Source organism: Pleurodeles waltl, chromosome 6 (genome assembly GCF_031143425.1).
Source record: "Pleurodeles waltl isolate 20211129_DDA chromosome 6, aPleWal1.hap1.20221129, whole genome shotgun sequence".
Classification (NCBI taxonomy): Eukaryota; Metazoa; Chordata; class Amphibia; order Caudata; family Salamandridae; genus Pleurodeles; species Pleurodeles waltl.
The window spans coordinates 387851681-387923769 of record NC_090445.1 but is presented as its reverse complement, the minus strand read 5'-3'; positions in this window follow the sequence as shown (position 1 = coordinate 387923769).

Here is a 72089-nt window from a genome sequence, read left to right as displayed (position 1 = left end):
CCTGAAATGATCTCTGTAGGGCCGCCAAGCCACATGGATGCCCTCTAGGAAGGCATTGCATTGCTGAATCTGGGATGCCAGCCCCAGGATGGCATTCACTATGGTTGACTGCCCTATAGAGATGGATCTCAGGAGGTCAATAGTCTCCTCACTGAGGGCAGCAGGGCTGACTGGGGCAGGACCTGAGGTGCCTGGGGAGAAGGAGACGCCCACCCTCCTGGGTGAGAGGCATGGGCAACTCGGAGGGGGGCTACAGGGAGGGCAGAGCTGGTATGGGGGTGGCAGTAGAACCTGTAGCTGGGATGGACCCAGAGGACTCCACCACCACCAGGCAGCTCCCATCAGAGGACGAATCAGAGTCAGTGGTAGTATCTCCTGTCCCTGCCGTGGTGCTCCTCTCACCCTCCATCCCAATGGTCCCCTCAGCGTCAGTGGACTCTGCCTTCTGGGTCCCGTGGGCTGCAGCTCCATCACTCACTGGTGCCCCTGCTCCTTCACAGATGATGCTAATGCACACAAGGATAACTAGACAGAGGGAGAGAAAGGGGGTGAGAGAAAAAGAGAGCACAATGTCAATCTCTGCACCAACAGCACAGATGGTAGACACATCACTGTCACATACTGAGACTGAGAATAGGCAGCATATCCCACACTGGCATATGATTGCCTAATTACCACAGTAGGTAGGAGCCAAACACTGCGAGCTACACACCAACTGGGACCGGCTAAGCCCTGCCTGAGATGGGAAGCCACCTACCTAGCTATCTAATACATGTTTTCCACCCTATTAACCTGAGTTGGGCCATGCAGCACTGTCTGAACTGGCACATTGGGGCATCCACTGACTAGTACCCTGCACCCAAATCCCATGCCAGGCAACAGAGTTTGTTGACAAACATACTGAACTAACCCTCTTGTGGCTGCTGTGATGCCCTCAAGCACCCATGCAGCTCTGGGTAGGCCACTGCCAGTATTCGGGCCATCAGGGAGGTCAGGTTCCAACAAGCACCGTCCCCAGCTGGGCCTCCGCGGTCTTCTGGGCCCAGCGTCTCAGGTCCTCCCACTGTTTCCTGCAGTGGGTGCTCCACCTGCTATACACCCCCAGGGTCTGCACGTCCTTGGCAATGGCATGCCACAACCCCTTCTTCTGATGGGCGCTGACCTGCAGAGGAAACTCAGAAGGTGGGACACTATGAACCAGACAATCCAGTCTGCCACACAAATGGCCCACAAAAAGCATTATCCCCTCATCTGGCACACACATGACCCATAGCCCTGCATTAGCGCTGTAACCAGCCATATCCCCCCATCTTACACACTGCCAGCACATACACACATGTCCATGCAGCCATGTCGCATGCAACATACCAATGGTGTACTCACCTGTTGGTCTGGAGGCCCATATAACTGCCCCTACTGGGGTAGGACCCCATCCACGAGGCTCTCCAGCTCCTCCACTCCTCCGACGTGAAGGCTAGGGCCCTTTCGCCTGTTGCATGAGCCATGGCAGGTTCCAGACACAGGTTACAGCAGCACACGCAGTGGAGATATCGTCCTGTGAGACGTCAGAAATCAAGTGAAGTGGTAGAAAGGAAATGGTGGTCAAGTCTGTGGTAGTGAACAACGTCACCGCCGGCATTGATCATCATGTTAGCCAATGAAAAATTGCACTTCAGTGCAGACCACCTCCCACCATGACATGAACGCCAGCAGAGTGAAGTCACTTCCACCTGTCCATTAATATAGGACAGGCAGGTGCCATTTTCTAATGCCGGTACACATGTACAGATTGATAAGTGTGTCAATGTAATCAAATGTACTCACCTACACAATTCCAGTGTCCAACACACAAGCATGCTCTTTGTACACTGCTGTAGTGTGTTCATGGTTCCTGTTGTCACTCCCTTCTTCTTCTTACATTTGGGTCCCTTAGGTACCAACCACTGTGGAGGAATAGGAGGAGGCAAACAACTGTGTACAGACCCCTTGCAGACTTGCCTACACTGGAGAACAAGCACATCATACTCACCTATCATCTGGACAGGGCCACAATCACTGAGCTGTGTGAACAATTGTAGCTTAATCTGACACCTGCTATCCATAACACCACAGAGCAATCCCCCCTCTTGTGCAGGTACTCTTAGTTCTCCATTTCCTGGCAACTGGCACTTTCCAGGTGACAGTGGGCTTGGCTGCATGGATGTCATAGCCAATGTTTTCTATTGTGCTTGCAAGGGTTTTGGCAGCCTTGCTCAAACACATGACAGCTAAATGGCATTCCCCAGGCAGATTATTTACCCACTGTGAAGGCTAGATTCTATGCAATGGGACATATATCACATGTTATTGGGGCCATCGATGGGACTCATATTGCCTTAGTCCCCCCCCAGGGCCAATGAACAAGTGTACAGGAATCCGAAGAGTTTCTACTCACTCAATGTCTAGATGCTGTGTCTTGCTGACCAGTACATCTCCCACGTCTCTGCCAAGTATCCAGGGCCAGTGCATGATGCCTTTGTCCTGAGGCATACCAGTGCCCCACAGCTGATGGCACATCTACAGAGGCACAGAGTGTGGCTAATAGGTGAGCCTGAGTCCCCACCCAATGTATGTCAGTGTATGCCTTGAGGAGTCATACCCCATGCCATTGTGCAGGGCTAATGTGTGTCCCTAAATTCTTGCAGGTGATTCTGGGTACCCAAACCTGTCTCGGCTCATGACACCTGTTAGAAATCCAAGAACAGGGGCTGAAAATAGGTACAATGATGCACATGGGCATACCAGGAGGACTGTAGAAAGGACCTTCGGGCTCCTGAAGGCTAGGTTCAGATGCCTCCATCTGACAGGTGGATCCCTATGCTACTCCCCTGAGAAGGGCTGCAGAATTGTTGTTGTGGGCTGCATGTTGCACACTTTGGCCCTCAGACGGCATGTACCCTATCTGCAGGAGGAGGGGGGTGACAATGCAGCTGTGGCAGCAGTGGACACTGAGAACAGTGAGGAGGAGGAAGAGGAGGAGGATGTGGACAACAGGTCACATTTGATCCTGCTGTACTTCCAATGACACTCAGGTATGACTGTTAAACTAAACATTTCTACATTATAGTGTTGTGCTTTGTGACTGCAGCATAATGCAAGTCATTACTTTGCATTCCACCTGACTGTCACCTACGCCTTCCCTTATTGCAGATGTTGGTGTTGTTCCAACAGTATACTGCTATGATGTTTACTGACTGCTGGAAACATTTGTTGGATAGGTCAACATGTTATTGGGAGTGCTTAGTTTGTAAATAAAAAGGTGCCGGTGCCACACACGGCTGCTGAAATTAAATGTGTGAACATGGAATACTGAGGCAGCGTAATGTAATCCTGAAGCTATCTCGGGCGTCTTCAATCCATATAAAGCGACTCCCTGCCCCATCAGCTCACTCCTGCAGCTTTCTACTTTCTCCCTTTGTGACGCTTTTTCGATTGTCCCTTCCTCTTTCTTTCCCATGCGTCTTTTGCTCACACCAAATGCTTGAGGCAGAAGAATAAGCCCTGGCCCTCAAAAATAAGTGCCTTTGCTCAGCACCGGAAACAAAAAGCACAAGTTAAACAATGGCTACTGGACATTTACAGAGGATCATGCAGTTTATTACAGTCCAATACATTGTGCATTACCCATAGATAAAGCACTATTACTCAAGTTGTGTCCAAGGGTGTTTATAGAAAATTGGTATACAATGGGAAGTGCAATAGAGTAAGGTGATGGTTGGGAATAGTCCAGTGTAGTGGGCCAGTCTGTTTGTAGCACAGGTCCAGTGTCCAAAGGGTCATAGGAAGGGGAGCAATGGCAGTTCAAAATTGTAGGAAAGTACCATCTTGCCTGGCATGTTACCCCCATATTTCACTGTATATATGTTGTTTTGGTCTATGTGTCACTGGGACCCTGCCAGGCAGGGCCCCAGTGCTCATAAGTATGTGCCCTGTATGTGTTCCCTGTGTGATGCCTAACTGTCTCTCTGAGGCTCTGCTAACCAGAACCTCAGTGGTTATGCTCTCCCTGCTTTCTAAATTTGCTACTAACAGGCTAGTGACTAAATTTACCAATCTGCATTGGCATACTGGTACACCCACATAATTCCCTAGTATATGGTACTGAGATACCCAGGATATTGGGGTTCCAGGAGATCCCTATGGGCTGCAGCATTTCTTTTGCCACCCATAGGGAGCTCTGACAATTCTTACACAGGCCTGCCACTGCAGCCTGCGTGAAATAACATCCACGTTATTTCACAGCCATTTGCCACTGCACTTAAGTAACTTATAAGACACCTATATGTCTAACCTTCACCTGGTGAAGGTTGGGTGCAAAGTTACTTAGTGTGTGGGCACCCTGGCACTAGCCAATGTGCCCCCACATCGTTCAGGGCAAATTCCCCGGGGACACCATTACCCGGGGACACCATTACACGCGTGCACTGTACATAGGTCACTACCTATGTACAGCGTCACAATGGTAACTCTGAACATGGCCATGTAACATGTAAACCTCTACCGCGACCCTTGCATCTAGCAAGGCTTGTTTGCGGTCTTTCTGCGTGTGAACACCTCTGCAAGCTTCATCGTGACGTGGGACATCCATCCTCCAAAGGAGAAGTTCCTAGTCCTCTTCTTTCTTGCAGAACTCCAAGCTTCTTCCAACAGGTGGCAGCTTCCTTGCACCCTCAGCTGGCATTTCCTGGGCTCCTGCCCACTCTCGACACTGTCACGACTATTGGATTTGGTCCCCTTGTCTTACAGGTACTCAGGTCCGGAAATCCACTGTTGTTGCATTGCTGGTGTTTGTTCTTCCTGCAGAATCCCCCTATCACGACTTCTGTGCTTTCTGGGGGTAGTAGGTGCACTTTACACCTACCTTTCAGGGTCTTGGGGTGGGCTATTTTTCTAACCCTCACTGTTTTCTTACAGTCCAGGCGACCCTCTACAAGATCACATAGGTTTGGGGTCCATTTTTGGTTTGCATTCCACTTTTGGAGTATATGGTTTGTGTTGCCCCATACCTATGTGCTCCTATTGCAATCTACTGTAATTTTACACTGCTTGCATTACTTTTCTTGCTATTACCTGCATAATTTTGGTTTGTGTACATATATCTTGTGTATATATCTTATCATCATACTGAGGGTACTCACTGAGATACTTTTGGCATATTGTCATAAAAATAAAGTACCTTTATTTTTAGTACTTCTGTGTATTGTGTTTTCTTATGATATTGTACATATGACACCAGTGGTATAGTAGGAGCTTTACATGTCTCCTAGTTCAGCCTTAGCTGCTTTGCCATAGCTACCTTCTATCAGCCTAAGCTGCTAGAAACACCTCTTCTACACTAATAAGGGATAACTGGACCTGGCACAAGGTGTAAGTACCTCTGGTACCCACTACAAGCCAGGCCAGCCTCCTACAAAAGTGGACAAGGTGACACAGTGGAACATAAGCGGGACATTCAGGAGGGCCTTATTTCCTGGCTGTGGTCTTTGTCTCTGTTGTCTGCCTGGTCACAGGGACCGTTTGCAGGGTGGTTCACCTTCCGCAGGGGGAGGGGTGCTGGTGGTTTGTGGGTCACCTGGCAGGGCCTCCTGTCCACTAGCTGCACAAGATGTGGATGGGTGGTCATTAGTCTGGCTAGTGGTAGGGGCCCGCTGGTGTGATGTGTAGTCCCTCATGATGTTGGCCATTTCACCCAGCAACTCTGTAATGGAGACCATGGTGGTGTTCAGTGCCCGCAATTCTTTGTTCCTCCTGCAGCCACTGGTTCTCCTACATGATGTTTATCACCGGACCTGGGCAGTCGGTTCCCTGGGCCTCCCCCTGATGCACAGCTGTCTTCCAACCGTTCCTGTCCTCCATTGCCTGTGTCCCCTGAACGGTGTGCCCACTGCCACAGACCCCAGGACCTGCATAGGCTTCCCTGTGAGGTGTGCATTGGGGCCCCATACAGGTGAGCACACTGCTGATTGGCGTTTCTTGGGGACAGAGGTATGGGGATGTTGGGTGGCTGCTGTGGTATTGAATACTGAGGGGGGAGGATTTGTGGTGGATTGGGTGTGGGCTGGGGTAGCCGACTGACCAGTGGTCTTTGATGGGCCAGGGAGTTCATCCAGATCCAAAACTCCAGAGTTGCTGTCATTACTGGGGGCATCTTCTGGTGGAGGACTGTGTAGCTTTGTCACCTCCTTGCCGCTGTGATTGGCTGTGGCACCTGAGGGGATGTAAGTGGTGAATTATTCTACGTCTGTGACATATTATGCATCCCTAGCTTCCCCTACATTATTGATGTTGCCCTGCCACCTTTGTTTGTGTATGATGATGGATTGTGGGATTGTCAGTTCTCCATGCTGTGCATGCATTGGTGGTGGGTGTACGTGCAGGGCTGGAAGGGATGTGCATGCAGTAGGTATGGCATGAAGGCCTTGGCATTTAGGTTTGTTAATTGTGGTGGTGAACTGTGTGCGATGGAGTGGGGTGATGGGGGTCAGGGTGAAGGGTGGTGGTGGCATGCAGGTATGTGGGGGTGATAGGTAGTAAATGTTGACTCACCAGTGTCCAGTCCTCCGGCAACTCTAGTGAGTCCTTCTAGATGCAGGATTGCCACGACTTTCTTCTCCCATGCTGTCAGCTGTGGGAAGGAGGTGGGGCTCCACCGCCAGTCCTCTGTATAGCGAGCTGGTGCCTTGCTGCTATAGAACACACCTTCTCCTAGAGGTCATTCCATCTCTTCCTGATTTTGTCCCTCATGGATTCTGTCCCTCTACATTCACCCTGTCCACAATTCTCCACCTCAGCTCCATCTTTCTGGCAATGGATATCTACTGCATCTGTGCTCCACACAGCAGTGGCTCTACCATGACTATTACCTCAACCATGACCCGCAATTCCTCATCAGTGAAACGGGGATGCCTTTGTGGGGACATGAGTATTGTGTGGTGTGTATGTTGTGCAGAGGGTGTTCATTAATGTGGTGGGGTGTGTGGTGTGGGGTGTGTGGTGCATTACGGATGAATGGGTAGTTGTGGTGTTTGTGTGTGAAGTTGTCTCTGTGATTTGCATGGTTAGCTGTTGTGGTCCTTTCTAGTTTGCAAACGATAGTGGGTAGTGTGGGTGTGTGTTTTATAGTGCTGTTGGTGGGTGTGTTTGGTGTGTGTATTTGTGTCAGGTGTGGGTTTTTGTTCTGGCCAATGTTGTCTTGTTTTGTGTTTGTGTGGCCATATCCGCTGCAGCGATGTTCATTACCAATGGTTTACTATTGTTGAATGTCCACTGTGGTGATTCATGGGTCATTATTTGGAGGGCATACTGTTGGTGGCGTAATGGTATGGGTGGTAGTTATGTCAGTTTATCTCCTTTAGTGGATCTGGCAGATTTGTGGTTGTGGTGGTTTTCTGTCGGTTTTGTGTGTGTGAGTCATAATCTGGTGGATGGATGTTCGCCTCCACTTTGGCATGTTGGCGGCAGTCACCACAGCTAAATTTGGAATTTACTGTCAATGTCATAATGATGGCCTTATTCTTTAAAAATTCATATCTCCGGTTCCCCTTATCCAATTTTATTCGTTTTTTTAGTCAAATTAAAGATAAAAACATTTCCTATTTTTATAAATTGGTTTTGGATTTTTAAACTGCTTCCTGTGAATTGTTTTATTACTGTATTTGTGATATTTTAATGCTTTACACATTTAGGTCCTCATTACAACCCTGTTGGTCTGGAGGCCCATACAGCAATCGGTATTGGGGCAGGACCCCATCCACCAGTCGCTCCAACTCCGCCGATGTGAAGGCAGGGGCCCTTTCCCTGGTAACACAAGCCATGGTCGGTTTCAGAAACAGGTCACAGCAGCACATGCATTGTAGGTCCTCTGCTTAAAGGTCAGGTAGAAAGTGAGGAATCACATAGAAAATGGCGGTCACGTCTGCGGAGGTGCGTACGGTCACAGCCGGCGTACATCACCATTATCCACTGTACCCCATAGGGCCCAATGTTAACCAATGAGGAGTAGCACGGTGGTCCTCGCCCGCCTCCTGCAACAGCGTACAATGTCAGTGGAATTACCTCATTTCCACCTCTCCCTCCTTACAGGACAGGCAGACGCCATTTCAGGGGGGTGCAGGCCATGGCTCCTAACTGTGTCACAGTATACAAATGCACCATTTGGACATCTCCACCAAAATACTGTACAATAACAACATGCATTGAACTGTAGTGGTTGGAATGTAGAGATAATGGCCAGCTGCTTACTCTTTTGGCCCATAGATTGCAACAGCTGCGGATGAATAGGAGTTGGATACATCCCACCGTGTACAGACCCCTGGTGGACTTGGCAACAATGGAGGACAGGCACATTATCCTCACCTATAGACTTGACAGGGCCACAATCACTGTGCTGTGTGCCCAATTGGAGCCTGACCTAATCTCTGCTATCTGTCACCCAACCGGGATCCCGCACTTGTGCAAGTGCTATCAGTGCTCCATTTACTGGCAACTGGCTCCTTCCAAGTGACAGTGGGCTTGGAAGGAAGAATGTCACAGCCAAAGTTCTCAATAGTGCTGACCAGAGTGTTGTCTGCCCTGATTAAACACATGTGCAGCTGCATCGTTTTCCCCCAGATGGAGGCCACAGTGAAAGCTGATTTCTATGCAATGGGACCTATCCCCAACATTATTGGGGCTATTGATGGAACACATATTGCATTTGTACCACCCAAAAATGAACAGGTGTTCAGAAATCGAAAGAGCTTTCACTCCACTGGCGGACCAGTACATCTCCCTCATCAGTGCAAAGTATCCTGGGTCTGTGCATGATGCCTTTGTCCTGAGGAATAGCAACATCCCAAATGTGACGGCTCACCTGCAAAGGCACAGGGTGTGGCTAATAGGTGAGCCATGGTTCCCACCCAGTATATTTTGGTGTATGGGTATGGTGTGGGCCCTAAGGATTAGTGTGTGGCTAATAGTTGTCCCTCGATATTTGCAGGTGACTCTGGTTACTCCAACTTCTCATGGCTACCCCTGTGAGGAATGCCAGGACAAGGGCAGAGGAATGTTACAATGAGACACATGGGCGAACAAGAAGGATTATAGAGAGGACCTTTGGCCTCCTGAAGGCCAGGTTTCGTTGCCTCCATCTAACAGGTGGATCCCTCTGCTATTCACCCAAGAAAGTCTGCCAGGTCATTGTGTCATGCTGTATGTTGGCATCCTTGCCTTGCATGCCAGGTGCCTTTTCTGCAGGAGGGGGAGGCTGGAAAGGGCCGTGTAGCAGTGGACCCTGTGGACAGTGAAGATGAGGATGAGGACAACAGAAGTGCAATTATTCGTCAATACTTCCAATGAGACACAGGTAAGACAGTGTTGATACACATATAATTGACAGTTTGATGTGTGACATTGTCACTGGCAGGCTGTGTGTTCCTACTTCTATGCCCACTTACTGTACCCTTTGGCATCTCTTTTTGCAGATGTTGGTGCCCCACTATTACTTCTGGTGTGTTTAGTGCAGCCAACTACTAAAAATTACTGTACAGCTGATTTGCAATGTTTGAACCTTTGTTAAACGAAAACCTTTTGAAAACATCTGACATACGCCATACTTGTATTTTATCAAAGTGTGTTAATTGCAGTGCTCTGATGAAGAGGGGGTAGTGCAATGGGCTGGGCTATTGATGGAGGAAAGTCCAGGTAGAGTCCAGTCTATTTGTATCACAGGCGCATTGTCCAAGGGGGCATAGGAAGTGGAGTGATGGCTGTTCAAGGTGGACAGGGTGACAGAGTAGGACACAAGGGTGACAATCAGGAGAGTCTTATTTTCTGGCGGGGGTCTTGGCAAAAGACTCTGGCTTCTGCCTTGATCACAGGGAACGTTTGCGGGGTGGTTCTCCTTCTGCAGGGGTCGGGTGCTGGTGGCCTGTTGTTCATGTGGCAGGGCCTCCTGTCCACTAGTGGCTAGTGGCAGTCGAGGTGGAGGGCTGTTCCGTAGTTTGGCTAGCGTCAGGGTCCCGGTGGTGTGCCACTGCCTCCCTCATACTGTTGGCCATGTCTGCAAGCAGCCCTGCAATGGAGACCAGGGTGGTGTTGATCTCCTTCAATTCCTCTCTGATCCCCAAGTACTGTCCCTCCTGCAGCCACATGTTCTCCTGCAACTTGTCCAGTATCTGGCCTAGTGTATCCTGGGAATGTTGGTATGCTCCCAGGATCGCAGTGAGTGCCTCCTGGAGAGTCGGTTCCCTGGGCCTGTCCTCCCCCTGCCGCACAGCAGTCTTCCCAGCTTCCCTGTTGTCGTGTGCCTCTGTCCCCTGAACCATATGCCCACTGACCCCAGGTCCCTGATCGTCCTGTGTTTGGGGGGTGGCCTGGGGTACCTGTAGCGGTGGACACACTGCTGATTGATGTGTCCTGGGGACAGAGCTATTGGCCCGCTGGTTGGGTGCTGTGGTGGTGTTTACTGAGGGGGGAGGCTCTGTGGTGGTGTGAGAGTGTGTCTGGGTAACTGACTGTCTGGAGATCCCTGATGGGCCAGGTTGGTCATCCAGATCCAGGTGAGCAGAGCTGCTGTCTTCACTGTGGGCCTCTTCTGTGGGGGGACTGGATGTTGCTGGCACCTCTTTGCCGGTGACATTGGCTGGGTTACCTGTGGGGATGTAAATGCAGTGTTTTTGTTTCTGCATGTGACATATTTTGCATGGGTGTGTTGCCCTCTATGGTTGTTGTTGCCCTGACAGCTTTTCCTTGTGTGAGTTGTTATTTGGTGGGCTAGGTGATTCTCTCTAATGTGCATGCTGTGGTGATGGGTGTCCATGCAGGTCTGTGAGGGGTGTCCATGCATTGGTGTTGCATTTATATGCAGGGCTTGGTATTGGGATGAGTGGGTTGTGATGTGGGGTGTGTGGGAGGTGGTGGAGTGATGGGAGTGAGGGTAAGGGTGGGGGAATGTGATGGCATGCAGGTCGGGAGCTGATAGTAATAGAGATTTGACTTACCAACTTACCAGAGTCCAGTCCTCCTGCTACTCCTGCCAGGCCCTCAGAATGCATGATTGCCAAAACTTGCTCCTCCCATGTTGTAAGTTGTGGGGGAGGAGGTGGGGGTCCACTGCCAATCCTCTGTACTGTGAGCTGGTGTCTAGCTGCAATGGAATGTACCTTCCCCGTAGGTCGTTCCACCTATTCCTGATGTCATCCCTTGTTCTTGGGTGCTGTCCCACGGTGTTGACCCTGTCCACTATCCTCTGCCATAGCTCCATCTTCCTAGCAATGGATATCTGCTGCACCTGTGATCCAAATAGCTGTGGCTCTACCCAGATGATTTCCTCCACCATGACCCTTAGCTCCTCCTCAGAGAACCTGGGGTGTCGTTGTGGTGCCATGAGTGTGATATGGGTGGTATGGGTGAGGGTGTGTGGGGTGATATGTTGGGGTGTGTGATGTAAGGTGCGTGGGTGGTGTATAGGTGATGGTGGTATGTGGCTCTGGTTGTGTGGGTGCTCTTGCTGTCTCTCTCTCTCTGCTGGCAATGCTTTTTATTCGTAAAGGGTTGTGGGTAATGTGGGTGTGTGTTTTCTATTGGTGTGGGTGTGGTGTGTGTATGTGTGTCAGGTGTGTGTAGTTTGAATTGTCCAATGTGATGTTGTATTCTTAGAGGGTGTGTATTTTGAGCGCGGTGGTATGTACCGCCAATGGTTTACTGCCATTGAATGTCCGCTGCGGTGATTCGTGGGTCATAATGTTGTGGGCGTTCTTTTGTTGGCATAACGGCATAGGTTTGGATACTGCCAGTTTATCACTGACCTTTGGGCTGGCGGACTTGTGTGTGTGGCTGTATAGTGACGGATTGGTATGTGTGTGTCAGAATATGTTTGACGGTTATCTGCGGCGGCAGCAGTATGTTGGCAGTAGTCGGCATGGCGATAAGTGGGATTTACCGCCAATGTCATAATGAGGGCCTTTGTCTCCTAAGTTAAACCTTGTTTCTCATTGCCAAGCTACCAAGGGTTGAGCTGGGGTTAATTTATTGAGATCTAACCTAAATGGGTGTTAGTGGCCTATTGCTATGAGTTGGTATTTACCTGCACTTACCATTAATCCACTTTCCAACAAGTGGGCCAAGGCAGCTGGAGAAAGTGCCATCATCAAGGAGCCACTGGATGAAGTTGCAATGAAGGTTTCTTTGTTTTGACTTAGTTACTTTTTTGGAAATTGAAAATTTCTAGTGGAATGAGGCAGGAGGCTGTAGCAATCAGAGTTCCAGGAGGCCAGATATCCCACTGCCGAGGGGGTGCTGAACAAGATTAGCTGCTGTGGAGAAGAAAGTAGCAGGAGCTGCTGCAAAGTCAGGCCGACCAATGATGCCCCTTAGACAGATAGACAAGCAGGATGGTCCTGGACTCCTCTTGGTTCTCAGAGAAGTTTTTAGCCAAACATTTTTGATGTCTCAAGTTTTGGATTTTGGCATTCTGAGTACCATCAGAACCACCACAAATGGTCATGTGACCTAGAAGAGAAAGCAGGCACCAAATGGTAAAAGACAGGAAAGTTTCACCTTTCTGAAAGTAGCATTTTCAAAATTGTAATTTACAATCTGGCTTTACTATTATAGATTTTTAATTCATTGATACAAAACATGAAATGCTTCTCTGTTCCCAATAAAATGTTCAAACTTTAATAAGGCAACCCAAACAGTAGTGAAAAACAAATGTAGGAGTTTTTCACTGTTAGGGCATGTAGAACATTAATCAACATGGCCTGCCTTTTAATTACAATGCACCCTCTCCAATGGCCTACCTAGGGCCTATCTTAGCAGTTTTAATGTAAATAATGTATTAAATGATCAGTTAATTAAAAACATTACACTAAAATTCAAATCTAACACTAATTTCACATTAAAAAATATTTCCACCAGGCAGACCTTCAGTTCCTAAAGTGCAGGGTGCACCACCTGCCCCAGTGCTAAGAGACCATTACCACTGTATAAGTCCAATTTAAAGTAAAAAGTACTGTCAAGCGGACACTCAAGTCCTAAAGTGTGTGTGTGCCAAAGGATTTTAACTGCCATATAGTTGTAAAGTCACAGAGCACCTCTGTTGTTGTTTTGACCCCACGGCCGTGAACAGAGATCTGTGTCTTGTGCTCTTGGATGGTTGTGCCAGTCAGAGCACGCACCACTCCCTCAAAATATCTCACCGTTTGGGTGATCAGTTTTTGATTATCTGAATTAAGACAGCTTAGGACTGCATGTCTCCATGTGCGAACCCCTAATGGGTGCAGTAGCCTGCGGCTATCCCTCAAAGTGATGTTCTGTTGCAGAAGCAGAGCATGTGAGACACAGTTTCGGGTGCTAGGCCACAGAGCTGAAAGGTCCCCACTTTTGTGGGCCCATAGAAGTGATAAGGCCATGATAATGGTTTCCATGCCTGCATTACTAGCAATCTCAAGTTTTGTTTAGGGGAATTATTGATTTTCGACCAGCCCAGTCAATAAGATGTTCAAGGAGGACCTTGGCAAAATATTTTACTTCATTGTCAATAAGCGCTATGAGCCTTTAGGTGCTAAGGTCCAATTCGTCCCCACCTTGGTATATTGGAGAGATGATAGACTTTCTCCAAGATTCCAGGATCAATTCACCAGCCAAAGCATGATTGAAAAGGGGAGCCATGGCTTTTGCCCACTTGGACGGGTCTGATTTGTAGATGGCCTGAGGAACCCCATTTGAACAAGGGGCCTCCGTCTTCCTCCCTCTTACTATTAGTCATTGCATTTCTGCTGGGGTAACATGCTATTAACTAACTGCACTCCTGACTTTATGAGGGTCTGAGTCGTCAGACTGGCTGACCAAACCTTGGACTCTGGGGGGAAAGTGGTCTTCTTCGCTTTTGTTTTGATGAAAGAGATCTATCAAGAAGGACGCCCAATCAGCCTCCAAGATGTTTAATTCTAGTTTAGGGCAATGTAGATTATTTAGGGCATTCACTGTGTTCCAGAACTTACTAGTCTTCTTGTGTTTAGTGTCCAAGATGAGTTTGGCCCAGAATTCCGCCTCATTTTCCGTTTTGTTTTGCTTGTCTCAGGTCAGTGAGATAGCTTTCTTGTTCTGGAAACAGACGGACCAGCTGGAGTGCTTGATTGACGCTCAGCTTTAGCTGCTTCAAACCGCCCAAGGTGTTCAGCTTCTTTATGGCCAGCTGGGTTGTACTTACACTCCTCCTAGTAGTTTTGACATTCCTGGAAAATTGCTGGGTAAATGAATGCTTTCCATTTGTCTTTGGCTGACCCTTCTGTTCATAAGGAGAATCTTAAGTGATCGGCTGCTTCTAGTGCCAGAGTACCTAGAGAGGCGGGTGTCCATCTAACTCTTTTTAGCTGGGAGAGGTGTTCAGAGCCAGTGAGTTCAGAATTACCTGTGTTCACTGCGGTAGCTGATCACTTTCAGTCCTTAGACTCAATTTAAAGGAAAGTACTGTTTGCATGAGTGATAAAGAGACCCAAGTAAAGGCTATTAGTGTGTTGCTATTTGTGGCATGAAACAACAAGAAGGGTGGAGTGTGTTCACTGAACTGGCCATTTAAAGCTCTGAGGCCTAGGTGCTCTTGAGATCCCAGTAAAGGTGTTCCTATTGAGCTCCTTCTTGCTGCCTTTATCAGCGATTTTTTGGGGATAAGCAACTGATGTTCTGGGCTTCAATTACATTGTTATTTTCAGATCGGCCAAGTAGGTTCATATTTAAGTCTCCCATTACTATTAGTGGAAGGAGCGGGTATGAGCAGGTCAGTTGATTGATGTGGTCCACAAGTGGTTTGCACATCACCTCCTGGTCCTTCTGGCTTGAGGGCATATAGATGTTAACTAGGATTAACCCTTGCTCTTTCCTACTGTACGAAAAAGTAAGAAGTACTGTGAGAAATTTGTCGACATTGAATGAAAGCATCTTGCGGCTGGCATTGAGGGCAGTTGACAGGTACACCCCAATGCCACCTTTCCTGCGTCTGAATTTGCCTTCCTTGACATTGGGTAGGCTAGCATGGGAGTAACCCAAGATCAAGATTGGTTCTAATACCCAGGTTTCTTGTAGGGCGATAACCGGAAAGCTTTTGAGATAGTTTAGTGTTTCAAAATCTTCCAGCTTAACTTTAGACAGTGAATATTCCTAGAATAAAGTCTTAGATTGGGACACTCCCAGGCACCTTCATCCCCTGAGCCAGAGATTCAATTAGTTGCTTGCTGCTGGTTGAGAGTTTGGGCTACCCACTGCCAGTTGTCTCTCTCACTACTTTCCCCCTATTTAAGTACATGATGTGTAGACCAGACACTCCCTGTAGTGTTGGAGACTTTGCCTAGAGAGGTCCCCTTTGTACCCCGTATAACTGAATAGGGTGCCATAAGCTGCCTTGCATTATCATCCAGTGCAACTTTGCATGGCTTTAGGGAGTCTGTATATCCAGAATCGGGTGCCCCTTTCAAAATAATTCCCCATTTCTTAAGATGTTTGCTTTTCTTAAGGAATGCCTCAGCCATATTAGTAGACCGTCAGATGACTTTAGTCATTTCATTGACCTTCCCTGGCTCATGCTCAATGGATTCCACTGATTCGATCATTTCTGAGGTAATCCATTAGGGCTGGAACATGCCGTAAAAGTCTTAGTATGTTTCCTCAATTAAGAGTGTCTTCATTTGCAAGCGATCGATATTCTGGGTGGAATAAAATTGTGCAGCACTGGCCCTCCCATGAGTGTACTTATTATGGCTCTCATCTGTTCTGGAATTTTACTCCTCAGTATATGGGGAAGGCAGAGTGTAAAAATTATCTGCAAAATTGTTGAGAGCGATTATGTTAAGGCCAAATATAGTCACTTTCCAGAACAGAGGGGGAGATTCCAGATGGATAGTGGCAGGGGAAGTCCACCCCACAGCATACTTTGGTGACAACTGTACGGGCTCATGGGCGTGTGCTACCCCTTTTGTGTGGGGCTAGACACTTGTCACCCTCCCCGGAGAGGGTTAACTTGTATTTATTTAACATCCTGAAGAGATGGTACTCCGGGCCAAGTTGTCCTGCTCCTTGACTTCGTGGGAAGAGCCTCCTTCGAGGCTGGTTTTGTGGGCAAACATTCCTTACCTGCTCAATGGTTCCCACATGATGGCATTTCACCCCCTTTATTTCCTAGGACCTATCTTATAAGTGACTTATATGCAATATGTATTTATTTATTTATTAATTAATTTATTTATTTATAGAGTGCATAGTCATCTAAGAGTTATCCTGGTGCTAGGAAAACTGGGAAAAAGACAACTGCACTGGAAGAGACAGCAATAAAAAAACAGGATTTCAGCACCTTCCTGAATTGAAGAAGATTGGCTAAATACCTAAGAGAAGCGGGAAGCTGATTCCAGAGCTGGGCAGCTCTCACTATGAAAGGTGCGTCCCCCTGTCTTGTATTCTTGAAATTGGCAATAAAGATAAGATTGGCAGATGAAGAGCAAAGGCATCTCCCCAGGGCATATTTTCAAAAATAAAATTGAAAGGAAATTAGGCTAAGGCCCTGAAGAGCTTGAAAAACATATGCATAAGGGTTCAAAAACTATTCTTTGTGTGATTGGGAGCCAATGAAGCTCCGACAGGGCATCCGATGCGGATGATCTTTTGGGCCTGTCCAGCACCAGTTTGGCTGCTGCAACTTGGACTTTGTGTAGCCCATGTAACAAAAACTCTAGGGTTCCTCAGAGGAGGGTGTTTCAATAATCCAATCTGCTTGGGATCACACTACGCACAATCAAGTTTTTGGCATTTGTTGTTAGCAGAGGAAGAAGTTTTCGCAGGTCCTGAAAAAGCGAGAAACAAGTCCCAGCTACTTTGGTAACCTGAACTTCCAAGGATAATTTACTGTCAAAAATAATCCCCAAATCCCGGACAGAGTCTGAACGGGAGAGTCCTTCCTGTGAAAAGGGGTATTTAAGGCTTGAAAAGTGGGTTATATCACCAAGTAAAATTGGCAGATTTAAACTACATTAGAGCTGCAATGATGGGCCTGGACATGTTTTAAGGGGCTATTTAAGTGGGTGGTACAAGAAGTGCCGTAGGCCCACTAGTATCAATTCATTTACAGACTTTCTGTATATGGTATTTCATTCTTTCTGTGACTTATGAGTAAATCAAATATGCCAATTAGGTGTAAGCCAATCTACCATGTTTAGGAGAGAGAGCACAAGTGCTTTAGCACAGGTTAGCAGTAGTAAAGTGTGCAGTGTCCTAAAAGCAACCAAAAATGAGATCAGAAAATAGGAAGCGGAAGGCAAAAAGTCTGGGGATGGTTCTGCAAGAAGGGCCAAGTTCAACATAACCTCCCTCCGGCCAAAAACCAGGATAGACTAAGTCATACCTTCATGAGCTTCCCTGATTAGACCAGGGATGAAGCCCCTGTTATGCAGGGGCACTTGTCAGTTCTATGCCTCTCTGAACTCAATTAGATCCCTCTCTCTACACACACCTGAGACACTGAACTGACCCACGGGGAACCCTTATCCTCACTTGTGGACCCCATCGTTGGAACACCTAACCTTATCTTGCTTACACATGCATCCTAGTAGACAAACAACACCACCATGGCCAACAAAGTGATTTTGCCCATTCCACCCACTGGATCAGGAAAACTCTGCCCATTAGGACAGCAAACAACAGAGATTACTGACAGCTGTCAGTGTCATGAGTCTGGCCCTTTACCATCCAGGGTCCACTGAGTCCAATAAAAATGAATTAAGCCAAAAAGTAGAGGGTAAAGGCAAAAGGCTAGAGGGTGATACTGCAGAGTGGACTAGGTCCAACAACAAGCATTAGTACATCCTAAGTGATAATAGTTGCTCTTCAGTCAATCAGTCAATCAATCAATAATTTGTTAAGCGTGCTACTCGCCCGGTAGGGTCTCAAGGCGCTGGGGTTGGGAGGAGTGCTACTGCTCGAAGAGCCATGTTTTGAGGCGCTTTCTGAAGGCTAGGAGCTCCTGGGTCTTGCGTAAGTTGGTGGGGAGGGAGTTTTGGCGGCAAGATGGGAGAAGGATCTGCCTCCGGAGGTGGTGCGTTGGATACGGGGGACTGTTGCGTGGGCGAGGTCGGTGGAGCAGAGCTGGCGGGTCGGGATGTGCAAGTTAAGTCATTCGTTGAGGTAGGCCGGTACGGTGTCATGGGGGGCTTTGTGAGAGTGGATTAGGATTTTTAAGACGATCCTTTTGTTGATGGACAGCCAGTGTAGGGATCTGAGGAGGGCGGAGATGTGCTTGTGGCGAGGGAGGTTGAGGATGAGACGTGCAGTGGCATTATGGATGCGCTGGAGTTTTCTCTGAAGCTTGGCTGTGGTCCCTTCAGTGAGGGCAGGATTAACCTAAAAAAACATCCATCCTGACTGGTGGCGATCTTGTAATGTTATGGTTACGCTAGAAAGATCTACTTAATCCGTTGGAGTCATTTCTGTTTGATAGCCATCGGAAAGTTATTGTAGGTTCATTAGGGTTCCTCTCTAAGACCCAAAATCTTTAATCTGTATGTTTCATCGCTAGCTGACTGTAATCTTTTGGTTTTTGTGTGTTATCATATGCTGATGAAAAATAGATTATTGTTGCTATGGTGCATAATGTCTTTGCAGTTTCTGCCAGGTTCAGGGCTTGCTTGCTAGAAGTTAACAAATAGATAAAGGATAACTGCCTGAAATTGAATGCTGTTTAAACCAAAGTTCTGGCTTCAGTACACATCACTCAGTCTGGACTTCTACATGGTGAGCGGAAGATCTCAGAGATTCTCCATCTCCACTATGTTCAGCCACAAATCTTGCAGTGATCCTTAAGGATCAGCTTGTTTTTGATAAACGAGACAGCCGGACCACCAGTTCTTGCTTTTACTTTATTATAGCCTCCAAAAATGTGTTCCTTTCATTCCAGTTGATTTGTGTAAATTGGTTGTTCTTTCTCTGGTGTCCTCACATATGGACTACTGCAACTCGCTGTATCTCAACATCAAGATACAGTGGCCCAACTGATCTTTGATATTTCATAATTTTAGTCCATAGCAGAGGAGCTGAGGAGCCTTCAATGACTTCTATTGGTATGTACCCATTAGGGTGTTGGAATCTGCCAACAACAGGTCTGTAGTTGTGCCTGAACTTTGCAAAGCTAGATGAGGTAGCATATCTTTTATCCTATGTCACAGCTAGACCATGGAATATGATGTCCCACTGAAGGACCCGAAGATTACTATATGTTTATATGGTGTTTAAAGAGGTGGTTCTTGTCCTTTGACCCGGTGTAGGGCTTTCTCATCTTCCAGTTCTTGGGCTTTCTTTGTATCTTGAGACCTTTGGGTATTGTACACTTTATAAAACTCAATTCAGTTCAATACTGGCATTCAAAAGGTCACTCATCTTTAATCACATTTGAATCTTTCAGTGAGTAAACTTTATTTATTTTACCATCATGTTTCACCATGTTTTACCAATATCAAAATAGTTTTATGCTCACAAATCTGTCTGTATGAGTGATCTAAATCTACACTTGCAAACAGCTTTGTAAATTGAACCCATGATTTGTAGGTTGATAATTTATCTTCCTAACAGGCTTGAGTGAGGAGTATGTGTTGATGCAGTAGTCCTCGGATAATTTCAATATTATTTTTCGACCAGCTTCTTTGCCTCCTCTGTTCATCATTATACCTTGCCTCATGATAACTACTTAACCTATTGTGGCATACGCAATGTCTAGACTTTGTCTCAGGAAACAAAGAAGCAAAATATGTGGACAATATTTTTAATATCAAAGGTTATATGTTGAGAACATTGTCTGACATAAATGTATGCTAAATGTAAATTATAAACAAATTGTTTCATTGGATTTCAATTTTCTATTGTCAACTTCAATTTGGCAATATTATGCAGACTGTACTTAAGTCAAAATATTTATGTCATATGATATACTGACAACAATATTCTGGTACTACTCTCTGATAGCAATGGGGGCTTGCTGTCCTTCTGGGTGAGGAAAAGATGATAATGAACTGAACATTTAGGTTTCATCAAGAGCACTCCTGGCTCATAGTGGTACATTGGCAGTCACGTTTACATGATTCACAATGCCTCCTACCGTTAGCCAACTCCAAATATTCAGTGCTCAGCAATGAGAGTTGCTAAAGTCACAGAGTAAAGACTGGTCTGTTTGATGGGTATATTAAGAATTCAAATTAGATCAAGAGGAGAACAGAATTGACCCATGACAAATCTTCCTTTAACACTCCATACCTATTACACTCCCCACTGTATCTGACACAAAATTACAACATCCTGACCTACTCATAATTAGTGCTCAGACATTTTCCTTCGCTTCACCCCTCTTCCAGCAGTCCCTAGCAATGCTTGTTGACACTGTGACATCCCTCTATAAATATATTTGTCCATTATATCAATGCCACGGGAGAAAGTGTCCTGTTCATCTGCACACCCTTAATTAGATCCTACTTGATTGGCCAAGGAAGCACTTCAGGCTAGGTTCTGTAATATGCAGTGGCCAGTCCAGTTCATTTTGTTGCACACAATGTTGGTGCTATCTATGATAATGTATGTGTTGGACGTTTCTGGAAGATGTCCAAAGGCAGATAGCCAGTGAAGTGGAACCACCTTTTCAGCCACATATAAATTATAAATCTAGGCCTAGAATTGTGGGCGTTCATCTTTTGCTTCATTACAACAAGTGTTTGCAAAGAATCCTTCAGTTTCCTTGGGAGCTATGTTCTCGTTAATTCATTTTCAAGGCACTAATTAAGATGAGCAGTAGAGACAAAATTGCCATGTTGTAATTACAGGAATATACTTTGATGGTGTGAGAGTGTGTCTCATGAGAGGCTTCCAATATGTGTACTGAATTTTACTGTGACCTAGGGGTTCCTTTAAAGCCAATAAATATTTACAGGTATCAAAGCTTTTTCAGTTCAAAATCATAAGGCAATACCACTACTAATGCTGTATTTCTCTAATTCTCATTCCCCTGCACAGAAAGGATTCTAAATCAACTGAATAAAGAGTCAAATATGTTTTTCTTCTGAGAGGCACCAAGATTGTAAACGTACAACTGTTCCTCTGAAATTCTTCACTGTTTATTCCATGCCAACAATGTACAGTAAGTGGATTTGGTTCTCGGAACATTGCAACTAAAGGTATCTGAGTGTGATTGATTTTTGGATTAGAACACCACAGTTAAAAAAATGCTTCTGCAGAATTGAAGCCCTTTCTAAAATGTCTCTATACATTTTTTGATTTTAGTTTCTGTGGATCAGCCTTCCATCTGGTGTGATGTAGTATGTAGACAAAACACCCAGTACCTAGCACAGTACTAATAAAGATTAGATCGTCTTTGTAAGGCAGAGATCACGATAAGTTGTCCAGAAACTTGGCGCTGATTTAAGTAACAGACCTTGAAATGTCTACTCCCGAAGACTAGGGCATCACATGCGTAAATAGGCAGACGTCAGGGTGATGAATAGTAAGTAGCAGTGATGCGCAAAGTTAACACCTTCCATCTGTAGAGAGTTTAGTGAGATACGATAAGTGGAGAATTTAGCTATATATTTATTGCATTCTTCATCTTAGCTGGCCATTCATCCGTCACACATTCCTCACAAACACCTGCGGAGTTTTGGCAGGAAGAACTGCAGAGCACAGCAGACATTTGATAGAAACGGGTGAGCGTAGGGGTCCAACTAATTGGACATTTGGGCGGGTTGGGTGTGGCGAGGTAGGCAAATTTTCATTCATTGAAGTTTCTGATTTGTGGCCATTGTGCTGAATAAGAGAGTAACAGCGTTACCTCACATATTGTGTCAATTGAAAAGTAAACAATGTTGGGGAGCCTGCCCACGACTATTGAGAGAAGGGGTGCCTGGTGGCAAAAGATTAATCACGCTCCCATTTTAAAAATTATCGAGCAAGTTTTACATTAAGAAAAATAATATTTTCTTTAAAATGGACAGCCAGGAAACTATTACCCCCACTGTGCTCTCCACGCAAAGTGAAGTTTACCGTGGCATCATGATTACAGAAAAAGGAAAGGGTGGACATTGTTCTGTTTAGCGATGAACTAACACTGTCAAGATGACCTAGAGATTTGAGGGACGCAGAAGATAGCTGGCCGCAGTCCACAATTAACAACTAATCAGATATGGAAGAAGAGGACTGATATAACTGAAGTGAAGACAAGTCAAGCTGTCAATACATGGGCATTTCGAATAACTTTGACAATAATTAGGAAAAATATTCAGTGGATATACTGAAGGTCAAAACCTGTACACAGTCAGGCCCAGATGTACCAGATTCTCAGGCAACACAGCAACTAAGAAATCTGCGTGAGAAGGAGAGAGCAGGAAAGCCCCATATTTACAGAAATATGTCACTGTCCTCCTCTCCCACTAGTGCCGACGTGGAAATCTGCTGTTGTGTGCCACACACATACATTTGTCATAGTGGAAGTGTGTGTGCAAGATACTCTTCCAGTACAAAATACTATACTAGAATAACCTAAACTTTCCCCACCTTGCATGTGTGCTGTACAGTACAGCACACATGCAAAGCCAGAAAAGAAATGAGAAATGAATGCATTTCTCAGTGTTTGGTCCTGGTTGAAGTAAGTGTTATTTTGTTACTCTAAACCTTGTCTGTTTTTTTAAGGAAATAGAGTTTAGCTTCAGAGACTTTGGGTGGTTGCATGGGAATACCTATGCACCACCCATGGTAGGACCCTTGGCGCTAAGTAATGAAAAACAGCTTTGCATTGCTTTGTGCTACTTCTGAGTGATTTTCCAGCTCTAATCAAGTTTAGTGCTATAAAGTAAATTTGTAAAAAAAGATTTACCGTCGATTTGCGTCACTTTTTTGATGCAACCACGGAGCTAAAACAGTAAGTATACCCCTATGTGTCTGCAGACAATGGTTGTAATAGCTGCTTTAGAATCTGTGTAGCAAAGCTTTATATTTGAAGTGCCCTGTGCTTCTTCTAGCAGCAAGTATCTAAACCCCAATCAAAACTCCAATATTATTTGGCAAGCCATGGTGTTTTTTACCATGGTCAGGCAAGGATGCTTTTGTGTTTGGGGTTTGGGTTGTTAACTAAGATATGTGTTTTTTAAGGAACAAAACCTATCTTCAATGCTGTTCTAACATCTAACTAAAAAGATAAAATATCCCAGGCTGATTATAAGGGGAGTAACTGAATAGATGTGAATGCTCTGTGGTCTGACTGTAACACTAACAGAAGGACTGGGATAGATTTAGGAAATTCAGCTCTCTGTTGCCTCTGTTGAGTTGTTGAGGGGCAGGGCGTTTGCATTGCATGAAAGACTTACAGTAACATGCCTGTCTTTAGATTCTGAAATAGAGGTAGATGATATAAAACTGTATTAGAGATTGTGAAACGTGGAATTCAATAATATGTGTTGAGCCAATGAGGAAATATGGTGCCTCAGATACTCATCCACAGGTATGTGTAAATTAAGTTGAGTAATATTTTAGTAGCTGTTGCAATTGCCTTCTTTCCTCTGTCCTGCACCCCGGGAAGAGCCACAGTAAGTGCTGCATGTTTCATCTCTTTACTGAGCATTTCCCTAATAAATTCTGCTTACTTTTACCTAATGAAAGCTTTCTAGGGAAAAGATGTATGTAGAAATGGCTGTTGCAGGTTCATTGTGCATACAATTTTACAGCGAACTAAGAATTAGTGCGTTCCTTTGCAAGGGATTAGATAGGTGAAACTGGCAATGAAAGAGAGGTTGCTAGAAAGAGTTTCAGTGGAAAAAGTTCAGCTTCAGAAGGGTATAATTCAGAGAAATGGACACTACAATGTTTTGCTTTGTGTTCTGTGTAAATTTGGTCTCCTGGTGACATTATTAATTTTAATCAGGTATATCAACTCTGAGGTAAAATCGGGAACTGTCTGTATTTTCCTAAAAGTGTAAGTCTCTACCATGAGATCCCTGTCTTCAACAAACCTCAATTAATGAAATGGAAGAAGAGTACACATATCTGCCCCTGGTACTGAGCGCATTCCATGTCTGTCAGCTGAGATTGCCTTTATTACTCTTCAAAAGCCAATTCTCTAGACCCATTATATTTAACCTAAAAAGTTTAACTTTACCAGATGATAATAACGTTACACTCAACAGGAAAAAGATAAATGAAGCTCCTAAATTGAGGAAATACTTCTCTCTCCTGACCACACATCTCTGGAATGCTTCTGCTCTGTAGATGAAATTAGAATTCTTGACGATCATCTTCATCCTCGCAGCTCATTTAAAAAAAAACATTTTCCCAGCTAAACTGTATGTATTATCTACTTTTACAGTAACATTCGGGCATGAGTTCTCTCTAGAACCCTGGAGGCCAACTAGGTGATGAAAATAGTGCTTCAAGCAAGCAGGTACATAACTTATCAAACTAATATAAATTACAAAGAGAGTAGGTCATATCATTAAACTCTGGATCACACAACAATTGTGGTAATAAGGGATCATCTGGAGGACATCGTCTTCATGTTTTGCCCTTTGCTTGAGGCACCACAGGAAACACCCGAGGACTGTGTTCCGTGTTTTAAAGCCATTTCAAATGTATGTAATGTTAGGTTGTGTTGTGTTGTGTTATGGATGTTATGTTATGTTATGTTATGTTAGGTAGATTTGTATTGTGCAACTTATCACCTGTGAGGGTATCCAGGTGCTGGAGCAGGAGCATGGCCCCTAGCGGTGCACAGCAGGTCTTCAGCTTCTAAAATAAGTTGGAGTGGAGTAGCAATTCTGATGGGTAGTTCCAGTTTTTGGTGGCGACGAAAGAGAAAGTGTACCCTCCTTTCCTGCTTCCGTGGATGCGCTGGATTCATCTGAGGGAGAGAGAGGTGGAGAATAGTTGTCTGATGGGATGGTTGAGTTGGAGTCAGTCTTTGAGGTAAGCTGGTCCTGTGTTGTGGAGGGCCTTGTAGGTATGGATGAGCAGCTTGAACTTGCATTTCTGCATGGGTAGCTAGTGAAGTCTGGAGGCTGGTGGCAGTGCTCTGGGTGGTCTAAGGTCTTTGGTTGGAAAGTGGCTGTGTATTGGATGGTCTAGACTATTTGGTGGGAAACACAGATGTAGAGTGTATTGCTGTAAACGAGTCTGCTGGTAATGAGAGCTTGTGTGACCCAGGAGAGCTGGCCACCAGGAAGAGTTGCAGTGGGAGGTCCTATTTCCATAGATCACGATCTCCGTTCTGTAAGTTTTGAGTTTAAAGCAGCTCTCGCACATCAGTGGGCCATGTAGGAAATGCATGTATTACTTCAATATACTAGTCTGGGAGCACTAGAAGGCATGCAGAGTCATTAGGAACAAGCTAATGCAGAATTTAATTCAACACTGAGGGGTAACTATCTCCATGATAGGCCCAAGTTTGAAACTAGGTACACATGCAGTTAATTGGTTAATTATTGTGATATAGATCTAAAGTCCAACTGCTGATGTCTTTCATTCAGTTGGTCTAGAGAGGGAAGTTATAACACTGAAGTAATGTTCTTCAATGTTTCTGTAATTTTGAAGCATTTTATGCGAAGTAGAATGTGGCCTATCCAAGCAGGTTTTTATAATCTTGAAAATCATAGCGGCAGTGTCATAAACACAATTGATGAAGCAATCTGAAAGGTAATATTATTCGTATAGGAGAAGAGTTTGATTGAACTTCTACTTAGAAGAAGATCGGTTTTAGGTTTTGTACCGCTATTCATGTGGGGACCACAGATTCATTTCTGCGGACCTTTGTAGATCCAAAAATTAGAAAAATATCTAGATCTGATTGACCAAGTAAGATTTTTCTCCCATCCATAACTTATTTTTGTACTATGAATTGGAAAGCAGAGACATGATACTAAACTGATCTTAGTGGTTAGTCACAATGTGGCAAGATGTGGTCTCTTGATCTCCACGCCCTGAAACAAAAATATTTGGGGCACATAAGGGGGTAGGCTGAGTATTCCTTGACCTCCAAATCCATGTGGCATTTAAGGTGCAAATCTATAAAAGACAATGCATTCATGAAGTACACATTGGAGACACAGTCCTGGCAAGCTTCTTATGCCTGGATTCCATGCCTGATGTTGCGAACCCAGGGCAAGATTCATAGATCTATATCAGCCTATTGGGTTTCAAGGTTCCAGAAATGCATATCATGTATGTGTCCTTGAAGCTTGCCAAAAGATAAACCCTTTTGCGCTCATGCCTATGCTTTCAGTCATGGTAAAAAGTGATGGGGGGTATGTACTTACAGAGAATAGGAGGCTACGAGCAATAGGGAATAAACAGCAATAGAAAGTAAGGTAAGGGGCATGGAAAATGGCAAGTCCCTGCATCCCTAACACCATTGTGCAGCAGGAGTTGGGCATCTATAAAGGGTGTGATCAGGCCTGCAGCTCTTCTCTCCTACAAATGTCCACAGGTGGTATGGATTTTGGAGATGAAGCCCCAACCACGAAGTTGATTTGTGAAGGTCACAAACAGCAAAGAAACACAAGTGGAGGTTGTTGTGCTAGAACTAGTGAGTGGGCCTTCTCTGTGGCCCACTGTGCTACACATGGCCAAAAACACATCACTAGAGGAGTGGCCGCAGGCCTGGTAGGGCTAAGGCCTAGAGCTTGGATGCAGAACAGGCCCTATGCCTAAGTGATACATCGTATTAATTAATGACACACCACATATTTGTTTTCTTCATTTTATTGGATCAAGGAATGCTCCACTGGATCTTCAAGGGAGCTGTGGCAAAATATGATTTTGCCTTGAACAGAGGAAGTGCTGCAGCATAAATAAATGCAAACATTTTTTATTTGCAAAAATGGATCATACTTGCAAATGAGTCAGAGAGGAGCATTTGGGTTTATGATATATTTTGTACACAGATATAAGCAGAATTATATACATTTTCTTTAGCTGGCTAAAGAAGATACTAGTCCCTTTTGCTATGAAATTTACTCCATCTCATCAGAAGATTCCTAGCATGTTGGACTGGATGTTATAGTTGTAGATGGACTCAATGCCATGTTCCCATCGATATGCAAAATCACCTTGTTGATGTTTCTGGGATTTGTTTATTTGTGGACAAGACTGGTCAGACCATTTCCACCTATGTCTTTGGCAGGTATGGGAACAGACATAGGCTGTGTGGAGGAAGAGATGCATTAACTTTCATTTTGAATTATAAAACAACACCAGTACCTGTGCAATGCACAATTATTGTATCTGGCTGCTCACATATTAAAATTCTTTCCAGCAAAACTAGATGTTGATGCCATCACATTCTACAGATTCCCATCCATGTAAAGTTCACATTAGGCAACCCTCTATACTTGTCAACACTACAACTACAAGATTATGCATACTCTCAAACCCAGTGGACAAAGGAGTGCCTAGCCATCCATACATGAACAGTGATGGTGGAGTCCTGCTGAACCTCAATGAAGGAGATGCAGAATGAATATACCTCACCAAGAAATAGTGAATTGAATTAAAAAAGATTGCTTTAGGGTAATTAAATCAAGCATGGTTGGTGCCTGTAAGTTAGAGCAAATTGTTAAGTCACCAATAAAGGTATAGTGAGAAGTAACCAATAGGTTGTGCCTTGCAGGAAAAAAAGATTCACCTTCTCAGCTTTGAAGTGGGAACCATGCACTGCAAAGCATGGTCTTTGTAGTAATTGGTTTACACCCATAAGGCGATATGAGAGACAATAAATTATTTTAAATTAGCAGTCTCCTTAATAGCAGGGAATGTTTGCTCATTTTTTGATGGGACTACAAACTGGGAACATGCTTTGATATGGAAACCTTGGAAACTGATAACAGAAAAAAATAGCCTTTGTATGCAAAGCAATAAGTAAAACAAATCTTACCTTTAATCAGATAGTAAAGCCTGACCCTGGAGATTCATGTGAGGGAAGCATTTAATTATAAATGGAAGGTCAATTCTTACACTGGGTGTGGGACTATATTTATCTGAGATCTGTTCTTATACTGGATGAAGGCAGGCATTTTGTTCAATATGCTTATGAAGGTTTTCAAAGGAATGTTTTCAAGCCTTTCAACAAATTATTGGATGATTAGAATTTGGGGAATATGATTTACTGTCAAAGTTAAAGATTGTCAAGAGACAAGTTATTGAGATAGAACTAAGGCCCATATTTATACTTTTTGACGCAAACCACCGCCGGTGCTGGTTTGCGTCAAAAAAGTTACCACCGGCTAACGCCATTCCCACGCACCAGGCGGGCCCCTTATTTAAGGATTGACGTTAGCCGGCACTGCGGGCTGGTCAGAGTAAAAAAAAATTACTCTAACCAGGCAGCGCCGGCATAGGGGAAAATGGGGGTTGTGCGTCAAAAAATGGTGCAAGTCAGGTTAGAGTAAAAAATCATGGCTCTAACCGGACTTGTGCCATTTTTTGACGCACAACCCCCATGGAAATGACTCCTGTCTTAGCAAAGACAGGAGTCACGTCCCACTGCCCAATGGCCATGCCCAGGGGACTTCTGTCCCCTGGGCATGGCCATTGGGCACAGTGGCATGTAGGAGGGCCCAAGTTAGGCCCCCTATGCAACTAAATGTTTTAAAAAAAATACTTACCTCAACTTACCTGTACTTACCTGAGATGCGTCCCCCCATACATGGGTGTCCTCCAGGGGTGGGTTGGGGTGGCAGGGGGTGTCCCTGGGGGCAGGGAAGGGCACCTGTGGACTGCTTCCATGGTCAGACACCATGGAAATGAGCCCACAGGTCCCTTAACACCTGCCCTCACCCAAGCATTAAAAAACGGCACACATCAGGCTGGGCGCCGTTTTTTAAGGCTCGCCCCCTCCTGTGCGTCAAAATGACTCGGGAGTATAAATAAGGCTCACATGCCTTAAAGTCATCTTTTAGATGGGAACGCCTACATTGCATGTCATTAACGCAATGTGGTTTCCCGCATCCAGAAAATGACGCACAGAGAGGAATTTTGATGTTCGCGGGGTCGGGTGTCATAGTATAAATATGGTGCAAGGTTTGCGCCGAATGTGCAGCAACATTTTTTACCACATTCGGTGCAAACAGAGTATAAATATGACCTAAAGTGATGCATTTTCACAGTAAAAACAGTAGTGATGACTATTGTTACAGTTCAGAGGCAGAAGGAGCATTAACCATACAAACTATATATTTTATAAAGAAAATGAAGAAAGATTCGGCATTTACACGCTTCAGGGAATTTCGTTTTTGGTGTTTTAAAACTAAATGGTGAGTAGCTGTGATTTCGGGAAGGTGTACTACAGGCACATTATTCATGCTAAACAACATTCCACCCACCCAGTGCTAGATTTATTAAGGGTTTGTGGTGGCTCAAAGTCATACAAAATGACACAAAGCAATACCTACTCTTGTAAGACACGATACTTTTGAAATACTTCCAACAACGTCTACACACGGAATCTACAGTTTCAGTACTACTTATGTTTTTACGTGTACTATGAGTTTTAAGGGAAATATACACTTGTATTTAGGTAATCAAAATACTAATCTACACTAAAGTGTAGACAAAGGTACAGATCAACTCATGTAGCGAATTGAGATATCTCCGAGATAAAACTTTTGAATTAAGTCGTCATTGTGTCATAATTTAAACGCATTTAGGGAAACGGATTTGACAAATGGTATACTGACCTTCATATATGTGGTTAATTTGGTTGGAAAGGTTTGTAAATATGGACTTGAAATTTCTGAATTTGTGAATGTTAAATAGTGATTCAGTATTTTACGGATTCAGAAAACACTGAATCATTATTACGAAATAGGAAATATTTGTAAACTAGTAATATCTCATGTGGCAGTTGGTGATGAAATGATCACTAGCAAGTGGTTTATATGGCAGAGAGGAAGGCAGTCACTTCTCAATCCACAACAATACAACTGAATCCTATGCCATCCACCCCAAAATATTTGCAATTTGGCAACCCAGGATCCAGAAGACTAGAATGCAGGCGAATAAAACGGCTAATTGAAATTTAGTGAAAAGAATGTGTACAATGACCTTCTGTTTGGAATGTATTGGGTGATTGTGCCAGTGGGCATGGCTCTCTGTGCAGGGTCACCCCCCAAACATGTTGCCTTCATCCCTCCTACATTTTGCTCACTTCAATTTGTTGGCATTAAGACTCTGGGTCTCATTATGAGTTTGGCAGTTTTTACCAAGGACCGCCGAGGTGGCGGCTGCCAAAAGACCATGACAGCAGTATTCCGACCGCCGTATTTCGAGTCACACACTGCTCTCCGCCACAATACAGCCACAAAATCTGACATCACCAGGATGACCAAGGGTGGGAAAGAGGCTGTCCCACCACCAGCACCACCACACCGACTACCTTCTGCCTTCCAGATTACGACCAACAAATCAGCACAGCGGTCAGTGCAAGGTGGAAAACCATTGGCGGAATCAAACCGCCACGGTCAAATACTCACCTCAGCCAGAACACACCACCACATTGGACAGAACGCATACCCCACACCTGAGACACATACACACATCACACACACCTGCTCACTGCACTATAGAACATCCCCACACACACCCACTATCCTTTGCAACCCGAAAATCACACAGTGACAGCGGGGAGTGCACAAACGGTGGACACTGCACTGTTATACCACAGCCACTATCAGACTTCACACGCATCACACACCACACAACTGCAACAGGAACACAATGCACACATTGCCACTGCACACAAACACCACATACAACAGCGCACACCACAAAACACCCCACACCCCACCAACCTCCTAACACTGCACCCTCGCACACAACACAAAACACCACCCAGAACACAACCACCATGTCACATCAAAAGAACCCACGCTTCACAGATGATGAGTTGAGGGTCATGATTGATTAAATCGTCAGGGTTGAGCCACAACTGTTTGATGTACAGGTACAGCAAACATCCATTGCCAGGAAAACGTAGTTATGGCAGAGAATTGCCAACAGGGTCAACTCAGTGGGTAACCATCCATGCACAAGGGAGGACAGCAGGAAGAGGTGGAATGACCTACAGGGGAAGGTGCATTCCATGGCATCCAGACACCAAATTGCCGTGCACAATACTGGCGGTGGGCCCCCAACTCCTCCCCCAAGGCTGATATCATGGGAGGAGAAGGTCTTGGAAATACTGCATACAAAGGGCAACAGGAATACCCACGAGTACTGGAGTCTGGTAAGTAACAAACACTCCCCTGGCACAAAGTACACCTTTCCAGCCTGCCTCTCACCACCCTATCACTCCCCAAGTCACCCTATCTGCCATTCCACCTCACACCCAGTCATCTAATACCCCTCCCCTTCATCCCACACCACCACCTAGCCACAATGCTCACACAATCCCACCTGAGTGCACGAATAGCACTGTCAAGAACAATCACTTCAACTCCCACAATGCATCTGCTCATCCACATCAATGACTGCTAACTTTACTGCCCAGTACAAATCCTGAATGTACAACTATAGCACCCCTCACACTAACTGGATGTTCAGAATGCGGACCTACCCATGGCAATGATGGCAATGCAATCCTCATGCCTCAACATTCAATGTAACATGTCATCTAGCTCAAAATCCACTGTACACAAACAATGCCTTCAGTGCTGCATCTGTCATTGCCATAACTGGGAATCAAGTCAAGCTACTGTATGCATCAGACAAAAAGACAATCAATCACATCTTCACCAGGTAACACTCTTCCACTCCTTCCACTACCACTGACACTGTGGAGACGCTGCCCCAGACTGCCAGCCCTCCCCAGGATGAAGGCCCTAGTGACGACTACGCCTCAGCATGCCTGGACAGTGACCACTTACCTGGCCTGTTGGAAAATGGGTTATTGGTAAGGGCAGGTAAGTACCTACACTTAGCAATAGGTCACTAACCTCCACTTAGGTCCAGTTAGGTCTCAGTAAATTAAACCTAGCTCAACCCTTGGTAGCTTGGCAACGAACGACAAGGCTTAACTTAGGAGACAAAGCGTAAAGCATTCAAATATCACAAAACAGTAATTAAATAAAACACAGGAAACAGTATAGGAATCCAAAATCAATTTATAAAAATAGATTATATTTTTATCTTTAAAATGACACCAAAATGAATAAAATCGGATAGGGGTAACCGGAGATATGAATTTTTAAAGAATTAATGCTTTCTAGCGCATAGAAGCTACTAGCGCTCAAAGGGTTAAAAAAGGTCCCACTGGAAAGGAACAAAGTCCAGAGTTCAGGCCACCCATGAGGTAACACTGTCACACTTACTTTCAGAAGTGTTTGATTCAGGAAGGTGGTCCACAGCACCAGCCAAGGGTTCAGAGGCTCTGGTGTGCCTCTTGGGGTCTGGGACTACAACTCCCACAATGCACCTCTTCAACTTATGGAGTTACTCCAAACATCTCCAAGCTTCTGGATCTCCTTCCAGAGGTCCTTTTTGTGTCCTTGAACTGTCCACAACTTGATCCAAGGTTCCAGAAGCTCTGAGTTCCTCCTTGGGAGTTGGGAGTACAGTTCCCAGAATGCACCTGGTCAGAATCCTCAAATGGCCACTGGACGCTGGTCAGCTGGCCCCCGCTTGCAGGACTTGATGCAGGGGACTCTGGGCAGCTCCTTTGTACCTGTAGCAAACAGGGAGTCCCTTCTTGAAGCAGTAGAAGACAGGTAAAGTTCTTTTAGTGGTAAAGCCCAAGTGTGCAGCTGGTGCAGTCCTCCAGAGTGCAGTGTCCAGGTGCCGGTCAGGGGTCCAGCAGGGCAGTCCTTCTTCTCCTGTAGTTCTTCCTTGTTGGAATCTGATAGGGATCTGAGGTGTGGGTGCTGGTCTGCCAGTTTTATCCATGCTCCTGGGTGAAAAACAGGGGGGTCCTGGTTCTCCAATCAGGTGCAGGGTCCTTCCCCCTGTGATGACCACTTCCTGGGAAGTGTGGCAAAAATCAATCACAGGGAGCAACATTCCTCAAAAATCCATCATGGCTGAAAGTGATTTTTGGAGGTTACATCTGGCTGAACCCACCCACTGGTGTGGCTACAAATCCTAAACACACCACTCTCCTGCCCTCTCCTAATCTAATCAAGGGGGGACCTAATTGTCTGAGTTTGCAGGATGTGAGAGTGTTGCTGGGTTGTTCCAAATGTCCTTCTCTGCCTTTGAAGACCAGTTTGGCATCCCTCCCTCTTCCTGCTTCACCATCTGCTGAGGGGAGACCTCCTCCCCCAGGCACACCTCTTTGAGCCAGGCCACTTCGCACCTCATCAAGGCAGCCTGGCCAGGCTGCCAGAGGCTGGCCAATCAGAGCACAGCAGCAAAAACACTGCAGGGCTGAAGTTGGCAACTTTTCAGGTAAAGTTTAAAACTCTTTACCTGATCAAGTTACATTAAATCCCACAACTGGAAGTTGGGGGATTTATTATAACAATTAATTTGATACCAAACCTCTGGTATCTGTTACTTAAGGGGACTTTTACTATTAAAATAAAGTCTCCCCATTCTAGCCTATGGTGGCCATTCACTACAATGAGGTAAAAACACATTTGGCTGTTTTACCTCACCAGGGCTTATTAAACTATTTTTTATAAGGTCCCTGCTTATAGTTACATGGCACCCAGCCCTAGGGGCACATAGGGTACACCTTAGGGGTGACTTATATGTAAAAATAAGGTAGTTTAAGACTTTGGAACTACTTTTAATTCCAAAGTCGAATTTGCATATAACTGCCTTTAAAAAAACACTGGGCACCTCAGCAGTGCAGCTATGGGTGCACTACCTATGCTGGGGTCCCTAAACCTACATGCCCTACCATTTACTAGGGACTTATAGGCAGGTTGATTTAGCCAATTATAATTAGCCTAATTTGCATACTGATTTTACACAGAGCACAGGCCCTGGGACTGGTTAGCAGTACCCAGGGCACCATCAGAGTCAGAAAAACACCAGCAAAAAGTGGAATGTTTAGGCAAAACGTTAGGGGGCCTCTGCAATCAGCCCTGTTCTCTCACATGGCCCATTGGGGACACCTGGTCAGTCCACCACTCCCAGCCTCACCCAGCCCACATCCAACCCCCCTACCCTGTGGCATCAACAGCACAACCAACCCCTCATTCCCAAACCTGTGCCACAAGGACTGGTCAATCAATTGTGTGCCTCAAAGTACAGGGACCTAAGTCAAGCCCTCAAACCCACAATAATGAAGGTCCTGGTGCCGCTGGGACTGGGCACACCGTGCCTGTGGCACAGGGACATGGGGACAGGGAACATAGGAGGACACCTGTGGGCCAGAGGATGGGGTAGCCAAGGGACCCAACTGACCAGGAGGCCATCACGCAAGTCCTGGCAGCATACCGGCAATCCCAGGACAAGATGGGCCAAATACTCACCATCTTAGGGGAAAACCAAAGGCTGCAGGGGGACTACCACCAGGAGGCCAAGCAGCAGTGGCAGACACTCAGTGCCTCCATGGCCACCATTGTAGAGGTGCTCAGGGACCTACCCAACATCCTGCTTCCCACATCTTGCTTCCCACATCCACCCTCTAGCAGGTCCATTCCACTGGCGCACCCTCATTTGAGCCATCTACATCAGTGGCATCCAGTGGATTGGTGGCCCTGCCAGGGGACCCACAGGCCACTGACACCCCTCCATCTGTATCTGAGGAACCCCCCGCAAATGCGGTTGTGCATCCAGGTATCAGGCTGGAGCAGATGCCAAGGCCAAAACCACTGCCAGGAAGTTAATCTCTCCTGACCATTTACCCTTGTGTGCCACAGACACACCCTGTCGACTCTTCAATTTCATCACTCACCTTTTCCAATGGTTCTTGGACCCTGGACCTACACTATCAACAGCTAGGCCATCTACTCCAATGAAATTACCCACTATGACCCCACTTATCAACTGCTGGACAATATATGCACAATAAACACTAAAAAGCCACGCATATGCATTTGTGCATTTATTGTGTGATGTGTAAACATGAGCTAAATGAAATGTCATGTGTGATAACACCCATCAATCTACAGTCAGTGCAAATCACAGTAGAGGAAGGCATCCTCATCAGGGAACATAGGACACCAGTATTGTCACATTAGTCTTTTCAAAGAGATTCAGTAGTCCAGCCACACACCAGAGTGGATCCATTAATCCAATCTGTAAAAAGGACAACGCAAGGACACAAATCAGGATGTGAGCCATGGTGCCACATTATTCACATTTTCAGTAAATTCTCATGGTGCCCAATGCGTTGTGGCAGGGAAACAGGCCAGAACACATTACACCTCTATACCCACAAACACAATATTAATATCACCAAAAACCTGTAGCTGACATCAGGAATGGGATCAACACAACACCTTCAACTTTCAGCAGACCCAACTTTGCATGAAAGGCTCATGCAACAGGTAGGAGATGAAAGGAAACACTGTACATAGTCCATAGCTTGACTCACATCTGGACAGGAGATGACATGACACATAGCACACTACAGGACTGTCCTTAGTAGCTTTCAACCTATCAACCTGCAAATGGTACAAATGGGAATGTTTAGACCATTGACACTGCTACTGACATATAATCGGTTATCTATCACCACCCACATCTCTGAAGCATTTATGCGACATCCCCACTGATTCAACTTGCCAGGAGGGGCATTTAAATGATTCCAATTTCAAGTATTTCACTTGTAACATTACACTCACAACATGACTATATGTCACTGGAAGAACGGATTGATTATATCCGTCCTAGACTCAGGTGCACCATCATAGTCATCTGCCTCCTCATCACTTTCCATGTGTCCATCACCACCCACTGGTCTAGAGGCCACCTCCTCATCTTCCAGTAACGGGATTTGATGTCTGAGGGCCAGATTGTGGAGTATGCAGCAGGCAACTATGATCTGGCACACCCTTTGGGGACTGTAGAGGATGGCACCTCCTGAAATGTAAAGGCACAGAAATCTTGCCTTGAGTAGACCAAAAGTCCTTTCTATCATACGCCTCGTCCTGCCACAAGCCTCATTGTAATGTGTTTCTGCATTCGTGGTAAGGTACCTCACTTGGGTCAACAGCCAGGGAAGGTTAGGCTATCCTGAGTTTCCTGTATAAATGAAAGTAGAACCTGTTAGAAACCAAGGACAGCCACAGGGAAGATAGTGTTGATAGGTGCAATAACAAAGACACACATCCATACTGATACCTAGCAATGAGCCAAGCCCTCTCTCTTTGTAGACGTGCCATCATGTCTGGGATATTGCTGTTCCTCGTTATGTAGGCATCATGGATAGATCACAAAACTTGCCAATGACTTGGGAGACATATTGGTCTGAAATACACATCACCTGCATGTTAATTGAGTGAAAGGGTTTCCGGTTCCTATAGACCTGTTTGTTGACTTTTGGAGGAACCAAAGCAATATGGGTCATATCAATTGCACCTTTCACGTGAGGTATGTGTTCCAGCTCATAGAAGTCAGCCTTCACAGTGGCCAAATCCGCAGGTTGGAGAAACCTGATGTAACTGTTCAGATGGTTTAGGAAAGCAGACAGTACATCCCACAACACTATGCTGAACATGGGCGATGACATCCCTGCAGCCAAGCCCACTGTTACCTGGAAGGAACCTGTGGCAAGGAAGTGTAGCACTGACAATTCTTGGACCATGGTAGGGATGGCATAGGGATTGCGGATGCCAGGCAGTAGATCAGGCTCCAACTGAGTACAGAGCTCCATTATGGTGGCACGATTCAGATCATAGGTATGCATGATGTGTTTCTCTTCCAAGGTGTCAAGGTCGACTAACGGACAGTACACAGGTACATTTCTCCTTCTCTTCATTACATGGTATCTTCAATGGAGAGGAAAAAAATAAGCATGTGATGAACACTCCTAACATGTTAGCAATTTGATATCACTTCCCATACACAAAACAATGCACACATGCCTGACCGGGTAACACGTACTTCATTGTGTATGCTGGAGTGTAATTTAGGCCATGCGTGCTGCCCATTGCTGGCCCTGTATGTTTGTGCCACCCAACACATGTGGAATGTACCATGTCATGTGGACATATGTGTCCAGCACACACAATGCATGTAGATATTACAGTGATGTGGGTGCAACACTGCCTACGGGATAGCATGTAGGGAAATGTGCACTTTCTGTGACATCTGTGTTGAATATCATTTGTAGGTGCCCATACATGATGGTTATATATGGGAATGTGCATATTTATGGACATTTCACTCTCATGACGATCTTACATTTCTTGGAAAAATGTACATACAATGGCAGCTGCCTGTTCTGCAGCACAGGACAGATGGAAGTGATGAAATTCCTCTGGCGTATGGGATCATGGTGGTAGGCAGTCGTAACCGCCGTGCAACTTCTCATTGGTTTACATTGTTGCCTATGGGGGAACTGAGGCCAATGATGATCACCTCCGGTGGTGACAGTCCTGTATACAGTGCCCGTGACCACCACCTACCTCACTTGACTCCCGACACTCGTGCAAGCAAGACCTCCACAATGTGAGCTGCTGTATACTGACTCTGGGAGCCGTAATGCCACATCCTGCAGGTAATAGGGCCCCAGCCTTCACTCAGGAGTTGTTGGAGAAACTTGTGGATGGGGTCCTACCACTGTATGGACAGCTGTATGGGGCACCAGAGGAGCAGGTGAGCCCATTTCCATTGTCCTGTGTGATAGAGGTGTATGTCAGGCTGAAAGGTATCGCACGCCGCACAGGGAGTATGTAGTAAATGCGTTTGTGCCATCAAGACACAGTGTGGGCATCTGGTGTGTATGATGTATGTAGTCCACTGCTGTTGATATGGTGCCAATCTACATGACTATCTCCTTTTGTCTGTTTCCCCATTGCCGGTCAGCGCCCATCAGAAGAAGGGGATATGGCGTGCCATTGCCAAGCAAGTGCGGACCCTGGGGGTCCATAGCCAGTGGAGCACCTACTGCAGAAAGCGGTGGGAGGGCTGGAGATGCTGGACCCAGAAGACCACTGAGGCCCAGCTGGGGACATCCTCCCAACGATGGAGGGGTGCCCGTCGGACCCTGACCCACCTAATGGCCCGCATTTTGGCAGTGGCCTACCCTGAGGTGGATGGGCTCTTAAAGGCAGCACAGCAGGCACAAGGGGGTAAGTACAGCCTCCCACATGACATGCCTTTTTTGGGATTGGGTGGGTTACTTGTGGACAGAGTTTCATGTATTTCGTGGCAGTTACAAATTGACAATGGGTAGCAGTCACCCTAGCAGGCATTAAATCGATTATGTGTGACAATACAATGCTATCAGTGTATATACAATTGAAATACTCCATGGTTGGGTGAGTGTGGACACTCTAAGCATTGTGTGAGACCACCTTCTTCCATCTGCATCACTGTACCTGAGGTGCAAGTGCAATCCCATCAGTATTTGTCTCAAACAATGACTGGCGAAATCTGTATATTGTACAGTAGCTGGCATGGACTGATTATGGGGGTGGCATCAGGGATCCACTACATGAATGGCCTCAATGGGACAGGATTATGGCCAAGGTAGCTTACCATGCTGACATATGTTGACTTAAGAGTGTTTGATACCTGTGGGGAATCAACCATGGAATTCTTCCACATGTGACTATATTTGGGCAAATAGCCTAGCAAATTAATTAATAGTAGCTTTCTTTCTCTGAACTTGCCTTTCCAGCAATAGTATTGTACTACATGTGATAAGTCCCATGGGAGGTCCCTGGAGTCTAACCATAGATGTTTACATGTCATGGATGACATAGCCCTGGCAATTACAATACTGCAATGCAGACGTGTAGTCTTCACCAAGTCACTAGGTCGAAATGTTCTCACTATAGCAGGTTTGTGTCCAATGCAACTTGAAATCCCCAATGTGTATTTACCGAAATGGAGTGTTACTGTAGTGACATGCCCTGCCATGATATTATTGAAGAGATGTATATGTTGATCTGTGTAAATGGTAGGTAGGTATTGACCCTTTCAACCCTATCTTTCTTTCTCCCCCTCCCTGTAGGAAGCTAACCTGGTGTGTGGTGGGTACCTAAGGTACTTACACCTTATATCAGGACCAGGTATCCCCTATTGGTGTAGTGTAGGCAGTGTCTAGAAGCTAGGCTCTCTAGACATAGCTGTGGATGAGCAGCCAAGGCTCATCCAGGAGACATACAAAGCTCATACAACACCACTGTAGTCACACAGCACTTACACACATGAAAGAATACACTCAGTGTTACAAAAATAAAGGTACTTTAAAATGGTAACACAACACCAAACTTTATATAGAGGTAATACTCCTTTAGGAGATAATTAATGCACAAGATATCTACACTATTTGTCAAAAATAGGCATAGGAATAGTTAGAAAACAGTGCAAATAGTGTAAAACACATTAGAGAATAGTGGACCTAAGGGGAGCACAAACCATACACTAAAAAATTGGAATGCGAGAGTGACATCCTCACCAAGGTAAGTGGAGTGTGTTAGAGGGTTGCTGGGAGTACCAGGAAAGCACAAAGGTAAGTACCACATCACCCCCCCCAGCAACCAGGAAAGCAGCAGTAAATTACTAGAGTTTACCCAGAACACCCACTTAGAAGAAAAGAAGAGAACTGCAAAACCCACAGATGACTTCGGGAGAAACCAATGGCGGATTCCTGAAGAGGAGGACCTTTGGAAAGAGGAGACTGAGTCCAGAAGACAAAGCAGAGTCCAGTGGGGGCAGGAGCCCCTACCCACCAAGCTGAGGATTGCAGGAGTTGGTCGACCGTGAAGAAGAAGAGTCATTACTACAGCCCTGGAGTCGGAGTTGAGGTCCTGGAAGATGCAGGTAATGTCCCATGCCGGAAGGTAGATTGCATGTCTGGATTCCACCACAAGCCTTGGCACAGGCACAATCAGCAGTTGGTGGAAAGTGGTGGTGCCAGGGACCAGCAAGGCCCAGGAGGACTCAACCCAGGAGGTGGAGTCAGAGGGGACCCTCAGCATCACAGAGAGCCCACAGAAGCACAGGCAGCACACACAGGCGTCCCACAGGAAGGGACACAGAAAGTGCAAATGGAGAGTCACTCAGGGAGCTGTGTGTCACAGTAAGGAGTGCTGCGGACTGGAGCTACACAAAGACTGAAGACCCCTTGGAAGAAGTGCCAACAGGTCTAGGCAGCTGCAAAGGATGCAGTGCACAGAGGTACTTTCCAGAGTGGGAAGGCAAGGGCTATCTCCACCCAAGTTGGATAGCTGGTAGAGAGGACCATCTGGACCACTTCCTACCATGACCCGTGTTGCAGGGTCTACGCAGCTCAGCAGGAAAGGGGATCCATGCAGCTGGTTATCGTTGCTGTTGTTGCCTGCAGATGCAGGGGAGTGACTCCTTCACTCCAATGGAGATTTCTTCTTCTTTCCTGTGTAGACTGAAAACAGGCTGTCCTCAGAGGATGCACGACCAGGGCAATGTTGCAGAAGCTGGAAGGAGCCGGAGACTCAATGTTGCATGCAAGGTCTTCATTTGTGCTGCAGATTGTCAGGTCGTGGAGAGTCCAGATGCAGTTTCTTTAGTCAGGAGTCGAAGTAAGGGATGCAGAGGAATCCTGCTGGAATCTTGCAAGTCGAATCCGAGGAACCACCCAAAGGAGAGACCCAAAATAGCCCTGAAAGGGGGACTGGTCACCTGGCTGGGTGACAAACTATCACGAGGGGGCTCTGATGCACCTGCCTGGCCACTCAGATGCTCCCAGAGTTCCCTGCCAACCTTGGATTCAAGATGAGAGAACCCAGGGACCCTCTGGAGGAGCTCTGGGCACCACCAATGGGGTGGTGAGGGACAGGGGAGTGGTCACTCCCCTTTTCACTGTCCAGTTTCATGCCAGAGCAGGCACTGGAAGTCCTTGAACAGGTGTAGACTGGGTTCTGCATGGACGGCACCAAACGTTCCCTTCAAAGCATACCAGTGGCTTGGGGAGGCTACCCCTCCAAAGCCATGTAATGCCTGTTTCCAAAGGGAGAGGGTGTATCACCTCTCTCCCAAAATGAAATCCTTTGTTCTGCCTTCCTGGTCTAGAGCTGCTAAAGCAACAGGAGGGCAAAAACATGTCTGTGAGGTGGCTGCAGCTGGGGCTGCCTGGAAAACCTCCGAAGGAGCTCCCAAAGTGCATGAATCATACAACCAATACTTGCAAAATTATTGGTGTATGATTCCAAGATGTTTGATACTAAACATGTCTAGGTTCAAAGTTACCATTATGTAAGTGGACATAGGTAGTGACCTATGTCCAGTAAACGCATAAAATGGTGTCCCCGCACTCACAAAGTCCAGGAAAACGAATGTAGAGTGTTTGAGGGTACCTCTGCTCGTGCAGGGGTGCCCTCACAAACAGGGACATGCACCCTGCCCTCTGGGCTGAGAGGGCCCACTATAGAGGTGACTTATAGTGACCTGGTGCAGTGACCTATAGTGAAAACAGGTGCATGCACCTGGTTCACGAAGACTGCAATGGCAGGCCTGCAGAACCCTTCGTCTGGGCTCCCTATGAGTGGCAGAATAAGTGCTGCAGCCCATAGGGATCCCCTGGAACCCCAGTGCCCTGGGTACCTGGGTTCCATATAGTAGAGGCTTACATGGGGGCACCAGTATGCCAATTGTGGAATGAAATACTAGTTTTGGGAGAGAGAGCATAATCACTGGTGTCCTGGTTAGCAGGATCCCAGTGAACACAGTCAAACACACTGATATCAGGCATCATCTTCAGATTCCTCCTCCGGTGGACGCTCCCTGGCGGTGGCGGAAGCATCTGGGACCAGCCCAGACCCATCTTTGTCCGCCACCTCCTTACCATCACTGCCCTTCCTGTAGCTCCCCACCCAGTTGCCCTTGCCTGCTCACCAAGGAGGGTGGGTGTCTCCTTTACCACAGCCACCTCTGCCCCTGCCCCAGCCAGCCCTGCTGTGTTGGCTGGGAAGCCTATTGACCTCCTGAGGTCCATCTTTGTGTACGAGTCAATCATTTTGAATGCCATCCAGCGACTGGCAGCTCAGGTACTGCAGAGCAATGCCTACCTGGAAGGCATTCACAGTGCTCTGGCTGGCCTGCAGAGATCCTTTCAGGCTCTGGCCTCCTCTCTGATGGCAGCTAGTGTTCCTTTGTCTTTTGTACCCCCTCCAGCTTTCTCTGCCCAATCCCACATTCAGACTGCGTTTCATCCACCTCAACAGACACGGTTCGCAGTGACAAAAAGAGGTACCACAAGACCCACCACTAGCATGCACACAAACAAGATACACATGCAGACACATCAACATCCACTCCCTACACTGACCCTCCCACCATTCCCCCCTTCACAGACAGTACACCACTCACACCTGCTGGCACAACACTCCCTGATCCAACCACAAGTCCCATCATATCCACATTCATCCCACTTCCAGACCCACATACATCCACCCCATTCACCACAACTTCCCTCACATGCAGCACATCCACATTACCTGCCGGCACTACACCAACATACAGTCACCCATCCACCATGGCATCTCCTGGCATCTCCTCTCCCTCCCAAAAGACCTAAACACCCACCCTCACCCACCCAACAGACACCCAGCACACACATGGCTTCCACCTACTCAAATGCACCGAAGACACCTACAAGGACTTACCTCACAACCTCTACCTCTACCTTCACTCCCAAATGATTTTCCCATGACTGCCCTTGTGTCCCTAAGAAACGATTCCTGTATGAGTTGTCCCTGTTCCCTACCCCTCTCCCACCCCGTGAGTCCCCGAAGTACCCTGTGTCCCTCCCCAAGCCCAGCCCTTCCACCTCCCAGTCCCATCCTGCCACCCCTGGTGTTGCCCATGCCCGTCCCCCTGGAAAGAAATAAACCACCCAAACCAAAGGTCATCCTTCCCAAGCCCAAAGTAAAAGACCCTTCCTCCAAAGAGGTAAGCCTAAACCCAAGCCCCCCCGCCGAAACCCAAACCCAAGTCCAAGGATGCCCCTCCCAAGCCCAAACCTCCAAATCCATCACCCCCCTCACCCATGATGATCCTACCATGTGGAGGCCACTTTGCAGTCAGGACTCAAGTTGGGGAAATACCAAGTACCACATGTGCCTGGGGCACTTCAGAATTTTGGACTGGCCAGTTGCACTAATTCGTATGTAGTTTTTCATTTTCATAATTTATGACTAATATATATGGACCAACCGCCTTTTGCTTTTGATGGTCACATAATTGTTCTGCCTTTCCTTCAAAATGCATGTGTTGTATTGGTGAGATTTGTTTTGTTTGTGTAATGTGTATGTGATGTAATCATGTAGGGCAGCAAGAGTTGTGTAACTGACTTGTGCATTCTACTTGGTGTGATGTGTTGTGATGGAATTGTGTGGTATTGTGTGGTTGTTGTGTGTGCACCCGTGATGGGTATATCATGTACATTCTGTGTTGTGTGGACATGGAGTGACATCTTACACGTTGTATGGCAGTGTTTTGGTTTTGATTGGTTGTGTGCCATTGTTACATGATGCTCTCAGTATGTGTTTTTATTTGGTGGTGTGCAGTGTTTTTCCTTGCCTAAGCATTTGTGTGGTTGTGATACTGATATAGTTGTGTCACTCTCGTGTGTTGTGTGTGATTGTGTTAGACAGTGGTGCGTGTGTGTGTGTATGTGTGTTGGTATGGGCATTTGTTTGCATGTGTGTGTGGTCTTTGCTAGCCGTTCCGGCTGTGTGTGTTGTGTGTGCATGTGTACTAATGGCCTTCCCTCAAGTGTGTGCTAGGTGGGTGTACTTACGGTAGTTGTCTTCATCGCCGTCACTGGTTCTGGAGTCGTAGTGAGAGCAGGACCAGTGGGAAGACTTCAAGTTCAGGTTCCATGGCCGCTCCAGACGTATCTGTGTTCCTGGAAGTGAGTGTCTCATTTTATACTGTTAATTTCTGCCAGGGTTCTGGTGGCGGTCCGACTGCCCCAGAAATTCTGGTGGAATGCAACCTCATAATACACTTGACGGTCCGTCCGTACTGGTGGTACTGGCAGTGTATTTGCTGTGGTCTGTTGGCAACACCGCCATGGTCATAATATGACATGGCGGTCCTTGTACTGCCAAAGTCGTACTGGCCACCTCTGTGCACTTTAACACTGCTAACCAGTGCTTATGCTTTCTCTTCCCTAAACATGGCAAAATTGGCTTACACCTAATTGCCGCATTTTATTTACTAATAGGTCCCTTGTCGGGTAGCATACTATATACTGAGGCCCTGTAAATGAAATGCTACTAGTAGGTCTGTAGCACTTATTCTATTATCCTCTTAAGAAGCCCTTTGAAACAGGTCTCAGGCCTTGCAATACAGCCTGAATGCAGTCTAAACTGCTAATTTGACTTGCCAATATAACGCCCTTGCCAAGCCTTACACTCACCTGTTTTTACATATAAGCTGCCTTATAGTGGCATAACAAAGGCCCCCGCAGTCACAGCACACTACCATGGCCTGAGAGCTCCTGAATGAGTCCAGAGGTACTCCCCTCAATGTACTTTGCAGGGACGCCACCTCAAGCTTTGTTTATGTAGCTATCCTCTTAAGGTAGATCATGAGTAGTCGATAGGGTGGAGTGCATTGTAGTTAAAAGTTTGGACATGCATTTTTAAGTTTTGCATGTCCTGATAGTTATTATGACCAACTCTTAAATGTGTTTTATCATTACAGTGAGGCTTAGCTGTCCCATAGGATAACATTGGGATGCCTTATTACATTTAATAAATGGCAACTTTTGATTGGGCACCGGTAATAATTTCATGTTTGTTGTCTGTGAAATTGTAATTAAAAATCCTCTTTAATGGTTTAAGTTAAAATTTTGAAAATTACACTTTTAGAAAGCTGGCAACTTCCTGCCCTAAACTATTTGGTGCCTGCAGCCTACAATGGGCCACATGATTGGGTGTAATTGTCAGTTGGACTTTGTTTATACCTCCCAGACAGCCACAAAATAGAGGGATTAGGTATACCTGGATGGGCAATCAACTACCAGGATGGGGGCGAACCTGGGCACAGACCCATTTGCAAATGAGTAGGCTGTGGTCTACCTTCACAAAAAGGAGTTGTCATATATGCATTGTTGATGCGACCAGCTTGGAATCAGGGCCAGGGAGATAGGAAAATTCAAGGACTTCAAAGGGAATCCTCTAGAAAGGTTTCCTACTTCAAAGAGGTCTCCATGTATAAAACCTAGACTCTCAGACCAACTCTTCAGTTTACTTTCTGGACCTGTAAAAGGACACTCAGTGGACTGCTTGCTGTTGTGGCCTACTGTGAACTCCACAATACTGCTTTGCTGCATCAGGAAGTCCTGTGTTGCTGACTGGAGTCTGCTTTGAGCCCACAGAGGCCTGCCTTGCTACATAAGCCCTACTTCTCGACTTGAACCAGGGGCTACCAGAGTAACTCCAAGGGAAGGTTTGCTGCCATCCTGATCAGAGCCTCAGGAACATAACGGGCTCCTATCATTTTTACCCTGCACCTGGATCCAACCTCAGTGAGTCCTGAGCTCCCAAGTGGTGCCCCTTCAGTCCTGATCACGTGGTTGTGGTGTTAAAGGTGTCCAGATAGCCAAAATCCAAAAGTTGAGAATTTGTGACTCAAAATTGTTCTAAGAACTGAAGGACCAACCGACTCATCTGTCCAACCAAGGTGCATCACCGGTTGGCCTGACTTGAGGCAGCTCCCATTACATTCTTCTCTGTTGCAGGAAACCCTGTTTAGTGGTCCGCTGTCAAAAGAATATTTGGACTCCTGGAACTCTTGCTAGCTACAGCCGCCAGCTTCATCCCACTGATAGTTTTCAACTTCTCAAGTTTCAACTTCAACTTCGTTGCACTGTGTCACTGGGAAAGCACAGGAATGTGCAGCATTTAAGGCATGTGGGCATTCCTGACTTGTCCCCTTGTGCTGATGCACAGTGGGCTGCCGAGCACCAACCCAAGCAGCTTTGCACCATGGTGCCAAGCTGCCTGTGTTGCATGCAGGATTGTTTTTGTGCACGAAGGGGCACCTTCCTAAAAAAAGAAAAAAAAAAAAAAAATCTCAGGAGTCATATCCCTCTATCTTTGTGTGCTGCAGAATGCAGCACACATAGAAAGAGCACACGATGAGGAGAAATGAAGATACTTCTCACCGTTATGCCTCTCCTCTCCAAGTCCTCGTAAATCTGGGAATGCATCGAAATCCATGGGAGTTTCATTGGAACACCCAATGCAGTGCTCATGGAACACCTACCCATGGCACAGTAATGCAACGCAGTGATTTGCTCTGCGTTTCTTCACTCCAGATTTTTTAAGCCACAGACATCTACTCAACGTGGCTTTGTGTGGCTTCCAAGATCTGAATTAGAGCATTGTGTCTCACAAGTACCACATTGCATGGTGCAAATATGATTCAACCCTCTCATAAATTTGCTCTTGAGTCCAAACATAGAAATCTGCATCACAACTTCATTCTGTGTCTCCCCAATGATGATGCACTCTCCTCAAACATCACCTGCAGCCTTGCCCTGCTAAAAGTTATGTTCTCAGAATATTTTCTGAATGTTTTCTAATTCACAGGTAAGCACCGAACGGGCCTAATCCACTCGATAAATTGTTGCAGGCTACCTATTTCAACTTTGACTCGCTCTCATGTGACTAGTTGTCCACGTGATGCTTTGATCTTTCAGGCAATAGATTTTAGTAAAAACGTGAACATTTCAAAATTCCAATTCCACTGATTGTTTTTTTTTCCTCCATTTTTGTGTCAAATAACTAAATAACTTTTTTTTCTAAGTTGTTGTGGGATTTTTCTTGTGTTCTGTTTTCACGTTATTACTATTTGTGTGTTACACAAATACTTTACACATTGGTTCCAAGTTAAGACTGACTGCTTTTGTGGCAAGCTACCAGTGGATTAGTCACAGATTAATTTAGTGAATTTTTGGGTTCTCCCTGATGGGGATTGTGGCTGTTGTTTGAACAGGGTGTTACCCCCCCTTTGCCCAACAACCCAATTTCTCAGAGTGCCTTAGTTACAGAAAAAAAACAATATTGCTCAACATCCAATAGAAAATAAATGCTGTTGGGTAGTTAATCATACCACAAAGGAAATTAAAAATAAGTGGTGCGATCTTCAATCATGAACCAAAGAAAACGCTGCAAGCCAAATGAAGGAGAAACACCAACTCAACTACTACTGACCGCCCTCAAGGAATAGAGAGAATAAGTATTTATCTGTGAAGGCTGACTCAACATTTACACATCTGCATCAACTTCAACTAATGAAAGCAAGTGGGTAAAAAATATATTAGGCAGGTATACCTTAAAATATAATTGTGAGTCATTGGGTTGTTGGTGGACTGGGTGTGATCCCTTGACAGGCAACAGCCACAATCCTTTGCAGGGTGAACCACAATAAGACACTTATGTAACCTGTGCTTATCCCAAGGTAGTTTGGCTCAAAAGGCAGTGAGGCTCAGCTTAGAAGCAATGTATTAAGTATGTATGCAGTACACAGACAGCAATATAGTGATGACACAACACCATATAAATCCCAAATAGATTTAGACAAATAGAGGACATTTGAATAAAATACTTTGCACCAAGACCATCAACATCCAATTAGTATAACCAGGGTTATTAATTTTTAAAGTTTAATGTTCAAACTAGCAAGTCCTCAGTTTCAGAATGTGGCCACCTGGGTGCCTTTAGGACCACAACCAAGGGTCCAGGAGTGGATGTATACCTCTTGGGGGTCCAAGGCTCACTCAGGCTTAGGTTCAAGATGATGGGAGTCTGTTATGTCCCTGTGGCTCTGAACAGGGGGCTAGCTAACCCAGCCCTTGGAGTCACATAAGAAATGCTAGCTGCAGGTGAAGCCCAGGGCTCTGAAAGTTCAAGGCAGGCTCCAGGCAGCAAAGCAGTCCTTCTAGGTAAAGCAGCAGTCTGGTAGAGTGCCCAGCAGGTCACAGCAGCACGCAGTCTTCTGAGAGTCCTTCCACAGGTCCAGTAGTGAACTGAAGAGTGAGTCTGAGAGCCCTATTTTTATACTCTGGTACCCTGCTCCCAGAAGTTGGGAGAAGATTCCAGAAGGGTACTTTGAAGTTCTAGGTGTTTTCTGCCTCCCCTGCCATGGCTCATAGCTGGCGGCACTGACAATATAGGGTTGTTAAGCTTAATGTGTGGTAGCAGAGCCTAGCCTATTCAGGTACAAGTGGGGTTGTGCTTTGCTCTGCCCACCCCCATCATCTGGTAATTACTCATTCAGGCTCTGCTAATCCTACTATTGTGTGACTGTCTTGGGTGAATTCACAAAGTCTCAAGTGTTAGTTACACCCAATCATGTGATTTAAGGCAGGCTGCAGGCAAAGAGGGCTAAAGTCAGGAAAATGCCAACTTTCTAAAAGTGCCATTTTCAAGCTTGTATTGATGCATCTGACTTTACTATTAAAGAGGGTTTCTAATTGTGAGTTCATAGATACCAAACATGACATATAAACCACATCTGGTTTAGGAATTACAACATTTTAGTGATAATAAGGGATCCTCAATGCTATCCTATGGGAGGGGTGGGCCTCACCATAGTAAAAAAAAAACACATTTGGGAATTTTTCACTAGTAGGACATGTAAAACTAAAATGTACATCCTACCCTTTTAATTACACAGCAAACTGCCCTATGGGCCACTTCGGGCCTACCATAGGGGCGACCTACATCTTATTAAAGGGGAGTTGAAGGCTTGGCAATGTTTTTTAAATACCAAGTAAACATGGCTGTGGGACACTGTCTTCAGGCTGAAATGGTAGGCTTCGGACAAGTTTTAAGGTGCTACTTATGTGGGTGGCACAATCAGTAATGCAGACCCACTGTTTACATTTAATTTGCAGGCCCTGGGTATATGGAATAATACTCTACAAGTGACTTACATGTAAAATAAATGTGTCAACCAGGTATATGCCAATCAAACCATGTTTTAGGGAGGGAGCACAAGCACTGGTAGAAATCCAGCAAAAAGTAAGAGGAGGATAGCAAATAGATTGAAAGTGACCCTGTTAAGAGGGCCATTTCCAACATGACCACCCTCCAGCCTAAGGCAAGGGTAGATTAATCAATACCTTGATGGACTTCCCTGTTTAGGCAATAGAACATAGGCAATGTCCCTGTACTGTAAGGGCACTTGTCAATTCTAACCTCTCTCAGTTCAGTTGGACACCTATGTCGACACCCTCCTGAGCCACTGAGCTGAACCATGGGGGAACATTCTCCTCACCGGTGGACCCGATCTGTGCAGCACCTAACCTTAATGTGCTCACAGATCCTTCCCTGTAGGTAGACAGTACCACCATGGACAACAGAGGGATGTGGCGTGCTCTACCCCTTGGATCAGACTTCTCTACTTAACCCAAGGAAAACTATATCCACATAGACAACAATCAACAGAGGCCACTGACAGCTGTAATTTTCAAAAGCCAGGCCCCAATCCTTCCCAGGGTCTCTGATCTCAGAGGTATCTCAGGGCCAGATATACAAAAATGCAATTTTGCATTTCATAAATAGCGACTTGATAGATATAGCTATTTAAGAAATGCAAAACGCTATGTACAGAGATATCGATTTCCTAATAGTGATTCCTACAAGATATAAATCACTATTAGGAAATCAATATAAAGAAATCCCTATTGCATTTTAGTCAATGAGCCAGTTGTGCATTTTCTAAATAGCAATTTCTTTATAAGAAATTGTTATTTAGGAAATGCAAAACCAGGTTTGGCACAGGGTAACATGCACCTCTTGGTGCACCCCAAAAATAGGGGTGCACCTGTAGAGCACACAAATTCCTAAGGGGCATGTGTGTGCTCTATTACAATTATAAAAGGCACCTTCGGGTGCTTTTTTTTAAATTGCACTTGATTACCACAGACTTCAATCTCCAAAATGTCCAAGCCGCATTTAGGTAATGATTTGTGCATAAGAATAGGAATTGCAAATAAGGAATCCCTATCTGCAATTCCTTAAGGACATTTGTACATAAGAAAAGGCCTCTTTGCATTTCTTAATGGCCCAAAATTCAGATTTGGACTGTTAAGAAATGCAAAAGGGCTTTGTACATCTGGCCCCCAGAGTGGAAGGCAGTAACCCCAGGAATTAGGCACCCTTTCTTCACTCTCACTCTTACCAATTCAGAGGTGGTAACCTGAGACTGGTCACTCAGCCCAGGATCGGTACCCTGAGGCTGATAAGGAGTCAGGAGTGTGTCCTTCCTCCCCTTGTCCCTCCATCTGGGCCTCTGCACCCTTTGCACCCTGTGCTGTGCAGTGGTACTGCCATGAAAACTGAACTCGCAAGGTGCTTGTGATGGTCTCCCCACCAAGTTCTCCTGACAATGTGCAGCTCCCATGAGTGGATGTTTCCTTGGTAAAGGCCAGGTCCTCATGGTTGCCGTCCCTCCGGGAGCAACACAAGCACTGGGATTGGTAATGGGGCATCCTAGGTCTCCGTCCACCATAACGTCCCCTCCTAACAATGGAAGGGATTTGTGACCCCTTCCACCCACACTACACTGGGACCTGTCTAGGCCCACTTTGATGGGGGAAACTTGAGCTACCATCCTTTGGATCACTCCCCAATGCCTTTGCAGGCACTCTAGTACTTACCCAGATGTCTGCTTCTTTGGAAGCTCCCTGGAGTCAGTGAGCTTACAATTCACCAGGTTTTGTCGCAGTTCTAGAAAACAGTGACTGAACATGTACTCTCTAGCAATCACGTTGTACAGGCCCTCAAAAGTCTTTATTATGCTACCTTTCGCACAACCATCCAGCATCTTGCAAAAGTAAAACACAAAGGGGGTCATTCTGACCTCGGCGGTGAAAGGCTCTTACCGCCGGTCAGAAGACCGCCATTCTACTGCCGCGGCCGCGGTAAACCGCCACGGTCATTCTGACCCACAACTGCCAAACCGCCAAAAACCCGACATCCACGGAAGGCCGCCTCATCAGCGGTCAGCGATAAACTGGAGATGACCAAACCTCCACCGTCACGCCAACACAAACCGCCCATGCCATTACGACCCACGAATCCACGCGGCGGTCATTTAACCGCGGTATTCCATTGGCGGTACACACCGCCGCGGTCAAAATACACACCCAGCTCCAAAACACAGCCACATTGGACAATTAGAAATACACACACCTGATACACATACAAACACCACTCCCACACATCCAATCAACTATAAAACACACAACCACATCACCCACAAACCCCCACTACTTGAAATTCGGAGAGAAGGCGAGAGAGAGAGAGAGAGCACAGCTATTGAAAACCCCAACACACAGAGGAACACAACATCATCACCCACACTACATCCACGCACAAAACACCACACACCACCACACACACCACACTCATCACCACAAACACCACCCCACACCACCCCATGGCACCCCAAAGACACCCCAGGTTCTCGGACCAAGAACTCAGGGTCATGGTGGAGGAAATAATTAGGGTAGAGCCCCAGCTATTCGGCACACAGGTGCAGCACATCACAATAGCCAGGAAGGCGGAGCTATGGCAAAGGATCGTCGACAGGGTCAACGCTGTGGGACAGCATCCTAGAAACCGGGAAGACATCCGAAAGCGCTGGAACGACCTACGGGGGAAGGTGCGGTCGATGGTGTCAAGACACAACATCGCTGTGCAGAAGACTGGCGGCGGACCCCCACCCACTCCACCCGAATTCACAGCATGGGAGCAAGAGGTCTTGAACATCCTGCATCCTGAGGGCCTCGCTGGAGTAGGCGGAGGAATGGACTCTGGTAAGTCTAATCCCAACTACTTCACCCCCCCAACCACCAGCATGCCAACTGTAGGAAAGTCCTTTTTTTTTGCCTGATCACCCCCACTCTTTCTGGATAGGTACTGGTGGTTACTGACTCTTGGCTGTGCCCTGGGTACTGCTTACCAGTCCCAGGGCCAGTGCTCTGTGTAAAATGGATATGCAAATTAGGCTAATTATAATTGGCTAAGTTAACCTACCTATAAGTCCCTAGTATATGGTAGGGCATGTAGGTTTAGGGACCACAGCATAGGTGGTGCACACCTAGGTGCATTGCTGAGGTGCCCAGTGTCATTTTAAAAGCAAGCCTGCCTTGCTGGCTGCTTTTAAATTAAAGTTATATGCAAATTCGACTTTGGAATTAAAGGTACTTCCAAAGTTTTAAACTACCTTATTTTTACATATAAGTCACCCCTAAGGTGTGCCCTATGTGCCCCTAGGGCTGGGTGCCATGTAACTATAAGCAGGGACTTTATAAAAATAGATTTATAAGCCCTGGTGAGGTAAAAACAGCCAAATTCGTTTTTCCCTCATTGAAGTAAATGGCCTTCATAGGCTAGAATGGGCAGACTTTATTTTAAATTTTAAAGTCTCCTTAAATGTTACATACCAAGAATTTGGTATCAAATTGATTGTTATAATAAATCCCACAACTTCCAGTTGTTGGATTTAATATAACTAGTGCAGGTAAAAAGTTTAGACTTTACCTAAAAAGTTGCCAATTTCAGCTCTGCATTGTTTTTGCTGCTGTGCTCTGATTGGCCAGCCTGCAGCAGCTTCTGCCAGGCCACTTTAATGAGGTGTGAAGTGGCCTGGCTTTACACAAAGGAATGTGCTTGGGGGAGAGAATCTCCCCTCAGCAGATGGGGAAGCAGGAAGGGGGAGGGCTGCCAAACTGGTCTTCAAAGGCAGAGAAGGACATCTGGAGCACCCAGCAACACCCCCACATCCTGCAACCCCAGACAGCTAGGTGCCCCCTTGATTAGATTAGGAGAGGGCAGGAGAGGGGTGTGTTTATGATTTTTAGCCACACCAGTGGGTGGGCTCAGCCAGATCTCTCCTCCAAAAATCAGATTCATCCATTTTGGATTTTTAGAGACTATTGCCTTCTGGGATGGATTTTTGCCACACTTCCCAGGAAGTGGTCATCACAGGGGGACGACCCTGTCCCTGATTGGAGGACCAGGGCCCCCCTGCTTTTCACCCAGGAGCAAGGATAAAACTGGCAGACCTGCACCCACGCCTCAGATCCCCACCAAATTTCAAGAGGAAAGAACTACAAGGAGAAGAAGGACTGCCCTGCTGGACCCCTGGCCTGCACCTGGACCCTGCAATCAGAAAGACTGCACCAGCTGCACACTTGGGCTTCACCACAAGAAGGACTTTGCCTGGCTTCCACTGGTTCAAGGAGGGACTCCCTGTTTGCTACAGGTGAAAAATTGCTAACCAGAGTCCCCTGCACCAACTCCTGAAAAAGTGACCAGCTGACCACTGCCCAGTGGCCAAAAAGGAGTTTGCGCCAGGTGCACTCTGGGAGTTGAAGTCCGCACTTCCCAAAGACCATCACAGAACTTCTGGACCCTTGGGGTGAGCTGTGGACCCCAAAAGAACCTTAAAAGAACATCTGGGTGAAGCCCCAGAAGTTTGGAAAAGATTGGAGACATTTTAGAAAAAAGCTCCATAAAGTGACCGACTCGACGCGGAAATTCTAGCCGGCTTGCCTCAACCGCGACCCGGCCTGACTTCGTGGTTCGTCCCGGTCAAGAAAAACATCCGAAAAAAAGACTAAGTCCGAACGTAAAAAGTTGACCGGGACCTTCCAGCCATCGTATCCGAGAAGGGCTCCACGGACGTCGGATCAAGATCCAGGTTTACCCCGGTCGAAGAATTTTCATCTCGAAAAAACGACTAAGTCCGAAGGTAGAAATCACCACCGAGGAAACCGACTTCGCGTATCCGGACAAGGGCTCCAGGAGGTCGGATCCAACTGGCAGGTTCGTCCCGGTGAAGAAAAACTTCAAAATAAAGACTAAGTCAGAAGGTAACTTTTTAACCGAGGCTTCCCGCGACCTGTATCCGAGCAGGGCTCCATCGCGGTCGGCCTGAAAGTTTGACTTTGTCCCGGTCCTGGTGCAACCAGATGACCCGATTGGCGCTTTTTGTTTCTAAGCGCTAGAAAATAATAATACTTTAAAAATTCATATCTCCGGTTCCCCTGAACCGATTTTAATCGTTTTTGTGTCATTTTAAAGATAAAAATATAAGCTATTTTTATAAATTGGTTTTGGATTTTTAAACTGTTTCCTGTGTTTTATTTAATTACTGTTTTGTGATATTTGAATGCTTTACACTTTGTCTCCTAAGTTAAGCCTTGACGCTCGATGCCAAGCTACCAAGGGTAGAGCTGGGATTAATTTACTGAGACCTAACTGTACTTTTGTGGAGGTTTGTGGCTTGTTGCTAGGTGTAGGTACCTACCTGCCCTACCAATAACCCATTTTCCAACATAATTGGAAGCAGCGACGGGATCCTGTACTTGTGTTCAATATCACGTTACAGTTTTAGATAAAACAAATTAAAAATCCTTTAAATTGTCCTAGTGCAAAAATTGTTTTTAATTTTTAATTTTAAATTTTTAAAAAAAATTAATTTGGATTAATTTCAATTATTGAATTTTTGTAATTTTTCTAAATTCTTGTTTCCAATTTTTGCAAAAAGTTTTTGTTGACACAAAACTAGGGAACCATGGAGCTTGATCTGGCTAGCCTACCCACACTGACAGTAGTCCAGCTTAGGGGGTTGTGTATTGAGAGGGGGTTGCCTGCAACCACTAATCTCAGGAAGGAAATCCTGATTAACTCCCTGACAGCATGGGCTGAGGCCCAAGAGGTAGAGACAGAGGAAGCTCCAGAGGAGGAACCAAAAGAGGATGATGCTAACTCTAACCACTCAGGGGAGGAAAGGCATCAGACCCCAAGTGAGGAAGAGGAGGAACGGTCCTCACTGGACACAGTCACTAGGGGCAGACCCAAAGCTAGTGGTAGGAAGAGGGTCCTTTCAGGAGGAGAGAACCCATCCATCAGGGAGAGAGAGCTGGAAGCCCAGCTAGCCTACATAGCTTTGGAGGCAGATAAGCTTGCCCTAGAAAAAAAGAAGTGGGCAAGCAAAGAAAAAAAAGATGGAAGCAGCGAGAAAGAAACTGAGGTGTCCCTGGGTGGGGGTTTTGCCCCCAGATTACCCAAAGGGGTGGTTCCTGCCTATGTAGAGGGGGATGACATCGATAAGTGGCTGGGGGCCTTTGAGAGGGCCCTCCAGATGAGGAAAGTCAAGCCTCAGTACTGGGGTTCACTCCTTTGGGAGTTAGTTCCCAACTCTGGGAGGGATAGGCTCCTAACCATGAGTGGGGAGGATGCAGACTCATACCCCAGTATGAAGAGTTGCTTGACTAAAAAGTTTGGTCTAACCCCAGAGCAGTATAGGCTTAAGTTTAGGGACACCCAAAAGACCAGCACCCAGTCCTGGGTGGACTTTGTGGACATTTCAGTGAAAGCACTGGAGGGCTGGATACAGGGCAACAGGGTAAGTACCTTTGAGGGGCTGTACAATTTGATTATGAGGGAGCACCTTCTAACTAATTGTGTCCAAGAGAGGCTCCGCCAGTATCTAGTAGACTCTAGGTTGACCAACCCCAGAGAGCTGGGGGAGGCAGCAGATGACTGGTTAAGAACTAGAGTTAACCAGAGACCCCCAGGGGGTGATCAGAAAAAGGGAGGACATGGTTCTTCTCAGGGGAAGAACCAGGGGAAAGATGACAAAAAACCCAAAGAGTCCTCACAAGAGTCCCCAAAAACTTCTCAGGGAGGGGGAGCCCCGAGCCAATTCACTTTTAAAGGGAAAGGGTATCAGGGAAAGAATTTTGATCCTGCTAAAGCAGGAAGGTTTCAGGAGCTTGCTAAGGCCGGCAAGTGTTTTGACTGTTATCAGCCAGGACATAAAAGAGGAGATGCTATCTGCACCAAGAAGCCCCCCACTGGTGGGCAATCCCAGGGGATTGCTAGTGTAGGGTTGGGGGTGGAAGTTGGCCCAGGGGTGGAATCAGGGTACACTGAAGTCACCTTAGTATCCGTGGGTGGGGTGGACATTGCAACTATGGCCACCTTACCTCCCATCATGCAGAGGTATAGGCAGAGGCCTAAAGTCAATGGGACTGAAGTGGAAGCTCTGAGAGATACAGGAGCCAGTGTGACAATGGTCACAGAAAAGCTGGTTTCTCCAGAGCAGGTCTTACCTGGTGTCTTCCACCAGGTGACTTATGCAGATAGCAGAACCAAACTCCATCCCATGGCTATGGTGAGTCTGGAATGGGGAGGTGTGACTGGCCCTAAAAAAGTAGCTGTAGCTCCTGCCCTCCCAGTAGAGTGTCTGCTGGGAAATGATCTTGAAGCATCTGAATGGTCAGAAGTGGAGAGAAGGGTCCATGCAAAGATGCTGGATCTCCCTGAATGGGTGTGTGCTGTGACCAGGTCACAGGCAGCACAACAGGGAAATGCTGGACACTTGGACCCTGGAACAATGGGCCAAGCCTCCAAGAAGAAGAGAAAGGGCACTGGGTCTGGCTTACCAGCCCCAACAAGTACAGAGGGTCAGGAAGAATCCAACCCTGAGGGGGAGGATCTGAACTCTGAGGGAGGGACACCTTCCCTGCAAACTCTGCCTGACTTGGCAGAACTGCAAGGGGCAGGTGGGCCCACCAGAGAAGATTTGTGCCAGGGACAAAGAGAGTGTCCCACTCTTGAGGGCCTGAGGCAGACTGCTGCCAGGCAAGAACAAGGGGATTCCAGTGGTACCCACAAGGTTTACTGGGAGGATGGAGTTCTCTACACTGAGGCTAGGACCCTCAAAGAAGGGGCTACTAGGAGAGTAGTGGTCCCCCAAAAGTATAGAGAATTCCTCCTTACCTTAAGCCATGATATCCCCTTAGCTGGTCATTTGGGACAGACCAAGACCTGGAACAGGCTGGTCAACCATTTTTTTTGGCCTGAAATGTCAGAAAAAGTCAGGGAGTTTTGCAGCTCCTGTGTCACCTGTCAAGCCAGTGGCAAGACAGGGGGCAAGCCAAAGGCTCCCTTAATTCCACTGCCAGTGGTTGGGACTCCCTTTGAGAGGGTGGGGATTGACATTGTTGGTCCCCTAGACCCACCAACTGCTTCAGGTAACAGGTACATTGTGGTGGTAGTGGACCATGCCACCAGGTACCCTGAGGCAATACCCCTCCGGACAATCACTGCACCCACAGTGGCTAGGGCCCTACTTGGTGTGTTCACCAGAGTGGGATTCCCAAAGGAGGTGGTCTCAGATAGGGGCACAAACTTTATGTCAGCCTATCTGAAAGCCATGTGGGAGGAGTGTGGTGTTACTTATAAGTTCAGCACACCCTACCATCCACAGACCAATGGTCTAGTGGAAAGATTCAATAAGACCCTGAAGGGCATGATTATGGGTTTGTCTGACAAACTCAGGAGGAGATGGGATGTCCTCCTCCCATGCCTGCTGTTTGCCTACAGGGAGGTGCCACAGAAGGGGGTTGGATTCAGCCCCTTTGAGTTACTGTTTGGGCACCCTGTAAGAGGCCCATTGTGCTTGGTGAGAGAGTCTTGGGAAAAGCCTCTCAAGGAAGCCAAGGAGAATGTGCTGGATTATGTACTAGGCCTGCGGTCTCGCATGGCTGAGTATATGAAGAAGGCAAGCAGGAACCTGGAGGCCAGTCAGGAGCTCATGAAGCTTTGGCATGATCAAAAGGCTACCATGCCTGAGTATCACCCAGGACAGCTGGTGTGGGTTTTGGAGCCCATGGCTCCTAGGGCACTACAGGCCAAATGGACTGGGCCCTATCCAATCCTAGAGAAAAAAGGTGAGGTCACCTACTTGGTGGACCTTGGCACCCCCAGGAATCCTCACAGGATCCTGCATGTTAATAGGATGAAACCCCACCAGGACAGGGCAGACATGACCATGCTGATGGTCACTGATGAAGGGAAGGAGGAGGAGGGTGAACCTCTGCCAGACCTCCTGTCCTCAAAGGAAAAAGATGGGTCAGTGGAGGGAGTGGTACTCTCTCCCAAACTGACAGATCAGCAACAACAAGACTGTAAGCAAGTCTTGGGACAGTTTGCTAGTCTGTTCTCCCTGACCCCTGGACTCACCAATTGGTGTGTCCATGATGTTGACACTGGTGACAGCTTGCCTGTCAAGAACAAGCTGTACAGGCTGTCTGACCAGGTCAAGGCCAACATCAAAGCTGAAGTGGCTAAGATGTTGGATCTGAAGGTAATTGAGCACTCTGATAGTCCTTGGTCCAGTCCAGTGGTACTGGTGCCCAAAGCTAGTCCCCAAGGTGGGAAGAAAGAATTAAGATTCTGTGTGGACTACAGAGGTCTAAATGCAGTCACTAGGACTGATGCTCACCCCATACCTAGAGCTGATGAGCTCATTGACAGGTTGGGGGCTGCCAAATTCCTGAGCACATTTGATCTGACCTCAGGATATTGGCAGATTGCCTTAAGTCCAAGAGCTAAGGAGAGGTCAGCATTTTCCACACCAGAGGGCCACTTTCAGTTCAAGGTGATGCCCTTTGGGATGAAAAATGCTCCTGCCACCTTCCAACGGTTGGTGAATAGAGTCCTATCTGGGTTGGAATCTTTTAGTGCAGCTTATCTGGATGATATAGCTGTATTTAGTTCCACCTGGAGGGACCACCTGGTCCACCTGAAGGAAGTGCTTCAGGCCCTGCTTCAAGCAGGCCTGACTATCAAGGCAAGCAAGTGCCAGATAGGGCAAAGTTCTGTTGTGTACCTGGGCCACCTTGTTGGTGGAGGCCATGTACAACCTCTCCAGCCCAAAATCCAGACTATCCTGGATTGGGAGGCTCCAAAAACCCAGACTCAGGTCAGGGCCTTTCTTGGCCTGACTGGGTATTACAGGAGGTTTGTTCAGAATTTTGGGACCATAGTGGCCCCTCTGACTGAGCTTACCTCCAAGAAACAACCCAAGAAGGTCATTTGGACCCCAGAGTGTCAGAAAGCTTTTGACACCCTAAAACAGGCTATGTGTTCAGCACCAGTGTTACTGGCCCCTGACTATAGCAAGGAGTTTGTAGTGCAAACAGATGCTTCAGAGGAAGGGATTGGGGCAGTGTTAGCACAAGTTAATGAAGAGGGCCATGATCACCCAGTTGCCTTCATCAGCAGGCGACTACTCCCCAGAGAGAAAAAATGGAGTGCCATTGAGAGGGAGGCCTTTGCTGTGGTTTGGTCCCTGAAGAAGTTGAGGCCTTACTTGTTTGGCACTCACTTCCATGTACAAACTGACCACAGACCTCTCAGATGGTTGATGCAGATGAGGGGGGAGAACCCAAAACTGTTAAGGTGGTCCATTTCCCTACAGGGGATGGACTTCACAGTGGAGCACAGACCTGGGACTGCTCATACCAATGCAGATGGCCTTTCCAGGTTTTTCCACTTAGCTGATGAGGACTACCAGGGTGTAGGTTAGTACCCATCACCTTTCATCTGGGGGGGGGCAGTGTAGGAAAGTCCTTTTTTTTTGCCTGATCACCCCCACTCTTTCTGGATAGGTACTGGTGGTTACTGACTCTTGGCTGTGCCCTGGGTACTGCTTACCAGTCCCAGGGCCAGTGCTCTGTGTAAAATGGATATGCAAATTAGGCTAATTATAATTGGCTAAGTTAACCTACCTATAAGTCCCTAGTATATGGTAGGGCATGTAGGTTTAGGGACCACAGCATAGGTGGTGCACACCTAGGTGCATTGCTGAGGTGCCCAGTGTCATTTTAAAAGCAAGCCTGCCTTGCTGGCTGCTTTTAAATTAAAGTTATATGCAAATTCGACTTTGGAATTAAAGGTACTTCCAAAGTTTTAAACTACCTTATTTTTACATATAAGTCACCCCTAAGGTGTGCCCTATGTGCCCCTAGGGCTGGGTGCCATGTAACTATAAGCAGGGACTTTATAAAAATAGATTTATAAGCCCTGGTGAGGTAAAAACAGCCAAATTCGTTTTTCCCTCATTGAAGTAAATGGCCTTCATAGGCTAGAATGGGCAGACTTTATTTTAAATTTTAAAGTCTCCTTAAATGTTACATACCAAGAATTTGGTATCAAATTGATTGTTATAATAAATCCCACAACTTCCAGTTGTTGGATTTAATATAACTAGTGCAGGTAAAAAGTTTAGACTTTACCTAAAAAGTTGCCAATTTCAGCTCTGCATTGTTTTTGCTGCTGTGCTCTGATTGGCCAGCCTGCAGCAGCTTCTGCCAGGCCACTTTAATGAGGTGTGAAGTGGCCTGGCTTTACACAAAGGAATGTGCTTGGGGGAGAGAATCTCCCCTCAGCAGATGGGGAAGCAGGAAGGGGGAGGGCTGCCAAACTGGTCTTCAAAGGCAGAGAAGGACATCTGGAGCACCCAGCAACACCCCCACATCCTGCAACCCCAGACAGCTAGGTGCCCCCTTGATTAGATTAGGAGAGGGCAGGAGAGGGGTGTGTTTATGATTTTTAGCCACACCAGTGGGTGGGCTCAGCCAGATCTCTCCTCCAAAAATCAGATTCATCCATTTTGGATTTTTAGAGACTATTGCCTTCTGGGATGGATTTTTGCCACACTTCCCAGGAAGTTGTCATCACAGGGGGACGACCCTGTCCCTGATTGGAGGACCAGGGCCCCCCTGCTTTTCACCCAGGAGCAAGGATAAAACTGGCAGACCTGCACCCACGCCTCAGATCCCCACCAAATTTCAAGAGGAAAGAACTACAAGGAGAAGAAGGACTGCCCTGCTGGACCCCTGGCCTGCACCTGGACCCTGCACTCAGAAAGACTGCACCAGCTGCACACTTGGGCTTCACCACAAGAAGGACTTTGCCTGGCTTCCACTGGTTCAAGGAGGGACTCCCTGTTTGCTACAGGTGAAAAATTGCTAACCAGAGTCCCCTGCACCAACTCCTGAAAAAGTGACCAGCTGACCACTGCCCAGTGGCCAAAAAGGAGTTTGCGCCAGGTGCACTCTGGGAGTTGAAGTCCGCACTTCCCAAGGACCATCACAGAACTTCTGGACCCTTGGGGTGAGCTGTGGACCCCAAAAGAACCTTAAAAGAACATCTGGGTGAAGCCCCAGAAGTTTGGAAAAGATTGGATAAATTTTAGAAAAAAGCTCCATAAAGTGACCGACTCGACGCGGAAATTCTAGCCGGCTTGCCTCAACCGCGACCCGGCCTGACTTCGTGGTTCGTCCCGGTCAAGAAAAACATCCGAAAAAAAGACTAAGTCCGAACGTAAAAAGTTGACCGGGACCTTCCAGCCATCGTATCCGAGAAGGGCTCCACGGACGTCGGATCAAGATCCAGGTTTACCCCGGTCGAAGGATTTTCATCTCGAAAAAACGACTAAGTCCGAAGGTAGAAATCACCACTGAGGAAACCGACTTCGCGTATCCGGACAAGGGCTCCAGGAGGTCGGATCCAACTGGCAGGTTCGTCCCGGTGAAGAAAAACTTCAAAATAAAGACTAAGTCAGAAGGTAACTTTTTAACCGAGGCTTCCCGCGACCTGTATCCGAGCAGGGCTCCATCGCGGTCGGCCTGAAAGTTTGACTTTGTCCCGGTCCTGGTGCAACCAGATGACCCGATTGGCGCTTTTTGTTTCTAAGCGCTAGAAAATAATAATACTTTAAAAATTCATATCTCCGGTTCCCCTGAACCGATTTTAATCGTTTTTGTGTCATTTTAAAGATACAAATATAAGCTATTTTTATAAATTGGTTTTGGATTTTTAAACTGTTTCCTGTGTTTTATTTAATTACTGTTTTGTGATATTTGAATGCTTTACACTTTGTCTCCTAAGTTAAGCCTTGACGCTCGATGCCAAGCTACCAAGGGTAGAGCTGGGATTAATTTACTGAGACCTAACTGTACTTTTGTGGAGGTTTGTGGCTTGTTGCTAGGTGTAGGTACCTACCTGCCCTACCAATAACCCATTTTCCAACACCAACCCACACCCCCACCCTCACCCCCAACCCCCCAGCACACATCCTCCCTGCCAATGTCTCACCAGCACAACCCACCCAACACAACACCAATCCCTGAATGCCAACACAAACCATGGACACCCATCACCTAAGCATGACCACTGCACATACCCATCCCCCCCCACAAACCACCCTCACAACTCCTCCCACAAGGGAATGCCAGCACTGGGGGACAAGGGCACCCACAAATCGCATGCCATGGCACACACAGAAGCAATAACCATACTCTTTTACCCCTGCAGGGCCCGAACGCCAACACACCGGCCAGGAGGGTCCAGATTTGTCCATCCCGCCCCCAGAACAGGCCCCCAGTGATGACAGCAGCTCTGTCGACCTAGAACCTGATGACCAGCCCGGACCATCGGGGACCTCTGGACAGTCGGTTCCCCACACACAGACACAGGCCACAGCAGACCCAACCCCCTCTGGGAATACCAGCACAGCTCCCACCCAGCGGGCCCATGCCTCTGTCTCCAGGACACGTCAATCAGCGGTGTGTCCGCCACTACAGGGCACTCAGGCTGACCCACCACCCCAACAACAACAGGGACCTGGGGGCAGTGGTAGTGGGCACACCGTCCAGGGGACAGAGGCCCAGGGAAACAGGGGAACTGGGAGGGCTGCTGTGCAAGAGGGGGTTGACCGGCCCAGGGAACCTACTCTCCAATAGGCCCTCACCACCATCATGGGAGCATACCACCACTCCCAGGAGACGATGGCGACGGTACTGGCCAGGTTCTAGGAGATCCAGGCACAGCAGGAGGAACGGTACATGGGGTTCAGAGACGAACTCAGGAACATCGGTACCGCAATGGGGACCATCGTCCTGGCCCTCAACCAGATAGTCACCACATTGCGGGACCATGTGGCACCCCAAAGGGCCCCTGTCACTAGCCCGGACGACGAACAGCCTACCACCTCCGCTGGCGCTAGTGGACACGAGGCCCCCACACAACGACAGGCCACCAGAACCCCACCTCCTGCTGAAGATCAACCACCCCGCAAGCGGAACCTGAGATCACACAAGAAGACAGAGTAGGATGCCAAGACCCCCGCCAGCATAAGATACCCCCTGATGTCATCCCACTGTCCCACATTGTCACCCTGTCCAACCTTGAACTGCCCCTGCTCCATCCTTCCACAGGCATATGGACAATGCACCTGTGCGACTGAGAACTGGACTCTGCCATGGACATTACTCCACCCCCACCCATCACCGTTTTACTATCATGGACCTATATGCAGCACTTAAAATAAATCACCAATTGCACTTCAAATTTCAGGAGTCTGCTTGCATTCTTTACAAATGTATTACACATAACGGTGCAATAATGTTCAGTTACATTGTGATGACAACATACCAATGTCAATAAGCATTAGTCCATGGGCAAACAAAGCAGAAGTCACGCTGTGGGTCATACAGCTCTGAAAAGGGAAGGGAAAGTCAAAAATCAGTTAAAAGGAACTGGGGGGAAACACAGAAAGTAGAGATGCAGGAGGCCAGAAGTAAATGTAAAATGGCGTGGGTGATTCTTACCTGTGTGCTACTGAAAATACTGTTGTATAACTGTGTCCCTGTTGTCCGTGTCGTCCCCGTCGTCTTCCTCCTCTTCACTCTCCAGAGGCTCCACAGCTGCTACAACACCACCATCTGGACCATCCTCTTGCAGGAAAGGCACCTGGCGTCGCAATGCAAGATTGTGAAGCATACAGCAGGCCACGATGATATGACACACCTTCTTTGGTGAGTACATTAGGGATCCCCCTGTCATATGCAGGCACCTAAACCTGGCCTTCAGGACCCCGAAGGTCCGTTCTATAATCCTCCTAGTTCGCCGATGTGCCTCATTGTACCGTTCCTCTGCCCTGGTCCGGGGATTCCTCACTGGGGTCAATAGCCAAGGCAGGTTGGGGTAACCAGAGTCACCTATTAGCCACACACGGTGTCTCTGTAGCTGTTCCATCACATAAGGGATGCTGCTATTTCGCATGACATATGCGTCATGCACTGACCCAGGGAACTTGGCATTTAGATGGGAGATGTACTGGTCAGCCAATCAGACCACCTGGACATTCATCGAATGGTAATTTTTTCTATTTCTGTACACCTGCTCATTGTCTTTTGGGGGTACTAAAGCCACATGGGTCCCATCAATGGCACCAATGATGTTGGGGATATGTCCAAGGGCATAGAAATCACCCTTCACAGTGGCCAAATCACCCTCCTCAGGGAAAACAATGTATCTCTGCATGTATTTCATCAGGGCAGACAACACTCTGGACAAAACCTTAGAAAACATTGGCTGAGACATCCCTAATGACATGGCCACTGTTGTCTGAAAAGACCCACTTGCCAAAAAATGGAGTACTGACAGAACCTGCACCAGAGGGGGAATCCCTGTGGGTTGGCGGATGGGGGACATCAGGTCTGGCTCCAGCTGGGCACACAGTTCATGTATAGTGGCTCAGTCAAGTCGGTATCGAAGTATAATATGTCGTTCTTCCATTGTCGACAGGTCCACCAGCGGTCGGTACAGGGGAGGATTCATCCTTCTCCTCGCAAGTCCCAGCAGACGGTGCCTAGGAAGGACAACATGGAGCACAGAGTCAAGCAAACCACAGGTTCGTTCACAAAGCTTGCACAGTACACGAATCGCTATGCATGGAACGGCTTGTATGAGTGGCAATGCAAGGCCTAGGCCTGTGTGACGCAGTAGAAATCATGCCATGTGGGCCCTTGAAATGGCGGCTGCCTGACCTGTAAAGTGTGACAGTGGGATGTGAGGTCACTGCGCTGGCGTGGCACACCGTGGCGGTAGGCGGTCGAAGACCGTGGCGCAAAGCAGCATTGGTTAACATTGAACCCTATGGGTCTCAGGAGCCAATGACGATGTGCGCCGGCGGTCGCGGTACGCACCGCCGCGGTACGCACCGCCGCGGGCGTGACCGCCATTTTCTATCTGCTTAATCACTCGAGACCTGATCATCCACAGGAGAGGGCCTATACTGCAAGTGCTGCTGTGACCTCGGTCTGGAAGAGACAATGGCTGCTGCGACTGGGGAAAGGGCCCCTGCCTTCACTTCAGAAGAGTTGGAGAAACTTGTGGATGGGGTCCTGCCCCAGTATGCGCTACTCTACGGTCCTCCAGACCAACAGGTAAGTACACTGGGTGCACGTTGAATGGGCTATGCCTGGGTTGTGTATGGTGGATGTAAGATGGTGGGGTGGGGAGCGAATGAGGAGTGCAAGGCACGACAGATTACAGCATGTGCCACATGGCAGGGTTGGGGAGGGGGGGGCAATCACATCTAACATGCAGAAAAATGTTGAAATTTCCTTTCCCACCCTGTACATGTCAAATAGGTCAGCGCCCATCAGAAAGTCGACATTTGGCGTGCCATCGCCAAGGAAGTCCGGGACCTGGGGGTCCACAACAGACGGGGCACCCACTGCCGAAAGAGGTGGGAGGACATCCGCCGCGGGACCAGGAAGACCGCTGAGTCACTGCTGGGGATGGCCTCCCAACGTAGGAGGGGTGCCAGTCGTACCTTGACCCCCCTGATGTCCCGGATCCTGGCGGTGGCCTACCCCGATTTGGATGGGCGCGTGAGGACATCACAGCAGACACAAGGGGGTGCGTACCAGCACATTCTGCTATCTTTACGCGCAGTGGAGGTGCCTGGGTTGGGGAGGAGGGCTGTGGGTGACATTAGGCCAGGGCGCTTTCTGTAGTGTAGTCCCCTCCTTTAGGCATGGCCCTGTGCCCCCTGCCCCCACCTCTGTAGGGTGCCAAGTACAGCAATCCATGGTCCAGCATCACCCATGTGTGCATTTGTTGTCCATAGACCTGTAGGCCTAGTCACAAGTACTGAGTAGTGTACCCCGATTACGCAGCGTAGTGCTGGAGGCTCCTGTGTCTGTCCTCTCCGACAACGGTGTTGACAATGCATGCAACCTGTCTTTATTTCTCTCCCCACCCTTTTTCTTTATCTTCTTGTGCATGTGTGCATTAGCATCATCAGGCGGAGGAGAATTGGCATCGGAGCACGAGGGAGCTGCAACTCACAAGGCCCCGGTGGGCCATGCTACAGACACCGAGGTCACCAGTGATACGGAGGGCGAGGGGAGCTCCACAACGGGGACCCGTGGTGACACCAGCGACACTGACACGTCCTCGGAAGGGAGCTCCCTAGCGGTGGCGGCAACATCCGTGCCCCCGCCTCAACAGGTACAGCCGCCACCCAGCGCACCAGCTCCGCCCTCCCAGCAGCCCCTCAGCCTTCGCTCCGTGCCCGCTCGCCCAAGAAGGCGGGCATCTCCTTCGCCCCAGGCACCTCAGGCCCTGCCCCAGTTACCCCTGCTGCCCTCAGTGAGGAGGTCATTGACCTCCTACAGACCATCATTGTTGGGCAGTCTACCCTTTTGAATGCCATCCAGGGGGTAGAGAGGGAGGTGCATCGGAGCAATGCATACCTGGAGGGCATTCATTCGGGTCAGGCTGCCCATCAACGATCGTTCAATGCTCTGGCCTCAGCACTGACGGCAGCCATTGTCCCTGTTTCCAGCCTCCCTCTTCTAACTGCCTCCATCGTCTCCCAGTCTCCTGTTCCTCAGCCTATCCCATCCACACCATCAGACCAGCCTGCACACACCTCAACACCCAAGGGCAGCTCATCCAGACATAAGCACCACAGATCCCACAAGCATTCACCCAAGCAACATCCAGATGCAGACATGCCAACAGTCACTACCACCTCTGTGTCATCCTCCTCCTTGTCTCCCTCCCCCCTCCCTGTGACGTCTCCACTCACACCTGCATGCACACCACCATCAGCCAGTACTTCCATCACCTCCACACCCTCCAGTACAGTCCGCACACGTGCAGTCACCACCCCCACTGCCATTTACACGTCCCCTGTGTCTTCTCCCACTGTGTCTGTCACCCCCTCTTCCAAAACACACAAACGCAGGCAGCCACCCACACAACAGCCAACCACCACACGACAGCCTACGTCACAAGCACCTGCACCCATAGACAGCACACCTGACTCTCCTACAACCCCATCCTCTCCCTCCACTCCCATACCCACTGCACCTACCCTTCCCATTGCTCCTAAAAAACTTTTCCTCTCCAAACTTGACCTCTTTGCACCACCTGACCCACCCCCTCCATCTGGTAAGAGTCCGAAGAGCACCTCAGCCACCACCAGCCCTGCATCAAGTCTGACCATTGTGCACGGGTTTTGGAGTCCACCCTTTCCCAACACAGATACATCGGCCAGCAGCAAGGGAACAGCCAGCCCCCCCCCGGAAAGAGAACCCGTAAAACCAAGGCCCGCCGTGAGAAGGCTGACACGGCTGCCCCCAAGGAGCAAAGTCGTGGCCCGTCACCTGCCACAACATCAAGGGCAGGCAAGGGCCAGAGAGCCTCATCGAAGGAGGGCAAGGGCAGCAGGGCGGAGAAGTCAGCCAGCAGGGGCGCGGACCAGGACGGCCCCACAAGCCCCATCCCGGGTGTGACGGAGGACACCCACGGGCCCAGGACTCCGTCACAGGAGGGTCCAGCAACTGCACGGTCGGAGGGCGACTAAGAAGGGAGTCCTGGCCAGGTCTGGCTCCCTTGATAGACAAGAAAGGCACCGCTGAACAGGGCCCCGCCGTGAAGACAGGCACCGCTGAACAGGGCCCCGCCGAGAAGAAAGGCACCGCTGAACAGGGCCCCGGCGTGAAGACAGGCACCGCTGAACAGGGCCCCGCCGTGAAGACAGGCACCGCTGAACAGGGCCCCGCCGAGAAGAAAGGCACCGCTGAACAGGGCCCCGCCGTGAAGACAGGCACCGCTGAACAGGGCCCCGCCGTGAAGACAGGCACCGCTGAACAGGGCCCCGCCGAGAAGAAAGGCACCGCTGAACAGGGCCCCGCCGTGAAGACAGGCACCGCTGAACAGGGCCCCGCCGTGAAGACAGGCACCGCTGAACAGGGCCCCGTCGAGAAGAAAGGCACCGCTGAACAGGGCCCCGCCGTGAAGACAGGCACCGCTGAACAGGGCCCCGCCGTGAAGACAGGCACCGCTGAACAGGGCCCCGCCGTGAAGACAGGCACCGCTGAACAGGGCCCCGCCGAGTAGAAAGGCACCGCTGAACAGGGCCCCGCCGTGAAGACAGGCACCGCTGAACAGGGCCCCGCCGAGAAGAAAGGCACCGCTGAACAGGGCCCCGCCGTGAAGACAGGCACCGCTGAACAGGGCCCCGCCGTGAAGACAGGCACCGCTGAACAGGGCCCCGCCGAGAAGAAAGGTACCGCTGAACAGGGCCCCGCCGTGAAGACAGGCACCGCTGAACAGGGCCCCGCCGAGAAGAAAGGCACCGCTGAACAGGGCCCCGCCGTGAAGACAGGCACCGCTGAACAGGGCCCCGCCGTGAAGACAGATACCGCTGAACAGGGCCCCGCCGTGAAGACAGGCACCGCTGAACAGGGCCCCGTCGAGAAGAAAGGCACCGCTGAACAGGGCCCCGCCGTGAAGACAGGCACCGCTGAACAGGGCCCCGCCGTGAAGACAGGCACCGCTGAACAGGGCCCCGCCGAGAAGAAAGGCACCGCTGAACAGGGCCCCGCCGTGAAGACAGGCACCGCTGAACAGGGCCCCGCCGTGAAGACAGGCACCGCTGAACAGGGCCCCGCCGTGAAGACAGGCACCGCTGAACAGGGCCCCGCCGAGTAGAAAGGCACCGCTGAACAGGGCCCCGCCGTGAAGACAGGCACCGCTGAACAGGGCCCCGCCGAGAAGAAAGGCACCGCTGAACAGGGCCCCGCCGTGAAGACAGGCACCGCTGAACAGGGCCCCGCCATGAAGACAGGCACCGCTGAACAGGGCCCCGCCGAGAAGAAAGGTACCGCTGAACAGGGCCCCGCCGTGAAGACAGGCACCGCTGAACAGGGCCCCGCCGAGAAGAAAGGCACCGCTGAACAGGGCCCCGCCGTGAAGACAGGCACCGCTGAACAGAGCCCCGCCGTGAAGACAGATACCGCTGAACAGGGCCCCGCCGTGAAGACAGGCACCGCTGAACAGGGCCCCGTCGAGAAGAAAGGCACCGCTGAACAGGGCCCAGCCGTGAAGACAGGCACCGCTGAACAGGGCCCCGCCGTGAAGACAGGCACCGCTGAACAGGGCCCCGCCGAGAAGAAAGGCACCGCTGAACAGGGCCCCGCCGTGAAGACAGGCACCGCTGAACAGGGCCCCGCCGAGAAGAAAGGCACCGCTGAACAGGGCCCCGCCGTGAAGACAGGCACCGCTGAACAGGGCCCCGCCGTGAAGACAGGCACCACTGAACAGGGCCCCGCCGAGAAGAAAGGCACCGCTGAACAGGGCCCCGCCGTGAAGACAGGCACCGCTGAACAGGGCCCCACCGAGAAGAAAGGCACCGCTGAACAGGGCCCTGCCGTCTCAAGCACCGCTCCGCTGGGCCCCGCCGTCTCAAGCACCGCTCCGCTGGGCCCTTCCTGTCAAGCACCGCTCCGCTGGGCCCTTCCTGTCAAGCACCGCTCCGCTGGGCCCCGCCGTCTCAAGCACCGCTCCGCTGGGCCCCGCCGTCTCAAGCACCGCTCCGCTGGGCCCCGCCGTCTCAAGCACCGCTCCGCTGGGCCCTTCATCTCAAGCACCGCTCCGCTGGGCCCTTCCTGTCAAGCACCGCTCCGCTGGGCCCTTCCTGTCAAGCACCGCTCCGCTGGGCCCCGCCGTCTCAAGCACCGCTCCGCTGGGCCCTTCCTGTCAAGCACCGCTCCGCTGGGCCCTTCATCTCAAGCACCGCTCCGCTGGGCCCTTCCTGTCAAGCACCGCTCCGCTGGGCCCCGCCGTCTCAAGCACCGCTCCGCTGGGCCTTTCATCTCAAGCACCGCTCCGCTGGGCTCTTCCTGTCAAGCACCGCTCCGCTGGGCCCTTCCTGTCAAGCACCGCTCCGCTGGGCCCTTCCTGTCAAGCACCGCTCCGCTGGGCCCCGCCATCTCAAGCACCGCTCCGCTGGCCCATTGACAGTGCCGGTTCTGTGTCGAGCTAGTGTTCACGCTGCACTCTGGGCACCCTGCCTCCTCCATGACCAGTGGAGTCTGTAATCCACCTGATGGACTGTGGCTTTGCACTCCCCAGGATGGCACAGTGGGCATGGTGGCCCCTTCGTGGTTCTGGCGTTGTGGACTCCTGTGGCTGAGGTGCCCCCCCTTCCCTTCCCCCTGAGGTGCCTGTAGTTTTGTCATCTGATGCCCCAGCAGTGTTCTCTCCAACGGACTCAGGTCTCCTGTGTGGGCTTTGCCCATGTGTTGGGTAGACATTGGCCCACGGACTGTGGATATTTGACACACTGAGCAGGACTTATTGACTATGTACATAGCTTTCGCACTGATCATGATTTTTGCTTTGATATTTCATGACGATAATTTTCCATGACTTCAATGAACCTAATTTATACAGAAATTTAAATTGAAATTTTATTGTGTCTTTGCATTTTTCAGGGGGGTTTGGGGGGTGTCACTCAGTTGTTGCTCTGCATTGGTATGTTGATAGTTGGGGGGGGGCGTATGTGTGTGCCCGTAACCTTTCGTCCTCCCCCCTCCCCTGTGTCGTAGGTGCAGTACTCACCGTTGTCTTCTGCGCCGGAGTTCGTACTCGTGGTAGATGAGCAGGTAGACAAGAGCTGGTAGGATGTTTAATTCGGGTTCCATGCTGTCCTCCGTCCTCGTGGAGTGTATAGAGGTGAGCGTTTTCCCGTTCGTAGTCTGTTTCCGCCGTGTTTTTATCGGCGGGGCTCCCGCCCCGGAAAAGGTGGCGGATTGGTGAGTTGTGATACTGTGGGCGGTACATTGTCTGCCGCCTGCCTGTTGGCGGTGACTGCCGCGCTGTTTGTCTGTCCCGCCGTGGCGGTCGGAGTGTTAAAGTGGCGGCCTGTGTTGGCGGTTCCCGCCAGGGTCAGAATTCCGTTTTTTTGACCGCCTGCCTGTTGGCGGGTTGGCCGCCGCTTTATCACCGACCGCCAGGGTCAGAATGACCCCCAAAATCCCCCCAGGACTGGTGAAACAGTTTGCTACTGTCACTGAATCTCAACCTGTACTCTTCTGAGGTGAAGCCATATATCTTGACAAGGGACTCCATCATGGTGGAATACCTAAGCCTGACCCCCTTATCTAGGGCGAGTAGGACTTCCCTACCTTTGCCAGGTATATGCCTCCATGGGACAGCTCCCCAATCCTCCTCAAGGATCCTGTGTGCTTCTAGAGTGACCTCCTATACCTCAAACTACCTGTCTATTACATCCCCCTCCTTGAAGTCAGGCACCAAGGCCCTCATTACAACCCTGGTTGTCGGTGGTAAAGCGGCGGTAATACTGCCAACAGGCCAGCAGTAAAAAAAATGGAATCATGACCACGGCAGAAACCGCCAACACAGACAGCCACTTTAACACTCCGACCGCCACGGCGGTAGCAACAAACACCGTGGCGGTAACCGCCAACAGTCAGGTGGAAGACAAGGTACCTCCCACTGTACTGCAAGAGGCCTATCTGCCACCGTTTCTGGGGCAGCACCAACGCCATCAAAAGCACAGCGGAAACAGTGTTATGAAGGGAAATGACTCGCCTCTCGACACTCAAGGAAGAACCAGGAGGCCAAGGAGCCCGAGCTGCACATCCTTCTCATGCTGGTGTATCCGCGCATATACCAGGAGTACCAACGACGGCGACGACGACCACGGTGACTACTGCACCTAGTACATAGCGGCGGGGGGAGGAAAAAGTGAGTGACACACACAAACGCAACACGCAACTCCCCCACCCCCACCCTCACCCCCAACACCATACACACAAACACATCCAACAACATTACATATATACCCCGTAACCCTCTGGAATAATGCAAGGAAAAAAGGAATGGAGTCAAATTAGTGTAATATTAGAACATTTGAGAAATACGTTCATAAATAAATAAACAGTATGTACAATATATACAATATATACAAAATGAGGGACAATG